The 72089-nt window shown below is 42.4% G+C and overlaps 1 protein-coding gene and 1 long non-coding RNA gene across 4 annotated transcripts; both read left to right on the plus strand.

The window, feature by feature from the left end:
• Window positions 1–13849: 13849 nt before the first annotated feature.
• LOC309714043 (uncharacterized protein) lies at window positions 13850–29079 on the plus strand. Of its 2 annotated transcripts, none has more exons than XM_082546111.1 (4): window positions 13850–14208; window positions 21096–21171; window positions 21378–22310; window positions 23502–29079. In XM_082546111.1, the coding sequence occupies exons 2-4, from the start codon at window positions 21154–21156 to the stop codon at window positions 23727–23729; spliced, it is 1179 nt and encodes a 392-aa protein (XP_082402237.1). In that variant the 5' UTR covers window positions 13850–14208; window positions 21096–21153; the 3' UTR covers window positions 23730–29079. The 2 variants fall into 2 exon arrangements, with proteins under 2 accessions (XP_082402237.1, XP_082402238.1); XM_082546112.1 differs by having other exon boundaries at window positions 23505–29079.
• A 3636-nt stretch (window positions 29080–32715) lies between these two features.
• On the plus strand, window positions 32716–39223 carry LOC309714260. 2 transcript variants are annotated; one of them, XR_014278865.1, is made up of 4 exons: window positions 32716–33027; window positions 34717–34792; window positions 34902–35498; window positions 37887–39223. It is a non-coding gene; the product is annotated as an uncharacterized lncRNA (long non-coding RNA). The 2 variants fall into 2 exon arrangements; XR_014278866.1 differs by having other exon boundaries at window positions 37890–39223.
• The last annotated feature ends 32866 nt before the right edge of the window (window positions 39224–72089 follow it).

A 72089-nucleotide genomic window follows, 5' to 3' on the forward strand; every position in this document is an offset into this window, starting at 1 on the left:
AACACCTTTACTATGAAATGTGAGATATTTGGCATAGTCTTTTCCTTCGAATATTCTTCTCGTCCTTATGGCTTCCATCAAAAGGGTGAGATATTCTTGAGTAGGCCCACCTGTGTCTATTGCCTCTTCAGCCAGCCCCACGTCATCAGAGAATTTCACCATCATGCCAGAGTTGGGACTTTATGAAGACCTTCTGAAGCCTCGGTAGGCACGATCCCAGACATTGGCCCGGTTAATGTTGAATCTGCTACAGGAGGTTTTGTTGATCTTCAGAGGCGGATTTGAGATGACATCTGCAGCCGTCAATCCATCAGGTTCATCACTGTAGAATCAGTCACTGAAAAGCAACTAAATATTTACACTATTTACACTTTATGTAATTTTTTTTGTTTAATATCTTGTAAGTTATTTTTTCTTGCTTTATCAACTGGCCTTTTTCTGTTAATTCATTTTAAAAAGCAAAATAGTGATCTGAAGAACAATCATCAGCAACCAAATAATTTTAAGAATCTTTTTTTTTTCTGAATACAAACATCAGCAGAATAACTTCACAGGAACAGTTCAGCTATGTTTGCTCCTGTAAAAGGTTAGGATCAAAAATAGCAGCAGTACCCAGCACTATTTTTAGTAAACAAATATTTGATAAATAAGTTAACTGCAAGTCACACACTATGGGTTTGTTGTATTGCATCTGAAGAACTGCTGTCAATAACGACAGGTGCATAGATATTGTTATACATACTGTTGGAGCTATTTGTTCTTTATTTTTGTTTTTGTTCTTATTTTTGAAATTAGTTAAAGTTTGTTGTTAGTTTACTTATATTTTGGGGTTTATTTGTCGGTTAATATTTTGTTTTAAATGATTTGTTTGTTTGTTGTTATTTTGTTAAATTAGTCAGTAAGAGCTGTAGGGCCATTTTTTCTATAAATAAAGAGACTGGTTTAGGACCAGCATGCATTGGGGTGGGCCTATGGTTTTTTACCAGAGCAGGAGAAGCAGCAGGAAGGATCTTGTTATTGCTTGCCAAGATGGATAAATAAACCAAAACTCTCAACTAAAATGTTTGGACAATGGACTTCTTTTGCCTACGTACGAAATATTACCTCAATGCAGCAGTGGCTTGTGGACTTTAAGTTGTGGGACGTTTGATCTTTCAAAAGTAAAGGAATTGCCACTACACAAAGTAAAAAACCTTCCCGTGGACAAAGGAATAATCCTTCATTAATGGATATAAGGATTTCAAGGATCACCGTCGAACTCGAATAAAAGTTATTGGATCGTCTGGTGAGTAATCCAGACGGATTTGATGTTGAGGCCTGGATCAACATGTCACTCGTTCATCAAAGCTGGTGAGTGATAATATTGTTTAAGCCGTAAAGGAAAACGGTGAAACTATTGGAGTTTAAAGACATAATTTCACTACAAAGACTGATGAACTGAGTTTTGACGTACTAAATTGGTGCATAATTGGATCGCTAATTGAAACATGCCAACGCCCTCTGTGGAAATGTTTGTCCGCTGCAAAAGGCAGGTAAATGGATGTCATGTTTGTACTTTAGGCTATGGATTCTCAGTGTGCTGTGCATCTTTATAAAGTTTGAAATAATCCAAGAGGACAATAAAAATGTCGGATATTAAGAGTAAACGAGAGGATGACACTGAGATGCAAGCAGAGAAAAGAAGCGTTAAATTTACGCCAAAAGGTTTGGATTTGTATATAAAGACATGCCAAGAAAAGCGCAGTTCAATGTGTAAGCAAGCATCTAAGTACATGGGGAAAACGTCCGCTTTAATGACCTCATATGAGAACGTTAAGGAAGTGTCTTCTGAATTTGGGAAGTTTATTAAATGCTATCAAGATGCAAACGCTTTGCAAGAATCCTTTTTAAGTTTGCCACTGCCAGAAGATGAAGTGAAAAGGCAAAATGCACATTTTCAGTCGAAGGTGACAGCATTCTCTGTTTTTATGGACAAAATAAAGGTTTGGTTGCAGGAGGCGGGCGAGCCGTACACTGAACAAAGCAATACTGTTCGTAATGATAAAGCTGTTGAAAGTTTGGATGAAATAAAACCTGAAGTGTAAAACCACCTTCAAAAACCTTGTCACAGCAAAGTCGAATTTCATCAACATCTTCCGCATGCATTAAAGCTGCGGCTGACAAGGCAGCGCTCATGGAGCGACTGGCTGCATTAAAGAAAAAACATTCTATCGAAGCGCAAGAGGAAAAACTGAGAAAAGAAAAGGAGAAACTGAGAAAAGAAAAGGAGACCTTATCCTTGGAAACAGAGCTGGCAGCAACTAAGGCAAAGCTTCGTGTCTTAAAAATAAATTCAGTTTGTAGCTCTGAGCATTCTGATGGAATGAACTCTTATTTTGAAAGAGGGCACGTACAAGAAGCGCCTAGTTTAACTCCTTGTGCCGATACATTTGTTCCAACATCAAGAGATTACTCTGGTATAAATTCTGCATCTGAATCACAAGTAATCGTACCTAGACAAAGTCAAACCCAACATCAGGTTGATGATTCAGCTCAAGTGACGCAGCAAACACAGCCTCAGTCTCCTACTTTGACTGGGAACTGCACGAAGGAGATTGTAAATATTATGCAAAAACAAAATGACATCACTAATTTGCTTGTAAAACAAAACTTATCTTCTGTCCTCCCCGCCAGAAACATCCCTGTGTTTGATGGAGACCCTTTACAGTACAGATCATTTATGAATGCCTTTGAAAATGGAGTGGAAGCTAAAACTGATAACTGGAGCGACTGTTTGCATTTTTTAGAGCAGTTCACTAGGGGGCAGCCTAGGGATTTGGTGCATAGTTGTCAGCACTTACCACCTGAGCAGGGCTATTCCACAGCCAAAGATCTTCTTGAAGAACATTTTGGGAACGAAAATAAAATTGCCTCTGCATATATGGAGAGGATTGTGAGTTGGGTACCTATTAAAAGTGAGGATGTGAAAGGTCTACAGTCATTCTCTCTTTTTCTTCAAGGATGTTCGAATCTAACACAGCAAGTTGTTTATATGAAGGAGTTGGATTTGCCCTCAAATATGAGAATGGTTGTTATGAAGCTTCCATACAAATTGAGAGAAAGATGGAGAGTTGTTGCCTATGAACTGCAGGAACAAAATGGTTACAGAGCAGTATTCACTGATCTGGTTGCCTTTATAATAAAACAGGTAAAAGTAGCATCAGATCCAGTGTTTGGCAACATACAAGACTCACAATCTGGAAGCAGCTTTAAAGCTTCAAGTTCTACCAAGCAAAGAAAAAAGGGAAGTAGTTTTGCCACTAATGTCAGTACAGTGCCAGGAGTCAAAGCTCAATCAACTGGACGCAGAACAACTTCCGCCGTTCTGCATAGTTGTTTGTTTTGTTCACACAGCAATCATTTACTAGAGAATTGTAAGCAGTTTAAAGCTAAAACGCATCAGGATAAGTTGACTTTTATCAAGGAAAGGGGAATTTGTTTTGGTTGTTTAAAAGTTGGTCACACAAGCAAAGACTGTAGGAGTCGTTTGGATTGCGACGTGTGTCACCAAAGACACCCAGGGGTTCTTCATATAGAGCGAAAGGATCCAGGTGCGTCTTCGGAACAAACTCAACAGAGGACAAACTCTAATGTCAACTTTTCAACTGCAACTACTCAGACATGTGGGTATATTGGGGCTGGTCATGAAGTTGATGCAATTTTTTTCTATAGTTCCAGTTCAAGTTAAGAGCCAAAAGAGCAATAAAATTGTGCAAACCTATGCGTTTTTGGATCCTGGAAGTTCAGGTACATTCTGTACAGAAACTCTGGCAAAAAGACTGAATGTAAAAGGTAAAAAGACCAATATCTTTTTGAGAACAATGAGTCAAGATAAGATTGTTAGTACACAAGTTCTGTCTGGTTTGGAAGCAAATGATTTCATGCCATTGCCAGATGTTTTGACTCAAAAGACTATGCCAGTTTCTACAGTTAATATTCCCCAGCAAAGCGACATCGATCAGTGGCCTCATCTTAAACCTGTTAAACTTCACAACGTTAATGCAGAGGTGGAGCTACTGATAGGCACTGATGCTTCCAATGTTTTGGAGCCATGGAAGGTGATAAACAGTGTGGGGGGTGGACCTTATGCTGTAAAAACAAAAGTTGGCTGGGTCATAAATGGTCCCCTGCGCACTGGAAGTAACAGTGGAAATAAAACCAACTGCACTGCTGTAACAGCCAATAGGATTTCTGTTGAGCGTCTTGAAGACATGTTGATTAAACAGTACAATCATGATTTTAATGAAAGATCATCAGAGGAGCAGACTGAAATGTCTAGAGAGGATCTGTGTTTCATGGATATTGTTAGTAGTTCAATAAAGCTTATTGGAAATCATTATCACATTGATTTGCCTTTCAGGAGAGAAGGTTCCAGTTTGCCAAATAACCTCTGTGTCGCGGAGCAGCGTCTCCAGAGTCTCAGACGGAGATTTGAAAAGGATACTCATTATAAGGATGAATACACTGAATGTGTAAACAACATGCTTGAACAAGGATATGCCGAGTTTGTGCCTGTAGATGAGTTGCACAAAGATGATGGAAAGGTGTGGTACATCCCTCATCATGGAGTGTATCATCCCACAAAGGGCAAATTAAGAGTTGTATTTGACTGTGGAACAACTTATAAAGGAGCATCATTGAACAGTCAGCTTCTACAGGGACCTGATCTCACAAACTCGCTGGTTGGGGTTCTGATCAGATTTAGACAAGAGCCTGTTGCATTAATGGCGGACATTGATTCCATGTTTCACCAAGTGCACGTCTCAGAAAAACATGTCAACTTTCTCCGTTTCCTGTGGTGGCAACATGGTGACACTTCAAGGTCTGCACAGGAATGCAGGATGAAAGTGCATTTGTTTGGAGCTGTATCTTCGCCAAGCTGTGCAAATTATGCTCTACAGAGAACTGCAGATGATAATGCACAACAGTTTCCAGCTGAAGTGGTCGATACAGTCGAAAGAAACTTTTATGTGGATGATTGTTTGAAATCTGTTGCTTCAGAAGAGGAGGCAGAGCACATGGTGAATAGACTGACAGATATCTGCGCTAAAGGAGGATTTAAGCTTTCAAAATGGATCAGCAACAGTCGCACAGTGCTCATGTCAATCCCAGAGGAAAGAAGAGCAAAGGAAATTAAGGATCTGGATTTGGACACAGATCAACTTCTAGTTGAGAGAGCACTGGGTTTACAGTGGTGCATAGCAACAGACAAGTTCCAGTTCAGAACCTCCCTGCAGGACCGTCCAACAACCAGAAGGGGCATTTTGTCTGTGGTCAGCTCACTGTATGATCCTTTGGGAATCTTGTCTCCCTTCAGTATGCCAGCTAAACTGTTGCTACAAGAGCTTTGCCGACAAAATTTGAAGTGGGATGAAGTTATTCCCCACTCTCTTTCCCAGCGGTGGCGTGATTGGCTGGAGGATCTCCAGCTGATTTCAAAGTTCAAAGTGGAACGTTGCATTAAACCAAATTGCTTTGGAAGACCAGGCACAACTTCATCATTTTTCTGATGCAAGTCAAGATGGGTATGGAACGGTGTCATATTTAAAGTTGGAAAAGAATAACGTCACGCATGTTGCTTTTATCCTGGGAAAGGCTAGAGTTGCTCCTCTCAAGCAAACTACAATTCCCAGGTTGGAATTGACGGCTGCAGTTCTTGCAGTTCGGGTGGACAGGCTTCTGCAAAAGGAGCTGCAGGTCAGGTTGGAAAAATCAGTTTTTTGGACTGATAGTACAACAGTACTGAAATACATCTCCAATGAAACCAGAAGATTCAATACTTTTGTTGCAAACAGAATTGCTCTCATTCGAGAAGCAACAGATGTGAAGCAGTGGAGATACGTTTCTTCCAAGGAGAATCCTGCAAATGATGCATCCAGAGGCATGAGAGCTGGGGATTTCCTCAAATGTAGGAGATGGATAAAAGGGCCAGAATTTCTCTATAAGTCAGAAAAGGAATGGCCTAAACTGGATGTGGAGTACAGTGTAATTTCTGCAGATGACCCAGAGGTCAAAAGGGACCTGACAATGAATGCCATTGTGAGGGAATTACAAAATCCTACCAGCTATTTTATCCTCTACTTCTCGTCTTGGGCAAAACTTAAAATCTCTGTAGCCTGGCTTTTAAAGATGAAAGAGGTCTTGGTGTTGTTGGCACAGAAGAGGAAAGAGTTGCTTGCTGCAGGTTTGAATAAGAATGATCCGGAAGGTCAGAAAGAAGTGGAGATAAGAATGGAAAGATTTAAGACCACTTTGAAGAAAGGAAATCTGACTCCAGAAGACTTGATAAAGGCAGAACAAGCTATTCTTCAATATGCACAACAACAGAAATTTACGACTGAAATCGCTTTAATCCGCAATGGCCTCAAAGGAGTTTCTAAGGGAAATTGTCTCTACAAACTTGATCCAGTGTTGGATGCAGGAATCCTCAGAGTGGGTGGCCGATTGAATAAAGCAGCCATGCCTATGGAATTAAAGCATCCTGTAATTTTGACAAAAGATATGCATGTGTCAACACTGATTTTACGCCATATCCATCAAAGGTTGGGACATGCAGGAAGAGCACACATGCTGTCAAAACTAAGACAAAATTACTGGATACTAAATGCAAATTCTGCTGCCAGGAAAATAATCTCTCGTTGTGTCACGTGTAGACGCAACAGAGGAAAGTTTGTTGAACAAAAGATGGCGGATCTGCCTGAAGAGAGAGTCCTGCCAGACATAGCCCCATTCACAAATGTTGGAGTGGACTATTTTGGACCTATAAGTGTTAAAAGAGGACGAAGTCTCCTTAAAAGGTATGGAGTTCTTTTTACTTGTTTCACCAGTCGTGCAGTACATCTGGAGATTGCATGTACACTTGATACAGACTCTTGTATAAATGCTGTGAGGAGGTTCATCTGTAGACGAGGCCCAGTTTCGACCATCAGATCTGATAATGCTACAAATTTTGTTGGGGCGAATCGAGAGTTGAAAGAAAGTTTGACTGAGCTGGACCATGCCAAAATTCAAAAGGCTTTTGTTCAGGATGGCATGAAATGGAACTTCAACATCCCAGCAGCTTCTCACCAAGGCGGTGTGTGGGAGCGTCTCATTCATTCAGTAAAGAATATTTTAGCCTCAGTTCTTAAGGAGCAAGTTCTGGATGATGAAGGACTCCAAACAGTTTTCTGTGAGGTTGAAGCTATAATGAACGACAGACCCATTACTAAAGTTTCAGATGACTCAAATGATCTTGAAGCACTGACACCCAATCACTTGTTGTTGCTGAAAAATAAACCAGTTTTTCCACCAGGACTGTTTCATCCAAGTGATCTGCATGTCAGGAAAAGGTGGAAACAGGTACAGTACATGGCAGAGTTGTTCTGGAAGAGATGGCTTTCTGAGTACCTACCTTTGATGCAAGAAAGACAAAAATGGATGAGGACTAAAAGATGTCTTATACCTGGAGATGTTGTTTTAATTGCAGACGCTACAGCTCCAAGAGGATCATGGATGATGGCGAAAGTCTTAAATGTAAACATGGGCCCTATTTCAGGAAGCCGGTTTAGTGCAAACTCTGAGTAAGTATACCCTGAGATAACGAAAACTCTGGGTTTTCAGTTTCACAAAGCGAGTTTAGATTAATTCTGAGTGAGTTACTATGACGACACACTCCGTGAAGCTAACCTGCCCCCTAGCAGGTTTACTTCAACTAACCCTGACTGTCTCCGCCCCTTTGTCAGAAACCTGACTGTAGGAAGTGTCAGACATGGCGTGCTCCTTCCTTGAAGAGCCAGTAGATGTTGAAGCCCAAATTCTCCGCAGAGCTCTCCGCCGGGAGAGAGTGATCAGAGCACGTTTGGACATTTTATCATTTCCTGATGATTTCCTGTGTGAACGTTACCGTTTTTCAGCACAATCTATAATTTATTTGAATAACATCCTCAGGCCTAATATTGCTCATGTGACACATCGCGGACATTCTCTCAGTTCTGTACATATTATTTGTATTGCACTTCGGTTTTTTGCAAACGGGAGCTTTCTGTATAATATTGGTGACGCTGAGCACGTTTCCAAGGCTACCGTCTGTCGGGCAGTCAGGAATGTTACAGTTGCACTGAAACGTCTCCTGTACTCGTTTGTGGTGTTCCCCGGTCATAGACCCACAAGATTCATCAAAGAGGGATTCCACAAAATTGCAGGTATCAGGATGAACGAAACTTAATTTATGATGTGGTGATACTTGGACTACTACTTAAATTTTACATTTATTTTCAGGGTTCCCAGGCGTGATTGGCTGTACAGATGGCACTCACATTCCAGTCATTGCTCCTTCAGTAAATGAAGGAGACTATGTGAACAGGAAGTCTTTCCACAGCATTAATGTACAGGTACATAGTTCCCTGTAGCATTTCAAACTAACAAATTATTTCATTATAGTAATGGATGCTAATTTGTGTTCTCTGCACTGTGAAGATCATGATGCTGCCAACATTATCACAAATGTGGAAGCCAAGTGGCCAGGCTCTGTGAGTGGTGGTGGTGGAGGACCTCCACCTGTTTTTCAGGCCTCCGCTTTTTTTTCTGTTGGCTATAACGGGTCACATTTGAGCATACAGAGTAAGCAAACATGTATGTGTGTATGTATGTGTATGTATATGTATGTGTGTGTATGTGTGTATGTATGTGTATATATATTGTACTATTCTTAGTTAGTGTATTGTCTGTCTTGTCTTAATGTTGGTTTAAAATGGAGCACTGTAACAAAAAATAATTTCCCCCAGGGATCAATAAAGTATTCTGATTCTGAAATATGTACTTGTAATGTGCTCAGATAATTTCAATAAGTGCTTACAGAGGGGAAGTTAATGTAGCCTCTAACTGCAATTGATTTACATCGGACAAACAGACCAAGCACTATGGCTCATAATACAATTACACCTTACCTGTTTGGACTATATTTTTATATTTCATTTTTACTTGCTGCCAGGAACGTTTGGGGCCTGTTGGGTTGCACCTGCGCTCACATCACAAAATAAAATGTATAAAATAACACTCACGCATTGACTCTGTCGGCTATGTTTTGCCATGCATGCTCTCTTTCTTTTGCAGCTGAGGCTGTGTTACTTTTTTTCCGCGGAATTTGCATGTTATCGGCATATGCTGCCATCAGAATTTCGGCCTCAAGCGCTGTGAAATACATTGACCGCGCCTTCTTTCCCTCCGTCTCCATGGTGACTCGCTTAATCTGTGCTCCACTAATCAGGGCTTTATGTATCCTCGTGCGCGCGCTTAACTTGGGGTTAAAGCAACTCCGCGTTGACTGAACTAATTGTTATCAGCCTTTCTGAAACCGAATATTCCGAGTTGGACAGTTCGGGGTTACTCAACCCTGAGTATCGTTTTTCACTCTGAGTTTTCTAAACCGGCTTCCTGAAATAGGGCCCTGGGCCCTGTGCTTCGTACGTCGCTTACTACATCCAAGATCAAATGAAACATCCAAGACCAAATCATCGCGCTAACTCTGAGCTCGCTATTCCGGTTCTCCGAACACACATGTTGTTGACGATTAGTACAGCTGGATGAAGTAATGTGAGATCACTGGGTGGCCCAACAGGGGCCACGCATCGATAGTAGAAACATTGATCGGCAACCCTTTGATTGGTCGGCGAAAATGTTGAAGGAGCGCGCTCGGCTCGGTATTTTTCGGCAGCAGAGCAAGAACTCTTGAGTGAGGGATTTCAGGAGTTTCAGAGTTTAATTAAAACGCAAGGGAACACTGCAAAGGCTGCAAAAGCAAGGAGAGAGGGCTGGCAGAAAGTTGCTGACAAATCAAACTCGTAAGTAATTCAATAATAACAATAATAATGGATTGGATTTATATAGCGCTTTTCTAGGCACCCAAAGCGCTTTACAATTCCACTATTCATTCACTCTCACATTCACACACTGGTGGAGGCAGCTACGGTTGTAGCCACAGCTGCCCTGGGGCAGACTGACAGAAGCCAGGCTGCCATATCGCGCCATCGGCCCCTCTGGCCAACACCAGTAGGCGGTAGGGTAGATTTATCATATCACACCATATTATCCAATATTATATTACATTATATTATATTATAATATGTTATATTATATCCCCTTTCACATTAGAGCCACAACAGGACCCACTAGAACATGGGAACAAGTAAAAGTGAAATATTAGAATATTCTACAGAATGGTAATATTTATCACTTATATTGCTTTTCGTCTCTTGGAAAGAGAGCCTGAAATAATCTGTTTGTTTATAACAGCAACCAAGAAAAGGGCAGAGCAAACAAAGACAGGTGGTGGTCCTGCACCCCCTCGTCAACAAGTTGGTTAAGTAAATAATACCCTCACGGGAAAATCGATATCTCTCTATGAGCACACTGTCGCGCTGAGCTAAAGGATCCTGTCTGTCCCGCAATATACGCTGAATTCTGAGGACTCTCCTTATCAATCTTGCACCTTCCGCAATGGGTGGCTCGCGTATACGGACAGGATATGACTGCGACAGACTTCCCAAATCCACCTTCGCTTTTATAGCCGTGGTCTCTCATCTTGATTACACGAAGTAATTTACAATTGCTACTCTGAAATATGAATTACATCTGTAATAATCACATACATGTAATAGAATGTTAATAGTACATTTCCCTTTTTTAGGGAATGACCTGTATGTATCTGTGTGAAATCAATAAAAGGATCAAGTGCTGCATTATCTTTAGTTACATTGATGTTATTTATTTATGGTGAAACAGTGGTGGAATATCGCTGTTGCTTTCGTATGAATGACGCGGGCATACCTGCGTGGCCGCGATCTAATCCTGTTTACATAAAGTAAACCTGGTCCCCAGCAGGTTTACGCTTACGGCTCTGTTGCTATGACAGCAAGTCCCGGATGGGCTTCGGGGAACCGAACGATCCAGGATCACGCGAAATCGTCAACAATCTAATCCAGCTAACTCACTTAGCGCGGTACGAAGAACAGGCCCCTGGATGCAAAAGGCTTGGTGCGTTCTGTGAGACTACAAACAAGGACCAGTGTTTTGGAAAGGCCAGTGACAAAACTTATTTTGCTACTGGAAGCCTCATCGTGAAGAAAATCCTCAATGAAAATTAAGGATTTGTTTAAGGGAATAGCTCCTCCTTTTGGGACTTTAAAGTAATTGTGATTGTATGCACAATTAGGGGCCGGAGTGTTGGAGCTATTTGTTCTTTATTTTTGTTTTTGTTCTTATTTTTGAAATTAGTTAAAGTTTGTTGTTAGTTTACTTATATTTTGGGGTTTATTTGTCGGTTAATATTTTGTTTTAAATGATTTGTTTGTTTGTTGTTATTTTGTTAAATTAGTCAGTAAGAGCTGTAGGGCCATTTTTTTCTATAAATAAAGAGACTGGTTTAGGACCAGCATGCATTGGGGTGGGCCTATGGTTTTTTTTTACCAGAGCAGGAGAAGCAGCAGGAAGGATCTTGTTATTGCTTGCCAAGATGGATAAATAAACCAAAACTCTCAACTAAAATGTTTGGACAATGGACTTCTTTTGCCTGCGTACGAAATATTACCTCAATGCAGCAGTGGCTTGTGGACTTTAAGTTGTGGGACGTTTGATCTTTCAAAAGTAAAGGAATTGCCACTACACATACTGTGAAATAAGAGTATAAACAGAAGATTAAAATGCATTTTATGCAGTAGTAATTCTGGCTCTACATTTGGCTGGGTTGGGTCTGAAGTACTTCACCGTGGCTGAAATTGCTCAAGTTATGGATTAGATAGAGAGCCTCAATAATTTACCAAAAAAAAACCCCAAAAAGAAAAAAACGGTTTCACTGAGCTTATTACTTTAGAATTATTTTCAAGTATATCATTTTATATTTTTTAAATTTTAGAATCAGAATCATAATACTTCATTGATCCCTAGGGGGAAATCATGTAATTTTATAACTTAAGACTAACTTGTAGTATGTTCTCCTGATGTGGATGCCATTTGAGATTCTGTACCACACTGAACCTTCAGCATAAACACAAACACAACACAATACCATATCAACTGCAAATGTAATGGCATGCAAATGAAACTGAACAATTAAATATGCAACATTGTTATACAAAAGAGTATTATATACTTGCACATCAGATGTTTGGGATATTGAAGGTGACCTATAAAATACAGATCCAATGATTAAGAAGAAAATGTTATAAAACATGACATGCTTTAGTGGCCATCAAATGCTAACATTAAAGTGTTAAGAACATTAGATGTTTATATACCTGCCACAGAGGCCAGATCAATGTGCTAGAAGGCAGCCAACTTACCGATGTATAGGCTCTGGTGTACTTGGTGGAGGTTATCCACCAATGCTGTGGATCCAAGGTTATCATATTGGCTCTAAAATTTGCGACCCAACAGTACATGTACAACAGAATTCCTGTTTCCTACCCAGCGCGGTAGTAAAAGAACCTGCAGTCAGCTGAGACTGAAGAAATCACTTGGATGAGTGACTGGAAGGTCAGGGGGTCGAATCCACTGAACGGCTACCCTGAGGTACTGTCCCTACACACTGCTTGGGCACTGGATTGGCTGCCCCCTGCTTGGCTACAGTGAAGCAGTGGGCAGCCACTCCTTCCTATGAGTAATTTCCCTACGGGGATAAATAAAGTATACATCATTAACCAATTATAAACTGGTTTGTTGTTTGCATTTTTTTTTCTCCTGTTAGTTGGACCCTATAAGTATAAAAACTAAAATTACCTTTGAACAGAGAGTGTTTTTAAAAAGTTGCGCTCATGAGGACAGCGGGTTTATCTTGCAGCACAACACAAAGTTGCCATATTTCATCAAAGTTTAAAACACTTCACTGAGAGTGAAGGTGCAGAAAATCCAAAATGTAATATCTTAATTTCATGACATTTTCATGACACATGGTCTCGGACAAATCATACATGACCCAGCATTGTTCAAAGAATGCAAGCTTTCTTATTGTGAGTTGCCACAGCTGCCAGAGAGGGGCAGATTTCTGGCTGATCTTAATGAGTCGTTGTTGCTCTTTCTCTCTGAAATTGCTTTACAGAGGATGTAACGTCTGTGATAAGCAGTGAGCTTTGTGTCCTTGTTGTGATTCAGAAATTACTGATAAGTGGATAACTGGAATATATAGTTTATAGATGTGGTGTGACACTTGTGCTATTTTTAACAGGACCCCAGAAAACTTTACAGTACTCATGCAACTTTACCAAACTTTTGATGGCTAGATGTGAAGTTCCTGCTGTAAATGCATTCACTCTTTATATTCAGAAATCTGAGCGACATTAAGAGATGTCAGAAATCTTGTATTTAAAATAAATGAGGGAAGTACAATGAGGAATGAGAGAACTGACAGCTTTTATTTTAATGACCCTATCTCAGTTCTTTTAACACAATATATCAGAAAATAAGTTGGTGAAATCTGGACTGATGAGTTTATTGTCAGCATTTTAATCATGAGTTTAAAGGCTGTAGGTTGCAGCCACTGCTCGGTGTATTAATGTAACAGGGCTCAATGCTGGTTCTAATTTCAAGCTTTTCTTTGTGAAATAATTTAGAAATTCATATTTTATTGCACAAATCATTATTTAAATGAGAATTCTTTATTTCTATGTGTGTGATTCTTGCAGTCCTCCATAAGAATCCCACCCTGGTGTAACATTGTTAAAGAGAGACGAGCGTCAGATGGTTCCAATTCTCAGCACCGCTCTTCTCTTTTCCTGAGTCCTTAGCAATTCTCCTTCCCAGGATGACGTTTTCATCGAGGCAAAGGAAAACAAAACACCACGTGGTTACGCTGCGCAGCTGAGTCACGTGACCGCACAGTAACAAACCACAGCAGAGTCGGAAGAGTGGGGCGGAGCAAATGTGTGCAGGAGAGGAGTCGAGCAGAGAGAGCTGCTTTGTCATGAAACGGGAGTAAAGTAGTGAACTTAGAGGAGAGAAACAAACTAAAGTATCGATCATAAACCACTACCAACGTCCTGATCGATATCTGCATCGATCTGCCCACCCTTGTCTCCTGGATCGTAGCTGAGATCAGCGTGAACCACGTGGGTCTCTGCTCCCTGATCTGTTTCCTGTGTTTGGAAAGAGTTGCAGCTTCATCGCGGAGTTTCTCTCGGTTTGTGGGCTCATCTAAAGGTAAGCACCGAGCTAACTTTACTGTGAGTTCAGTTCATGTTGAGTTTAGCTCCTGAACAGTGGCGGTCGTAGCCTGTTTGGCGCCCTGGGCGAACACTCCCTCTGCCCCCCCCCCCCCCCCACGCACAAAACATATTAAGGATTGTACATTAACATAAAACTGTTGTACACACACATATGAAGAGAGAGAGAGTATACATTGTATGCAAACTGCTACCAAACAGCCATCATAATTCGTCATACAATGAGAACAGGACAAATCAACAAGTGACACTGACTAATTAATATTAAAATCTGTAACATAATGTACTGTTTGCAGTTTAGTCTGTTGCTGTTGCTATTTTTACCATTTCTTCTTGGAGCAACTGTAACCCACATTATTTCCTTAGGGATTAATAAAGTATTCTGACTCTGATTGTTTCAGGATGAGCTGCCATTATCCAATCACACGTCTGCTTACCTGCATCTTTTGCTCGTTTCTCCTCCTCCTCTTTTCTCTTTTTTCTAAACTGAGCACCTGATGGCTTTGAACTTTTCTTGTCCATCTTACATTGGTTTTAATTTTGCACTCCAGTATGAACACCCATTCCTCAACCCGAGGATCACCACAACAGACCTACACCTTAGTTCACAGATTCACTTAGTCTAGGGTGCATTTCTGAGATTTCACACAACCCAGGATTCAAATCATGAATCCATAATGGACTTGGATTTACATCATTATGAATGAAATGTGCTCTATCTGGAAGCAGCAGGACCCCCTCCCCTTTCGATGGGTTGTGTGTGAGACTTTAAATCAGGGGTCACCAACACGGTGCCCGCGGGCACCAGGTCGCCCGCAAGGACCACATGAGTCGCCCGCGGGCCTGTTCTAAAAATAGCTCACCATAACAACTTACCAGTAAGCTGCATCTATTTTTATTTTTTCTTGCTATTTTTTTTTAATCACAATTGCATTGGCGTTAATTTGTTAGAGATAATATATAAAAAAATGTTTATTATTAAATATTAGATCATGATCTAATATTTAGTGCTAGCTGGTCTCCACGGAAACAGTTGCCGTGAAGACCAGCAAAGGCAAAGGTGAGGAGATGAGGAAAACATGGCGGAAAAAAGGAAGAAAACATATAATTTTCACAGTGAATGGGAGGAAGAGTTCTTTTTTACCACTGTGAAAGATTCATGCGTGTGTCTCATTTGCGGGGCAACTGTGGCAACGGCAAAGCGGCACAACGTGGAGAGACATTTCCGAACGTGTCACACAAGCTACCATGCCAACTACCCAAAGGGCAGCACACTGCGAGCGGAAAAGGCCCGCGAATTAAAGGCAGGTTTGAGCAAACAGCAGTCTTTTTTTCACGAGACCGGTGAAAAACTCTCAAAAAGCAACCGAAGCCTCATTTAGAGCTACACATTTCATGATTAAGAAAAAGAAGGCATTTTTAGACGGGGAGTATTTCAAAGAAGCAATGATGATAATTGCAAAAACTGTGCTTAAAGACGAGAAATATGGAAACGATGTAATCTCCACTCTCTCTGATGTCCAGCTGGGGGCAACTACAATTGTTAGAAGAGTGTCGGCTATGTCCGGGAACTTGGCCGATCAGTTGGATCAGGATCTGGCAAAGTGCAGTTGGTTTAGCATCCAGTGTGACGAGTCCGTCGACAGCAGCAGTACAGCACAGCTGATGGTCTTTATCCGGATGGTATTTGATGGTTTCTCCACAAAAGAAGAACTTCTGACACTACTGCCGCTAAAGACAACAACGAAGGGAGTTGACATCTATAACGCGGTGAAGGAGTTTTTCGCGAAGAAAAAGGTACCGTTGGAAAAGCTGGTATCAGTGACTACCGACGGGGCTCCTGCTATGATCGGCCGACATACGGGATTCATCGCTCACTGTAAAGGTGACACAGAGTTCCCAAACTTCATGCATTACCACTGCATCATTCACCAGCAGGCGTTATGCGCAAAGGTGATCGGCTTCGAGCACGTCATGACTCCCGTCGTGAAGATCATAAACAGCATCCGCTCCAGAGCTAAACAGCACAGAACATTCAAGGTGCTATTGGAGGAGCTGTCAGCTGAATATGGTGACCTGCTACTACATACGGAAATCCGATGGCTCAGCAGGGGACGGATTTTGCTTCGTTTTTTGTCACTTTTGGGTGAAATCAAGGAGTTCATGCAATCCAAAGGGGAAGACACATCTCTGCTGGAGGACACTGAGTGGACACTTGACCTTGCGTTTTTAACAGACATTACTGGGAAACTGAACCATTTGAACTGTGAGCTGCAAGGCAAAGGTAAGACTGTTGCTGACATGATAAGTGCTTTAAATGGATTTAAAGCCCAGATGAACATTTTCTCTGTGCATTTACAGAGAAAAAAGGTGCTGCACTTCCCCTCTGTGCAGATGGTGCTGAAAGACAATGCTTCTGCATCTGAGACTTTTGACAAAGTTGCAGAAAAGTACACTCAAGTCATAAACCGACTTGGTCAAGAGTTTGAGAACAGGTTTTGTGACCTTGATCAGCTTGAGCCATGTGTCTCATTTGTTTCCAATCCTTTCATGAATGTGGACACAACATGCATTGCTGAGCAACTAAGTTCAATGTTCAGCTTGGATGCTGGACAGGTGGAAATCGAAATTGTAACATTGCAAAATGATGTCCACCTCAAAGCCTATCTGGGTGCACCAAACTTTTGGTGCCTTGATGACGTGGTGTGTGCACAGCAGCTATGAAGGTTGCCAGCCTGTTTGGTTCAACCAATCTTTGTGAATCAGCCTTTTCTGACATGAACTTCATCAAGAACAAACACAGAACACGCCTCTCCGATGCACATCTGCAAGACTCACTCAGAGTTGCAGTGTCAAGTTATACCCCAGATTACAACACACTGGTGAACAGCATGCAATGCCAGGTTTCCCACTAACAGACAAAGAAAGCCATATTAGATGTTCTCAGTGGCAACATTACAGTGTCATGTCAAAGTTGAATTTAATTATTGAAAAACAAATGTGTTTGTTAAGTGTAACATGTGACAATTTGCTTTAAAATGCTGCCAATTTGGTGAAAAGTTCTGTAAAATTTGAAAGTTGATTTTTTGTATGTTACATACATACAAAAATAATGTATGTAACAGTGCATGATTTGTTAAAATTTTAGTGGTAAGTGAAAATGTTGTAGAAGTGATCACTTCAAAATGTAAATACTTGCAGAGATATATAGAAATAAAGCGTTGCATATTGATATTTATGTTTCCTACCTTGTTTCCTAATTGCATTCTTTATAATTATGGTGGAAAAATAATTAACATAATTAGTGTCCGTACATAGATGAATATCATTAATTATTAATGATAACACATAATTAAGTTAAACTGAGGAAATTTGTTATTTGAGAAGTGTGTGTCAAACTGGTAGCCCTTCACATTAATCGGTACCCAAGAAGTAGCTCTCACTTTCAAAAAGGTTGGTGACCCCTGCTTTAAATCATCAAACTGTAAATTAAAAATTTTAAATTGTTATTGATCCCTTTACCCCTGGTCCTAAAGTGTACATTTATTTTCTTACTCTTCTTATATTTTTTGTTTGTTTACTTGCATTGTTGTAACTGGAGCCTCGTCGTCTCGTCTCTCTGGACTGTAAGTAGCGGAGATGACAATAAAGTTTACTTTGACTTCAGCAGCGAGCAGGAGCACCGAGGAAAAACATGGGTGCAAATTATAAGTCTGTATCATGGTGTCTGGTGTTTTCGTGTTTGTTGGTTTGTTTTTATTTTGTTTTATTTTGCGAGTTGGTTATTAGATGCTGCTCCAGCCGCCGCCCCGCCCTCTCCTCTCTGTGCCGCAAGCAGCAGGCGCACCTCGCAAACGAAGGGCGCCCTTACTCCCAGCAAATGGGCGATAGAAAACCGATCGGTGCTTATGCCATTCCCAATATGCGCTGGCTGGGGAGCATGAGTATGAGCATTTTTTTTTTTTTCTTTTGCCGATGCCCGTGATGCCGCCCCCCCCACCACGGTGCCTACAGCCTCATTTATATTTGAAGTGACCCGAGCAATCAGTAGTTTTCTGATGAGGCAGCAGCTCTCCAGGGCAGAGACAATGTTCTTATTTTTCTCCTCCTTCTCCCTGAGGGTCTTCCACTTTAAGCTGGGTCCTTTTTATTCCAGTCTCTCTGTAAATAGTTATGTTGTTTATATTTATGTTTAATGTTTTTCTGTTTGAGAATTTTAATATTATTTGAAATAAATTTTTGTAATGACTAATGTCTCAGTTCTACTACACAGCAGATATTGGCACAGAACTTGACACATGTAGAATTTATTTCATATTATACTAATGAAAATACTAATACTAATGTATAGCAACATAGTGATGACCAACATAGTGATGACCAATTATTTAAGAGAATAAAGAGAGGTTAGTTCCAGGAGCTGCCCCGTCGTCCAGGGGCAGCACCTGGAGCAAATGGTGAAACTCACCAAACTGCTCACGCCTCTGGAGGACCTGATGGACCCAGGTACGGTGAGGACGTCCTTTACGCCGCTGCTCTGTTCTCCACAGTAAATAGAAAAGGGAGACTCTCTCTTCAAACGCTAGCTCGACAGCTGCCATCTTGCAAACATACCGTCTGGCACAACTTCCTCCCACATTTCCACTTCAATAATTCACGTTGGACACGCGTCGAGGTGCGAATTTGCATGCGTCAAGCTAGGGGCGTCTGGCGCGTTTTGGTCGTGTCTACTGCATTCGGTGTGAACACACCATAAAATCTGGGACTCTCCACCATTTGAACCTAGAACTGAAGAAGCTTCTCAGACGAGAGGTGAAACGTCTTCAAGCAACTTAATGAAGTGGTGATCATGTCCAGGCCGTGTTTTATAATCACAGGGGTTGCTGAAGGTGTTGAATGTCTTGGGTGGGGGAGTAACAGGTCATTGTTGGTAGAATCCACAGCAGGAGCTGTTCAGGCTGATGACTAGGTGTGAAATGTTGGTAGAGTGGGGTCTTTATGTTTGTGCTTGGTTCACTGTCTGAGTGTTTTCCAGACAGAATCAGAGTCATTAGCTGAAAACAGTTTTTGGAGTTTAGCCTCACTAAACCTGAACAAGGAATGAATGAATACCTTTATTTGTCAGTTGCAGTTGCCTGCAACTGAAATTGCTGGTTTCCAAAAGGGAGTCAGCATGAGAAGAAAACAAGAACTCCATAGCAGATAAAGTAAGCACCGATATTATCATACCATAACACCATAAAACACAGACAAGCAACATGGGGGAGTATGCCGTGTGCACAGCTGCATCTGCAATCTTGCGATCCCGACTCCGGTTGAGCCGCTGTCCACATGGGAGGTATGCATGGGGAGGCGTTGGATTCGAGTAAGGGAGGGTGGTGGTGAGGGCGTATCAGTGTACATGTGTGTGTGCGTTTCGGGATGCGTGTCCTGTGTTCAGCCTGAGAAAGTGGCCTTCCGCCTATTAGGCAAAGATCAACAGTCCGCAGCCTACTGAGGTGGCAATGAAGAATCAGGCAAGAGAGTCAGCTCGTTCTCGTTATCATATCTGAGGGAAGAATTGTTGTTGTTCGCCTCAGCCTTCAAGTGTCCAGCTGGCGCCTTCAGGGTGGGGGGTAGCCGCATGAGAAATCATGGTTATGTTGTTTTCGGACGAACAGACTGCATCAATTTTACAGTTGTTCTTAATGTCCATCACTGGTCTCCAGGTGTATCTCCCGTTTAAGAGCTGTGAGCTCCTCCAAGATCTTTCCCATATTTTGTTCAGTAAGAACAGTCCCAGCACTCACAGCTCTTCCCACACTTTCGATCATAGCGGCTAGCCTTGTGCCGGTTTGAACAGCAGTCACCACTTTCTTCAATTTCCGATAAGCCAGGGCCATGCCAGCTCCGATCAGCAAGAATCCTGTTATCATGGTTCCAAATAGGTAGATGTCTCCAATATCCTCGATAGACAGTCCCGCTAGGCACACAACATGCCACTTCTGCCACCCGTCCATCGTGTATCCAGCAGGGAACGTCCCTTCAGGACACTCGGGCTCTCCCGAACCCAGGCTTCTCGTTGAGAATAGAGTGCCAATTGCGTTAAGGGACCAGTTGATCAAATTCATAGTTCTTCTTTAGGTTTTAGAGAACAAGACTGAGAATGAGACACTCTCTCAGGGTTTGACTCAGACAAGACCAGACAACGACATAGAAGCAAGCGAGCAGGGAAGATAACCGGGAGGAGAGCGTGAAAGAGGTGTCCGTCTCCTCCGAGAGCCAAAGTGGAAAAAAAGAAACTGTCTCCCCTTTAGCTTAGCTGTGAACCAGAGCTCGTCAGTATTCTAACTCACCCTGGTGTGTGATGCTGTGCAGCTTCCTCACAGATGCTGATGTTACAGGACGTCACAGCATCTCTATAATAATCCAAATTGTTAATAACAATCCTGAAAACCTGCCAGTCGGTGCAGTCCAGACACACCTGCAGATTCTCCACAGCCTCATCAGTCCACTGCTTCAGTGTCTTTACAAAAGCTTAAGACAGTTTCAGTTTGTGCCTGTTTGCAGGGATCAAGTGAACCGTGACATGGTCTGAGAATCTTGATGTAGTTTGAGATGATGACCCTCTTACTATCAGCTCACCTTCTGTTTTGTAGAGTATTTTTTTTATCCATTTTGTTTAATAAAATCTATGAGGTTCAAATGAAGCACCAAACTGCAGTTACTCAATCAGTGGAGGTTTATTACTGCAGTTTCTCACCACTGTTGTTAACTGAAGGCTGACACACTGACTGAAGACATTTAGTTTGAGTGGATTTGAGCTTTCCATCTCAGCTTCGTTTGGTCAAGGATGAAATACATATAAATATATTTTTGTTCCAGCTGATCATCAGGAGGAGACGAGCCATTTAGACTCAGCTCAGCCACTACAGAGGAAACAATGACTTCAACCCAAAAGGTGAGCAAGAATATCTGTTATTGAACCTGTGTGCAGGTTACAACTCTCATTGTAGCACATCATTGTAATGTGATAATATCAGCAGAAGGTGGTGGTAACACACCTACGACGTGTTTGTTGACATCTTTGATTCCACTAATGGAGTTTCAGTTTGTTCCACGACTGCATTTCACTCACTACCTCTGTTTGTATCTCTGTCACTGCAGGACCAACATGGAGCGAGAAGTCAGCGCTCTCAGGAGGCCGACAAACCTCACAGAAGAAAGAGAGAGAAAACATACAGCTGTGAGGAGTGTGGGAAGGATTTTACTCGGGCCGACAGCTTAAAAACACACCAACTCATCCACAGTCGAGTTAAAGCTTACAGCTGTGAGTTGTGTGGAAAATCTTTCACCCTGGCTGGAAACTTGAAACGACACCAGCTGACCCACAGTGGAGTTAAAGCTTACAGCTGTGAGTTGTGTCGAAAGTTTTTCAACCAGGCTGTACACTTAAAGAGACACCAACTCATCCACAGTGGAATTAAACAGTACAACTGTGACTTGTGTGGAGATATTTTTACCCACCCTGGAAGCTTGAAAAGACACCAACTCATCCACAGTGTAGTTAAACCGTACACCTGTGACTTGTGTGGAAATGCTTTTACCCAGGCTCAAAGCTTAAAAACACACCAACTCATCCACAGTGGAGTTAAAGCGTACACGTGTGACTTGTGTGGGAAATCTTTTACCCAGGCTCGACACTTAAAAGCACACCAACTCATCCACAGTGGAGTTAAAGCACACAGCTGCAATCAGTGTGGCAGAGCTTTTACTCACAGTAGCCACTTACAGAATCATCTAGTTACCCACTCTGGAATTAATAAGTACAGATGTGACATTTGTGGAAAAACTTTCAGTCGCAATGGGGACCTAAATAGACACATCCGCATTCACACTGGACAGGATGTTTACTGCTGTGATCAGTGTTGGAAACCGTTTACAACAGATGCACAGTTACAAAGCCACATGCTTAGCCACACTGAGGAGAGACCTTATAAATGTGACCTGTGTGATAAGACTTTTAAATCTCCACGTTACCTGAAAATACACCAACAGATCCACACCAGAAAGAAACTCTACAAGTGCAGTTACTGTGAGGTATGTATTTATATTTATATCTTCTAATTTCAGTGTCACTGTTTGGCTCATTAAATTGTGTTAGCATGTTAGTAATTCTACTGGACTCAATGGCATCTACTGGAATTTGGAAAATGTCAGTAAAGAACATGATGAGTCATCTAACTAACAGCAATTATTACTGTTACTTTGTATCCATATTTGAGGATTTACAGTTGCAATTGTTTTGAAGCATTATTTAAATTAGTCCTAAGAGCAACTGGTGGAAAGTCACCTTAATTCCAGTCACTCTGCAGTAACTGGATCGAATGGAATATGGATCTTGTAAATGGCACTAATTGATCTTCTCGGATGGGAGGTGAAACATCTTTGAGAAACTTTAAAAACTCCAGATGCTTTTCTTTACAAGCTCCTTAGACTACGATAATGTACGCCTGAGAACCTTCACAGACTGGGTATGATTTTACAACTCCTTTAAATTCTGATTCAGTTTGATTTTGACTATTATAATTATTCCATTTAGCATGGATATATATAGTGTAGAGGAACCCTGTAAAATAAATATATTCATTTCCAAATAAAGAACAGATCTTAACACAGTTACTTATGGTACTTTTTAAATTTTATTTCTGAGATTTGTGGTATTTCACAGTATATTTCCTCCATTTTGCACATGGACATCTGGTTTTATTTGTGGTCTCAGTCCCAGCTCACTTAACTCTCACTTCCAAGTTTCAAAAAAAGAAATATATTTAAAAATCTCCTGAAATTTCCTTTCCTAATAATTTCTGTGAATGTGTGAGTAAGGTATGTTGTATAAGGTGCTTTGAGTGCTCAGAGTGGAAAAGTGCTCTATATGAACCAGTCAATTTTACTTGTATTCACTAACTTAACAACAGGAGGGTCATCTAACTAAAACCAATCAGTGTATCCCACCTGACCCCCTCAGAATCAGCTGACTTTTAATAGTCTCCAAGTTTTATTTAAATGTCCTATGTATGTATAAGTATGGTGAGAGTCTGTTTGCAGCCAGGGTAGCAGTGCTTCTTGCTGTTCCTCTGCATCACAGACATTTATTGTAGCCCATTAAGCTGTTATAATGTAAACAGTAAAATATAATTGGATGTTGTCAGAGATGCTCTTTATTTCAGGTGGTGTTCAGGATTAAAATGTTGAAGGACTGACTCACACTGTCTTTGTGTCTTTGTTTAGAAGCAGAGTGACACAGATGGATCCAGTTTTCAACCCTATTGTCAGTGTGGTGGTGGGAAAGCGTTTCGTTGTGACCTTTGTGGAAAAACTTTCAACCAGCAACGAAGCCTAAAAAAGCATCAGCTTAGACACACACAAGACAAAATGATCTACTGTAAAGAATGTGGAAGAGGCTTCCCCACTCAATCTGATTTTAAACAACATGAACTGTTCCACGGTGGGGTTTAAAAGCACGCCTGTAACCAGTGCTTACCAGCTTAAAAGACATAAACGAGTCCACACAGGAGAGAAACCATACAAGTGTAGACACTGTAACAAAAGGTTCTCACAATCGAGCAGTCGTAACCTTCATGAACGTACACATGTTGAAGGGAACTTCAGCTGTGACCAGTGTGACAAGAGCTTCAAGAATCTCAGTTCATACTCCGAACACAAACGATCCCATTCTCATTATACATTATCTGCTCTGTGCAAACAGAGTAAGCGTGATCATTAAATCATTCCTATTACTGAATCACAATGACTCTGCAGAGACAGAAAGATCCTCTTCTGGGGCCCGTTCTTCGTACCTCGCTAAGTAAGTTAGCTGGATTTGATTGTTGACCATTTCGTGTGATCTTGGATCGTTCGGTTCTCCGAAGCTCATCCGGGACTTGCTGTCATAGCAACAGATCTGTAAGCGTAAACCTGCTCGGGAGCAGGCTTACTTTATGTAAACAGGATTAGATCGCGGCCACTCAGGTATGTCCGCTTCATGTATACGAAAGCAACAGCGATATTTTACCACTGTTTTTCCATAAATAAATATTATCAATCTAACTAAAGATAATGCAGCACTTGATCCTTTTATTGATTTCATACAGATACATACAGGTCATTTCCTAAAAAAGGGAAATGTACTATTAATCATTCTATTTCATGTATGTGATTATTACAGATGTAATTCATATTTCAGAGTAGTAATTGTAAATTACTTCGTGTAATCAAGATGAGAGACCACGGCTATAAAAGCGAAGGTGGATTTGGGAAGTCTGTCGCAGCCATGTCCTGTCCGTATACGCGAGCCACCCATTGTGGAAGGTGCAAGATTGATAAGGAGAGTCCTCAGAATTCAGCGTTTATTGCGGGATAGACAGGATCCTTTAGCTCAGCGCGACAGTGTGCTCATAGAGAGATATCGATTTTCCCGTGAGGGTATTATTTACTTAACCAACTTGTTGACGAGGGGGTGCAGGACCACCACCTGTCTTTTTTTGCTCTGCCCTTTTCTTGGTTGCTGTTATGAACAAACAAACAGATTATTTCAGGGTCTCTTTCCAAGAGACGAAAAGCAATATAAGTGATAAATATTACCATTCTGTAGAATATTCTTATATTTCACTTTTACTTGTTCCCATGTTCTAGTGGGTCCTGTCGTGGCTCTAATGTGAAAGAGGATATAATGTAATATAATATAATAAATTTACCCTACCGCCTACTGGTGTTGGCCAGAGGGGCCGATGGCGCGATATGGCAGCCTCGCTTCTGTCAGTCTGCCCCAGGGCAGCTGTGGCTACAACTGTAGCTGCCTCCACCAGTGTGTGAATGTGAGAGTGAATGAATAGTGGCATTGTAAAGCGCTTTGGGTGCCTTGAAAAGTGCTATATAAATCCAATCCATTATTATTATTATTATTATTATTATTAATATTATTAAATTACTTACGAGTTTAATTTGTCAGCAACTTTCTGCCAGCCCTCTCTCCTTGCTTTTGCAGCCTTTGCAGTGTTCCCTTGCGTTTTAATTAAACTCTGAAACTCCTGAAATCCCTCAATCAAGAGTTCTTGCTCTGCTGCCGAAAAATACCGAGCGCGCTCCTTCAACATTTTCGCCGACCAATCAAAGGGTTGCCGATCAATGTTTCTACTATCGATGCGTAGCCCCTGTTAAGCCACCCAGTGATCTCACATTACTTCATCCAGCTATACTAATCGTCAACAACAGGTGTGTTCGGAGAACCGGAATAGCGAGCTCAAAGTTGGCGCGATGATTTGATCTTGGATGTAGTAAGCGAGGTACGAAGAACGAACCCCTGGTTTCAGGGTCAGACTTAAAAACCTTGAGATCAGGCTCCACAGAGTTCAGATGGAATCTCCTGTAAAGAGTGTCAGCTGATGTCACACTTGGATCTCACAAGGTAGCTCTGATTTCTGGACCTGCAGTAAATAATCCTGAATCTTAAATTTAATAAGATGCAAATATAGATGTGTACATCAAGTTTTTGTGTTTTAATTTTAATGGATTTTATTGCTCTGAAATGTTATTCCTGTCACATTTACATAATTCCCCCTCAGAAAACAGTAGTGTTTAGTTGTAATACTTGTATTATAAAGTTATAGAAATATCTTTTAAAGCCAACTGATAAGTGTCAGTCTTGGTAGCTGGGGATCGGTCTGCCAGGGCCTCCGCTCCTGGCCACCGCCTGACTCGCATTGCACCCGACCCCTACCGTGCCTCCTGCGGGTGGTGGGCCTGCAGGAAGATGGGCCCCTGTCCCTTTTTCGGGGTGTGTCCCCATGGACTAAGGCCCGGCCAGCATACGCTCGCCCTCGGGCACCCTCCCCGGGCCTGACTCCAAGGCGTGTCCCCGGTAACCATATCCCAGGCAGGGTGAACTGTTCCCTCGATGGTCTTTTCACAGGGGTCTTCTGAATCGCTCTTTGTCCAACCGATGCCAAACGGATGATGTCACAGGTTCGGAGTTTTGACTGCCGTCCCCTCTTAATTTAACTGTGATTAATATGTTATGAAGCTTAACTTTAATCTCAGCCAAACCGATTTACTCAAATAAAACTTTGAAGTAGACCAAACATTAAGATTTGGAAGTTATCTAAGAGACTTGTATATCATGTTTAACCTGAGTAGGAAAAAGGCCGAGGGGGGGTTGAAAACGATGTGTGGGAGTCTGTTCTCGCTGGGCTCTAGTGATCCTTGACCTCGCAGTCTGCTATCAAGCTGGTGGGTAACAGGCATCTCCGGAAACGTCGAAGCACTTTTGTATGTATGGGATATCTTGATAAATCAAGCAGATATTTGAAGTTTACACAACTACATTCTATCCTGAAAATAACTTAAAAGTTTATTTTGTGACCCAGAAAGAGTAATATTTAAAAAAATTTAGCCACGCTCCTCCGCCATTGCCGTGTTTAAATTTTGGACAAAATGCATTCTGGGATATTTAGCTGTACAAAGTTCACACAAGTCACCACCAATGCATGCTCGATAAAATGGGCGGAGCGAGAACACATCTGGGAATTTTTTGCGTTCTCTGCTTGATGCGCATGTCACTGTCACTACCTGATCTGTACTGGAAACCCGATCGGTACCACACATGTGCGAAAGGCCACTATTTCTGCTCATTTACGATAGTTACGGGTCAGAGTATCTGTTAAGATGTTAACAATATTAAGTATCTCTTAAAATGTTATAATGAAACATTTATATTTAACGTAGAGAAAAATGAAAAATAAAAAGATAGCCACAGATCAGGACTCCCCGATCCTTACTGCACATGTATGTGCAAAGTCAGACCGTACAAATCGGGTCTACACGATTCATACCGCGGATGTGCAGAAGTTTTCTTCTTCTTCTGTTTCTTTTAATGGCAGTTTACTCCCCAGTGTACGAGGATACTGCCACCTGCTGACCGAGCGAATGAACCCTTTTTTTTAACTGAACTGGGCGTGTTAAATTTGATTTAGTGATAGTCGAGTGTGTTTATACTTGTCTGTGTGGAGAGGATTGTTGGAATAGTGATGAGGATTTCCGCTATCACTGTCAATTGTCAGTAAACACTTAATCTGGGTGATGAATCTTCATGTGACATATTACTAGAGCTGTATTATTAAGTCTGTCATTAGGCGCCATTCTTCTTATTTTAAAGCGTTGTTGTTTAATTGGGGGACGCTCTCTGTTAAGGAGAAAAGCATGAATTTGTTTGTATACGGATTATCTGTTGTTTAAATGTCCCGGGCAGTCGAAAAGGAGGCTAGGAGCTAACTGGACGCTAACCGTGTCACTCAAATAATTAACTGTCGCAATGTTGGCAAAGAGAAGAAATGACGTAAGATTTGCGCATGCATGGTATGGATCGGGTAGCGACAGCGTACTTTGAATTGGAACAGTACTGATGACGTGTCATGAGTAGGGATGGGTATCGTTTAGGTTTTATCCGATACCAGTACCAAACCGGTAGTTTTGAAACGGTGCTTAAACGGTGCTCGAACCGGTGCTTAAAGAATGGAGAACACAAAATTGGTCCAAAAACCTCTCATGTTCAGCTGTTTTTTTTATAAAAAGATAACAATGTTAGCCTTTTCTGCAGCTACAGGGGATTTATGGCATCACTCTTGGCCAAAAACTTCTCATGTTTAACTGTTTTCCTCTTTTTCTTTGGTCATTTTAGCCTTTTTGGCCAGGGTGAAGGGAGTATCTGCCATCAAACAAGAAGACAGCCGCATGTAGCTATGATGATGTTTGCTAGTTCACCTTACATGCATTAATGTAATAACGTGGTTAGCCTACTCAACGTAAATTACACACGAACAACATTAAGCTACTCACGCAGAGAAGAGCAGCTGCTGCTGCATCATCATCCTCATCATTTCTGCTACACTGGCAGGGCTAGGGGCCAGGACTCTGCTCTTCGGGTTTTTGGGGGATGTTGCAAACTCCGGGTCCGATAACAGGCACCATACCTGCAGTAGATGCGCTCGGTGTGAGGTCTCGCAGCAAGCTCTCAAATACGGCGCATTTCTCAGCTTGTAACAAAATGCTATACGTCATCAGGTGTTTCATCAGATTCGAGGTGTTACCTCCTTTGACAGTATCACAGTATCAGCTTAAAGCACTTGTTGCAGGCTCCTGAGTTTGCATCTTTTTCTGTGAAGTACAGCCAGACTTTGACCGCTTCACCTTGGGCATTTTTAATCTGTAGCTCTGCTCTAACTGAATGTACGTACCTGGGCCCGCCTACTACGCGTGCAAAGGTAAAATGATTGGCTGGAATCCAAAGTGTGTGACATCTCAGGAAAAAAAACACCGAAATAAAGCACCGAAATGTGCGCAGCTTATCGGTCTGGTTACTACCGTTCACGTCAGAACCTGTGCCATCATCGCACCGGATACCAGTACCCATCCCTAATCACGAGTACACGAGAACACAAGTACGCATATTGAGACAGGTCCAATTTCTTCACCCTCTGCCAGGATTCTGTGAGGAACATAACGTCCAAGCTATCACTCATTAAAAAAAGCCATTTAGTATAAATGATTTGTTGGCATATAGATTTGAAACAAAGAACTGAAAAACACTTGAAATATAGTTGCATATAAGACATTCATGAAAACACAAAAACTGTCATTGTAGTGGGTTTTTTTTTTAGTTTAAAGAATATGATAAATATAAACTACTATGTAAATGATTATTTATGGCAAGAAAATGTATTATTTTCAATTGGATTAATGGAAAACTACCAACAATAACTCAGTGGTATAAAGAAATCTTTAGAGCTTTACCAATGGAAAGACTGAGTGCAAAATTAAGATAAGATAAAGATAAGATAGAACTTTATTAATCCCTCGGGTGGGTTCCTCTGGGAAATTCGACTTCCAAAAAAAGCACAGCAACGACCAAAGTTACAGTTACAGAACTGTTATATATATACACACACACACACACACACACACACACACACACACACACACACACACACACACACACATATATAAATACAGAGACAAATATAAATAAAATATACAAAGGGGATAAATAGAATAAATAGGAATAAAAAATAAAAATACAAGTGAATTGCACATTTCAAGTATTGAGTCTATTGCACCGTTGACTATTTACAAAAAGTATTGCACAAGGTATTGTACAGTGAGGTGCAGAGGCACTACAGCTTAGTTGTTCCCCCCCTCCTTTGTCCTCCTGTAAGTGGCAATGATGATATTTTTTTGGATATGTGGCGCCCTGTAATGGATTACTTATCTGATGATCTGAAGACAACCATAGTGAGAGGGGCAGGCCCACTCCAATGGCGGGTTGGGTTTGTCAGGACAAATGTGTAAATGCGTGGTAGACCAAATTATTTACCATACTGTATTAGTTTTCTGTTTACATGTCTCAGACTGCTTATTATGTTATTTTTGTTTTTGGTTTTTTTTGTTTTTCCTTTGTTGTGGTTCTGGTAGTTGTTTTTGTTTTTTGTTTTTTGGGGAATAAAAGGAAAAAAATAAATAAATAAGAAAAAAGTTTCTCGTACTCATGCTGCCCTGACATACTGCCAACGTATTTTTGGGATAATAATAATAATGGATTGCATTTATATAGCACTTTTCGGGGCCCTCAAAGCGCTTTACAATTCCACTATTCATTCACTCTCACATTCACACACTGGTGGAGGCAGCTACAGTTGTAGCCACAGCTGCCCTGGGGTAGACTGACAGAAGCGAGGCTGCCATATCGCCCCATCGGCCCCTCTGGCCATCACCAGTAGGCGGTAGTTGAAGTGTCTTGCCCAAGGACACAACGACCGAGACTGTCCGAGCCGGGGCTCGAACCGGCAACCTTCCGGTCACAAAACAAACTGCCAAATCTTTGAGGCACGATTGCCCCGATGGCATAGGCACCGATCGGTTTTCTATCGCCCATTTGCTGGGAGTAAAGGCGCCTTCCATTTGCGAGGTGCCCCTGCTGCTTGCCAAACATAGGGAGGAGAGGGGCAGGGGGGGGGGATTCTCTGGCTGGTTGGAGCAGCACCTAATATCCAACTCGCAAAATAAAACAAAATAAAAACAATCCAACAAACACGAAAAGACCAGACATTATAACACAGACTTAGAATTTGCAGCGATGTTTTTTCTAAATTCTATACACGAAAAGTGAGCGCGAGAGCCCTCAGTGTGGCTGCTTGCTGCTTTTCTCAAGTCAAAGTAAAAAGAGGGAGTGTTTGCTCAGGGTACCAAACAGGCTAGGACCGCCCCTGCCCACCTCTACTGATGAGTTTACTGTCAGCATTTTAATTATAAGTTTAAAGGCTGTAGGTTGCAGCAATTGCTCATACACTGTGTATAAATGTTACAGGGCACAGTGCTGGTTCTAATTTCAAGCTTTACATTGTGGATGAATTTACAAATTCATATTTTATTGCACAAATCATTATTTAAGCGAGAATTCTTTATTTCTATGTGTGTGATTCTTGTGGTCCTCCATAAGAATCCCACCCGGGTGTAACATTGTTACAGAGGGATGAGTGTGAGGCTGTTCCAACTCTCAGCACCGCTCTTCTCTTTTCCTGAGTCCTTAGCAATTCTCCTTCCCACGATGACGTTTTCATCGGCACTATCTGATATCCTCGTGTCGGTGTTCCCACATCATCATAATAAATGTTGTTCCAGGTTCAACATTGCAAGTGACCAAACACATTGTTGTGACATCATACTTTTGCGACTCTGGGATAAACCGCCTTAAAAAAATCTACTTAACTTGCGAGAAACCGCCTCTGTCCGCCGATCCAGCAATTGAATTCTTTGCATTTCAGGATACTGATCTTTAATAAACGGTAAGCATCATACATATTGTCCTTGCAAAATTTCATAAATGAATGAACCGTTTGGCTTGCAAAAGTATGTAATAATTATTTGTAATAATTTATTCTGTTTTGGGAGTGTTTTTAATGTATCTGTATTATATTATACATACACATTAAAAGTTGTCAAGGGAAAATTGTATTTAGTAGTCAGTATAATCTTTTAGTTTGCATATGGTAGAATACTGCATGTAGTTATTTGTATTAGGAAATATTCAACCATGTATACTTAGAGGCATATAATCAATTGTGTGTGATCTCTAGCAGGCTGCAGGCTTGGTGTGCACCCCAGGAATGCACCCCCACGTCCTGGGAGCATGAGAGCTTGTACCTTGTCTTATTGTTTTATGGTAGGATTAACGTAGTTACGTCTGTTCTAGTCTAAGTGCTTTAACTGCTTGACTTCCTCACTGTGTTATCTATGGTGAGGCTACCCTCTTCCTGACCAAGGATGTTTTCCCTTTGTGCTTTCATGTATATGACCCTTTGATCAGACACACACACACACACACACACACACACACACACACACACACACACACTGAAGTATAAAATAAAGACCGGGGCAGTGCTCGGCGCGAGTCTCTTAGTAGGGAGCTGCCCTTGCTAGCAAGAGTTCTGTGTGTTTCTCTTCTCTGAGTCTTTGCTGAAGAAGTGTTTTAGAATATTTTCCCTAACAAAAGTGAATCTCTGTCCAAAAAATGCAGTCAGTTTACTTTTTACTCACTATGAGTATCATTCATTATTCTTCCCCAGTAATTAAGGTTAGGATATGTATTTTTTTTTGTTCCAATCCATTCTTCTTTTGCAGCATTTAAATAACCTTTATCAGATTTGATGGTTTTGTTACAGACTTTCCAAAAAAGTGTTTTTCTTTCACAAATGTGGGATTAAATTGTGTTAAAATGTACAAAACAGTGATGTCATGTTTTGAGACGAGGACCCAGGCACAGAGAGACTTGATGAATTTAGGAATCTTATGATTTAATAAAGAAATTTGCTGACTTGCACAGAGAGGATAAAATTATGATGACTGATAACGGAGAAGAAGACAACAGACGACGAGGACAGGGAGGAACAGGGGTTTAAATGCACCAAGGAGACAGTCACAGAGAACTCGGGACAACTGGAGACATTTAAGGATGCAGGGACTGACAGAGACAGGGAAGAAGTCTCATCGTGACGTGTAAAGTTTATTTTGCCTGGCTGGGCAGCTCTCTGGGTGCTCAGCACCCCCAAAGCTCTGATTCTAGAATCGCCCCTGGTTCTAACCTTCATTTCATGGACGCACAGTGTGAGCACTCAGGTCGCATCAGAGCATCGGGCCGTATAGTGTGAGACCCTGCATCGTGACTTACGAACATCTAACCCCTGCGAGTAAATCGTGCAGTTTGAGCAGGAGCTGAATCGCGCGACTGAAAAAATCGCACAGTGTAAGCCGGGCATAAGGAAAAGAGGTTAGCAAAAGGAGATAGGCGGTACTTTTGGAAAAAAAAAAAAAAACTCCGCGTGGTTACGCTACGCAGCTGTGTCGCGTGACCACGCAGCTGTGTCGCGTGACCACACAGCAACAAACCACAGATGAGCAGGAAAAAGGGGGCGGAGCAAAGTGTGTGTGCGTGCGCAGGAGAGGAGTCGAGCAGAGAGAGCTGCTTTGTCATGAAACGGGAGTAAAGTAGTGAACTTAGAGGAGAGAAACAAACTAAAGTATCGATCATAAACCACTACCAACGTCCTGATCGATATCTGCATCGATCTGCCCACCCTTGTCTCCTGGATCGTAGCTGAGATCAGCGTGAACCACGTGGGTCTCTGCTCCCTGATCTGTTTCCTGTGTTTGGAAAGAGTTGCAGCTTCATCGCGGAGTTTCTCTCGGTTTGTGGGCTCATCTAAAGGTAAGCACCGAGCTAACTTTACTGTGAGTTCAGTTCATGTTGAGTTTAGCTCCTGAATGAGGTCTTCTGCTGCTCTCCTCGGTGTCTGTTCACAGTTTATTGTGAACACGTTGAGAGAAGAGTGAGAGAGTGTTTGAAGTGATAACAGGAAGTCAGAGCGATCTGCTGCAGTATCAGGGTCACAATAAATTTTATAGTCCAGCTGCTGTGGATGAACACATGAGAGGCTGTAAACTCCTACAGTCTCATTTTAATGAGTCTGGCTGCTGTAAAGTGATGCACAGGAAGATGGTAAATGGCCTGTATTTGTATAGCGCTTTACACATTCAGTCACCCACACACTGGTGATGGCAAGCTACAGAGGCGAGGCTGTCGGACACTGTTGCCACCGGGCCCTCTGAACACAATGGGTGAAGTGTCTTGCCCAAGGACACAACAACCGAGACTGTCGTAGCTGGGGCTTGAACCAGCAACCTTCCGATTACAAGACGAACTGCCAACTCTTGAGCCACAATCGCCCCGATGTTAACAACAGATGTTAACAACAGATGTTAACAAAAGCTAATGAAACAGAGATGAAAGTTCATGTTTGAAAGCACTGAGAATTAAAATAAATGGTGGTGGTTAATGTGCAGCTCTTGGTGATTTGGGGGAAGAATTATGTTTTTAATCCTGTTGGGTATTGAATGGTGGTGTCACGGTTGTGGCAGCAATCGTGTGGTGTTGTGGAAAGGACCCTAAATGCTGGCATATATTATATGGCTCTGACCTTTTAACTACATTTCCAGTCACTCCATTTATGGCGTGACCTTTTAACAGACCAACATGTAAAAAGCATAAGTGAGCAGTCCTGCTAATCTTATAACAAGAGGAACATGTGGATTCTTATGCACAACAAAAATTACAGCGAAGAGTCTGCTCCCTGCATGCTGTTCTGTTTTGTAGAGTTTTCTATACATTTTGTTTAATAAAATCTATAAGGTTCAAATGAAGCACCAAACTGCAGTTACTCAGTTGGTGGAGGTTCAGTAGTGCAGTTTCTCACTGTCATTGTTAACTGGAGGCTGACACACTGACTGAAGACATTCAGTTTGAGTGGATTCGAGCTTTCCATCTCAGCTTCTTTTTGTCACGGGTGGAATACATATTGTCAGGGATTAAACAATTATCAAAACACTCGGGTGAAGAAACGACACTCAGACACTTCAACAGTTTAACGTGCACGGGTGAGAGTTCAACAGATACTCACACCCCGCACTGGTCTTACGTCTTTATTTATACTTCATGGTACATGGTGAAACGCACAGATAAAACAGGAACTTAGCTGCACGCCCTTCACTCGTGGGTGGAGAACATGCAGTTCCTGGAACTTAATCTAACAATAACAGCTGGTTTTCACAACTTAATGTGGTTAATGCTTTGTACGCTATCTATGGCAAACCTTCTGTTGCTATGTGCTGACAACTAGAATATGCTTAAAGAAATGAGCTCTTGCAAGGATGGTTATATTTGCACACATCCCTTGTGATCTCCTCGAACAGTGGTGGCCCACTGTTCAGAGAGTTCATGATAGAAAGACGTTTGCATAAGCAGAAATATTAAACACTTATCAGTATATCACTCAGTTACATTTCATGACAATAAAAGCTTAAAATACTCTAACACATATAAATATGTTTTGTGTTCCAGCTGATCATCAGGAGGAGACGAGCCATTTAGACTCAGCTCAGCCACTACAGAGGAAACAATGACTTCAACCCAAAAGGTGAGCAAGAATATCTCTGTTATTGAACCTGTGTGCAGGTTATGGAGTTTCAGTTTGTTCCACGACTGCATTTCACTCACTGCCTCTGTTTGTATCTCTGTCACTGCAGGACCAACGTGGAGCGAGAAGTCAGCGCTCTCAGGAGGCCGACAAACCTCACAGAAGAAAGGGAGAGAAGAAACACACCTGTGACGATTGTGGGAAGGGTTTTATCAAGGCTAAACACCTGAGAGCACACCAACTCATCCACAGTGGAATTAAACCGTACAGCTGTGACTTGTGTGAAAAATCTTTCACCCAACTTGGACACTTAAAAACACACCAACTCATCCACAGTGGAGTTAAAGCATACAGCTGTGATCAGTGTGGTAAATCTTTTGCTCTCAGTTGCACCTTAAAACGTCATCGAGTTACCCACTCTGGAATCAAAGCGTATAGATGTGACATTTGTGGAGACACTTTCAGTCGGCTAGGGACCCGAAATATTCACCAACGGATTCACACTGGACATGATGTTTGCTGCTGTGTTCAGTGTGGGAAACTGTTTACAACAGATGCACAGTTACAACGCCACATGTTTACCCACAATGAGGAGAGACCTTATAAATGTGACCTGTGTGATAAGACTTTCAAATCTCCAAAGTCCCTGAGAAAACACCAAGAGATCCACACCAGAAAGTAACTCTACAAGTGCAGTTACTGTGAGGTATGTATTTATATTATTATCTTCTTATTTTAGACTGAGTGTTTGGAACAACTCTGTTAATTAAATTGTGTTAGCATGTTAGTAATTCCACTGGATGCAAAGGCATCGACTGGATGTCCGTAAAGAACATAATAAGTCATCTTACTAAAAACAATGATTCCTGTTACTTGGTATCCATGTTTGAGGTACAGTTGCATTTTTTTGAAGCATTGTTTAAATTATTTGTAATTTTCCAACCTCAACCTTCATGTAGATTATAGGGATGGGTAGTCTAAGGAGCTTGTAAAGAAAAGCATTCGGCCTTCTTTAAGTTTCTTGAAGACGTTTCACCTCTCATCCGAGGAACTTCTTCAGTCTTTAGAACAATTAGTTCCATTCACAAGGTCCCAATTTAATTCACTTGATTTGGTAGAGAGTCTCAGCGTTTTTAAACCCTTAGGGCTTTAAAATCTGGGAAAACCTTCACAGACAATAGGGCTGGGTATTGTCACTGATTTCTAAAACTCATTCAGTTCTGATTCACAAGGTCCCGATCCAATTAGTTTAGACTGAATTTGATTTTGACTTTATGTGCTGCCAGACATCTGGCTTTAGTTTTGGCTTCACCCTCAGTGGAGTCTCAGTCCCTGGTCACTTGACTCTCACATGGCCCCCTCTTGTTACCCACTTGCAAGTTTCATACATGGCAAAATACATTTAAAAATATATATTGTACATATCAGAACTGCTCTATTTTACTTGTATTCACTAACTGAACAACAGGAGGGTCATCTAACTAAAAGCAATCAGTGCATCCTACCACACATTCAGAATCAACTTACTTTAATAGTCTGTTAGTTTTATTTACATGTCCTCAAAGTATCAACCAATCAATCAATCTTTATTTATAAAGCACTTTTCATACAGAAATGTAGCACAAAGTGCTTTACATGGTTAAAAGCAGCCCACCCCACCCTCCAACTCACTCCCCACACTCTCTTTTTTTTGCCTGTCCCGTTTGGCTCTTTTGCCATCAGAATTAGTGTCTAAAGGCAAAGAAAGATGCCCAACAGATTTACTTTACCAAATTGACCATCCCAGCTTTGCCGTAATGGTCTGTTTGATTCACCTTTTATTGTTTATTTTATTTTTTATTTTCACTTGCTAAATACAGGACAGACTTGACTGAGGAAGAGAAAGGGGAGAAAGAAAGAGGGAAAAACAGCAGAGAAGAGGGACAAGGATAAAGGGCAAAAAAACAAAAACCAACAAAATAAGCAGACAAAAAATACATATATCAATCACCTGGATCACCTGTTGAGAAAGAAAACAAGTAGAAGATAGAATAAACAACAGGACGATGATCTATGGGAATATAACAATAAAAACAAAATATTAAACATTATTGTGCAGCACATAAGATCAACAGAACACAGTGTGCTTTGAGGTAGGAGCCAAAAAGGGTGTAGTTTGTGTGTGTGAGCACCTGTGTGTACACCTGTGAGCATGGACGCGCTTGTATTTAAAAGGTTCCTTCATGTAATGATCTGCTAGAGGGTGTGGGGGGGCCATAGCCCCGTCCACCAGGGCATGAAGCAGGTATGGAGGAGATCAAAACTCCCGACATCCAGAGGTTGGCATGTTGACATTTTTGAAGAGGCCGGAGGTTATTAATGTTTTTGGAGTTACTGGATTTATGATAATTGTGTTGCTCTCTGTTTGGGATTATGACGGGTATTATGTTGACTGTGGGAGAGAGAGGTCCGAGTCCAGAGTTTTTGTGTATTACTGTTAAAAGTTGAACAGATATAGGAGCTGGGACCAGGGGGACATCAGTCAGTGGCGGATAGATCAGCAGGTAATGTCGGTTTGAGTAATGACAGGGCGGTGTGCGGGAGTGCTGTACACCAAATGGTAAATTGGCAGACAGCAGACGGCGTCCCCAGGCGTTGAGGTGGAGCCCGTCTGCCCCAAAAAGATGCCTCCTCTCCCAGAAGGCATCAAAATTGTTAATAAAACCCACACCATGGGAGACACAGGGGGAGGAAAGCCAGGTGTTAAGGCTGAGCAGACGGCTGAAATGGCCTATCCCTCTGCCTTCTGATATCCTTTGTTCCAGCTCGATCACTTTTTGGCTCAGGTTGATGCAGCTTTCACAACTGGATGTTGAGGTAAGTGGTGCCATGACTCACGCAGTATTTGACAGTATTTGTTCGCTGCACCTCGTTCACAAAGGCGCTGAGCTGCTTCAGTGGCTTCTCTATCAATGCAACCAAGCTGTGTGTATAGTTTCACTGTGACAGTAAAATGTAACTGGATGTTGGCAAAGATGCTCTTTATTTCAAGCTTCATTCTGGATTAAAATGTTGAAGGACTGACTTACACTGTCTTTGTGTCTTTGTTTAGAAGCAGAGCGACACAGATGGATCCAGTTCTCAACCCTGTCGTCACTGTGGTGGTGGGAAAGAGTTTCGCTGTGACCTTTGTGGAAAAACTTACAGTAATCAAAAGAGCCTGAAAATACATCAACGTAGACACACTGGAGACAAAATGAACTACTGCAAAGAATGTGGGAGCGGCTTCCCCACTATAAGTGAATTAAAAAACCATGAACTTTGTCACAGTGGGGTTAAAAAGCACATCTGTGACCAGTGTGGGTCATCCTACACCTCTGCAGGTGAGCTTAATAGACACAAACGAGTCCACCCAAGAGAGAAACCATACAAGTGCAGACACTGTGACAGAAGTTTCTCGTACTCAGGGAGTCGTAACAATCATGAACGTACACACATTGAAGGGAACTTCAGCTGTGACCAGTGTGACAAAAGTTTCGGTAAGCTCAGTTCATACTCCAAACACAAACAATCCCACGCTGCAAATAAATTGTTTCACTATTACCAATGTGCAAAAACATTCACTTCATTATCTGCTCTGAGCAAACATCAGCGTGATCATGAAATCACTCCCATCACTGGATCACAATGAATCTGAAGAGACAGAAAGATCCTCTTCTGGTTTCAGGGTCAGAGGTCTGAAAAAACAGATAAACAGATTTATTAACTATCTACAGCAGCAGTCCCCAGCCTTTTTTGCGCCACGGACTGGTTTAATGTCAGACAATATTTTCATGGACTGACTTTTAAGGCGGATAAATACAACAAAATAAAATGATACGACCAAGACAAACACTGGAATTTTGTAAATAAAATAATAAACGTGAATTCACCGTGTAATCGTGTAACTTTATTAGCAGCGTCCTCCGGAAATGCGCCCACAAGATTGAGAGCAACATCCTCCTCTCTGCCCCTTAATGCTCTCTGGTCACTATGGTAACATGTAGATGTTTCTTTCAAAATAAGACACACAACTACAACATGGGGAAAAGACCCAGGCAAAGAGAGTTAATGAAAACCATAAATTTCACGCCCAAGCCTCAACTCTCGCGGCCCGGTACCAAACAACTCATGGACTGGTACCGGTCCATGGCCTGGGGCTTGGGGACCGCTGAACATGGTTTAACATTCCACATTGTATACAAGACTTACAGGCAAATACAGAAACTAATTTCAGTGTGTTTTTCTTTTTAAGTTTAAAACATATCTTAAGTGGTAAGACAATGAATTTTACTCTGACTGTCCATGTTATATAGCAGTATCCATTTTATCATGCATGTATGCTACTTTTTTCTGCTGACTGTAAATGTTTTTCTTTTGTATTCATGAAATAAACTAGACTTTCACAGTTTACGTTTTTTACTGTTTCTGCTTTTGTTCACTCCAAGTTGGACAAAAACCCACAGACAGGCAGAGTAAACTAACAATGTGAAGCAATCACAGACTGTGTATTAAATGGAAAATGGCCTGTATTTGTATAGCGCTTTACTTAGTCCCTAAGGACCCCAAAGTGCTTTACACTACATACAGTCCACCCATTCACAAACACATTCACACACTGGTGATGGGAAACAACATTGTAGCCACAGCTGCCCTGGGGCGCACTGACACTGATTAGCAGAGATGGGCAGTAACGCGTTACTGTAATCTGATTACTTTTTTCAAGTAACGAGTAAAGTAAGGGATTACTATTGCAAAAACGGTAATTAGATTACCGTTACTTTCCCGTAGTAACGCTGCGTTTCTGCGTTACTAAAACCGTGATTTCTTTGCGATAATGTCTCATGACAGTGACGTAAGCGAGTGCGCCGTTGGTGACAACAGCTGTGTGCAGATCAACAATGGATCACATATCGATTGCGGGAGAGAGTATGAGCGTGCAGCGTTTAAAGCGTGGAAGTACTGACCTTACTTTGAGTTTGATTCCATAAAAAGTGACAAAAACATTAGTGTCCATCGTGTGTGGGAAGAAAACTTCTTTTTACAGCGAAAAAACCCCTAAACTTCCAAGCAAGCACCGAGTAGCTACGACGTGATGGGAAACTCACAGAGAAACTCGCGGATTCTTCCACTGACCGCGGCACACCTGCACCAGGGTAAACCTCCGCCTACCCTGCTCCTGCTTTACAGGTGAAAATAGAGCAACAGGACTGCTGAGTCTTTGACTTTATTTATTTTCTGCTGTGTTTTACTTGCATCTATTTGAAAGACTGAGTGTAAACACACAAAATATTTTATTTTATGTGCTGGAATGTGCAGAAAATAGGTTTAAATGTTAAACTAATTTATTCAAGTCAGAGAATGTTGCATATAATTACATTTTTGCTTGATGCATAAAGTTAAAAGATTAAAACTAATAAAACAAGTTTTAAAAAGAGACTTTTCCATCTGATTACATTTTGTATGATGGATTATGTAGAAAAAGTAGAATTGGGCTGAAAGATCTATCGCTTTATCACCTCTTCAGGGTGTAAATCATGTTTTTAAAAAGTAACTAAGTAATTAATTACTTTTGAAAATAAGTAATCAGTAAAGTAACGGGATTACTTTTTGGGGAAGTAATCAGTAATTAGTTACTGATTACTTTTTTCAAGTAACTTGACCAACACTGCTGATTAGTACCTTGTTTTTCATAAACACAAACAGGTGACTGAGAGAAATGTCTTTGTTATCCACTTTGATCATTCTGAACATTGAAGGAGGTTTGTTCAAGAGTCACACTTTGTGTATTTCCTTAAGTTAGAACATAATAATGTTGGATATAACTATTTCAATTGATCTTCCCTTCGTGGTTTTGATGTGAAATGTTGTTAAACCATGTGTCAACTTGTGTTAGCATGACAGCAGATCATTCTGATGTACTTGTAAGAAGACTTAATGAAAAGGAAACTGACCCTGAACTAATTAAAAGCAGGTCACAGCTGAGTCAAAGGGTAATAAAAATAAGGCCATGCTGTGTCCAGCGTCTAAAAAAATTCAGGAGACTAATTTGCCATGAAGTATTTCTGGAAAAACTGTACTAATATATTTTAATTACTCAAGAAATAATATTTGATTAAAAGCTAATGGCCATGAATGTGTTTCAGGGAAAACTGAGGATTACTGCATTCTTTGCTCTATGTTAGATGCTGACGCTGACCGCAGCATGATTTAAAAAAACACACAAAGTGTTTACCAAACAGAATATGAGGTTTTGATTTTTCCTTTGCAGGTGCAGTGTGAATCTCGCCAATGATGGAAATATTTTGAGTGTGCAAAATATAAAGTCAGCAACCAAGAATATACATACAGAAAATGTAAGGAAAACATATAACTGTCATGATCGGGGGAAACGTGCAAACTAAACACAGTAATTCGGCGTGCCCGTGTGGTGTGCTGGCTAGACCCAAACGCAGGGAAGGCTAGTGATGGGTTGGGACAGGCACGCAGTTACTCTAGTAACGATCGGTGCACAAAGCACGGCTTTGGAACCGATGTTACAGATGAAGAGCGAACGGAGTGTCAACAGTTTCAGCGGAAGAAGCAGAGAGACAAATGCTTTTTCTGAAGGAGGAAGGGCTGTGTTTTGGTTGCTTAGGTGCTGGGCACATAAGTAAGGACTGTGCTAAGCGTTTGACATGTAGGACATGTGGTAAAGGTCATACCACTGTCCTCCATATTGATAACAATGGTTTAAGTCCAGAGTCCTTTGGAGAGCCCTCCTTTTCAAAGAATGTACTCCTATGAAACTATGGAACTCCTATGAAAATTTGTGGTCATACAGGGGCCGGAAGAGACAGCGGTTTTCTTTCCATTCTGCCAGTTCAAATAAAGTCTGTTAAAGGTAGTCATGTCATTAGGCATGGGTATTGTTTAGGTTTTATCCGGTGCCAAACCGGTACTTTTGAAACTGTGCCGGTGCCTAAACAGTGCTCAAACCGGTGCTTAAAGAATGGAGAACACAAACTTTGTCCAAAAACCTGTCATGTTTAGCTGTTTTTTTGGTAAAAAGATAACAATGTTAGCCTTTTCTGCAGCTATGGGGCATATATGGTATCACTCTTGGCTGGAAGCAGTGCTTAAACAATGGAAAAAACACAAACCTTGTCCAAAAATAATAACGGATTGCATTTATATAGTGCTTTTCGGGACCCCTCAAAGCACTTTACAATTCCACTATTCATTCGCTCTCACATTCATACACTGGTGAAGGCAAACTACAGTTGTAGCCACAGCTGCCCTGGGGCAGACTGACTGAAGCGAGGCTGCCATATTGCGCCATCGGCCCCTCTGGCCATCACCAGTAGGCGGTAGGTAGAGTGTCTTGCCCAAGGACACAACGACTGAGACTGTCTGAGCTGGGGCTCGAACCGGCAAACTTCCGATTACAAGACGAACACCTAACTCATGAGCCATGATCGCATCTCATGTTTAACTGTTTTGCTCTTTTTCTTTGGCCTTTCTTTTGGCCAGGGTGAAGGGAGTATCTGCCATCAAACAAGAAGACAGCCGCATGTAACTACGACGGTGTTTGCTACTTTACCTTACATGCATTAATGTAATAACGTGGTTAGCCTACTCAACGTAATTTACACATGACCAACATGACCCCCGCTGTCTTTCGCTACTCAGGTTAAATATGATATACAAGTCACTCGGATAACTTAAAAAAGTAATTGTTGGACTTTTTTATGTGTTTTATTTGTACCGGAATAAATCGGTTTGGCTGAGATCAAAGATATTAGATTAGATTAGATTAAATAAAACTTTAGTAATCCATCAGGTGGGTTCCTCTGGGATTTTGACACAGCTGAATGAACGTCAAACAGAAAACTGATTAAACAAGTGTGAGACTGTCAAGAATTTACGCCAGTGTCCTCGTATATTTTAGATAGCAAGGAACAACGGCACACTGTGGTGTCACAGCTGGTGACGCAAATCTGAAGGCTAGATGTAACAGAGTTAGAAAATAGCTTAATGAATTTCCTCAAAATTGATGTGCTTTGTGAATAGTTGGAGCCACCTGGTGGACAGACACAGCAACTGCAACTGTTAAGGTTCCAAATTGCTGCACAGCGCATGCGTCAGCAAAGGAGAAAAACTCCCAAGCTGGTGGTAGGTGCTAGTGAGCGATACTGTTGTCAATTTTGTAATTGTATTAATGAAAACATTCTTATAGTGGTAATTGTCAACATGTATTTTGATTGTAAGCAGTACTAGCATGTATCCTGAAAGTTACAGGCATTTTGATGCATGGGTAGTAACTTTATTCACGAGTAGCATTTTAAATTAGCATGCTAAGCTAATACTCGTTAGCTAGTCAGGTGCTTTTTGATTTGCACTCTCATTTTTTTCTCTGATTTTTTTCTCCTCCCCTTTGTGAGTGTGGACGCTTCATCTCTTTGCTCTTGAATGCTTTGCTTCTTATATTGATTTTTATTGATTTTTATGCTGATTTTTTCCCTTTTTTCCGTGTGAGCTTACCTGCGATAACTTCTGGACACTTGTAGATCATTAGGACTAGAGTGTTCTTAACAGAAACAGCAACATTTTATGGTTACCTTGTCCTCAGCGCTCCGTGTGTCTGTGGCCTAGACACAGCTGAAGCCTGATTACAGCGTCTGGGCACCGAGCAGCCTCAATAGCCTGGAAAGGTGCTAACCGCTAGGCTAACTAGCAACAAGATGCCTTCCCTCTCCACAGATGACTACCACAGCCTCCTGCAGAAGATTGCAGTACTGGAGACAAAAATTCATCGCTTAGAAGTAAACGTGGAGGTAAATGGACTGTGTGGAAATGAAACAACCTTGCCTTTGATTCAAAACAATGGCGATGAGCAAGCTAGTACACAGCTAAGATGCACAGATAACATGACCAAGAAAGTAGACTCTGTGCATTATTATAAATCCTCAAGTGATAATCCCCCCTTAGACTGTCTTGGTGCAAAACCAAGACATAAATCATGTCTCCTGGAAGGGGGAGGACGTATCACAGGCAGGGCACAGCGAGCTGAAATCTCCGAAACCGACTGGCCTTCACTTCCTACGAGACAGAGAAGCTCTTCTACCCCTGTATACGGGAGGAAACAGGACTGGACAACCGTGAATAGGAAGGTTAACAACAAACCTCCAAAACAACTGAATGTGAAACTGCAGAACAGATTTGCTCCACTATCAAAGGACCCTGGATCTATATCGGACAACCATCCATCTAAAAGCAGCGAAATAAGGTCTGAAAATCTGTTGAAAAGTGAAAGGCCACAGGGAAAGCTAAAGGCTAGGCCTGAAACTCTGATTGTGGGTGACTCTGCCGTAAAGGATGTACAAAGGATGTGCGGTAAGAACACTAAAGTCCTCTGCTTTCCTAACGATATGGTCAACAACCTGAAGGAGAGAATTCTTCAAATTGCAGATGAATATCCAACTGTGACAAACATTGTTCTGCATACAGGGTCAAACGATGTGTCCAAACAACAGTCGGAGGTTCTGAAACGGGACTTTACTGGATTATTAAATACTGTAAACTCTCTGAATGCAGCTGTATTCATCAGTGGACCTGTACCGCCGGTCAGAGGAGGAGACGAGAGATTCAGCAGGTTGTTTACACTGAATAAATGGCTTATATCAGCATGTGCTGACCACTCAGTGCACTTTATCGACAACTTTAATATTTTTTGGGAACGCAGGCATCTGTTTTAACAAGTCAGGGGTGAAACTGTTCACCTCCAACTTGTTTTATTCCATACGTCATCCATCCGTGCTTGGTGCCAAGGCTGAGATAAACGAGGAGTTATCTCATAAAGAGGAACAAACAGTACTCCAAGAACAGACAAAGCCCAGCAGAAACCTTGAGGAGGAGCTCCATCTGCCCCCACCCGGGAAGAGCCTCAGAAAGGAGAGACATCTGAGGCAAGAAGAGGGGTCCCTATTTGCCTCCAACTCTCTCAACAACACCAACGACCAGGACAAGGGACCACGACCTTCCCCAGTCCCCCAAACCCCTGACAGGCCATCACCCTCCTCCCCCTCCCTTTCTCCCTCCTCCCCACACCTGAAATTCACTGAGGAGATGATGGAGCGGGTCAATGCTGGGCTCAGATCTACCCCCCGTCCCAATCCCTTTTTGTCCCCCATAAACCCCCCACCAGAGCGGCCAAAGATTCGCCATCGAGCCCCACCCTCAACAGAGCAATCGAAGTCACATTGCCCAGCCTCGCCCCCCTTAGTTCCTCTTCATGCCCTGTCTCCGCAGTCTGATGTGTGATGTGTGGAGGGTCCGGGCTGTGAGGATTATGGCAGTGATGACTTTTCCCAGGAGAAGCTGGGACCCTGTTTACTAGAAGGTTTTAAAATTTCTGTACTTTTAGGTGACAGGAGACATGTGGCCTGGTCAAAACACAGAGAGCTGCACTCTAAAAGATCTTTAAACATAGTAAACATACCTTGTGTGCCACAGACTGCTCCCAAACACGAGGGGACAAGTAATACCTCTAAAACACTTAAGTTGGCTTTATTAAACATTAGATCTCTAGCTGGGAAAACATTTTTAATTAATGATTTAATCACTGAGCACAGCCTTGATTTTATGTTTTTAACTGAAACTTGGTTGGACCAAAGTAACAGTGGAGCTGTTCTCATCGAGACGACCCCTCCTAACTACAGTTTTATCAGTGAGGCCAGGGTGAGCAGGAGAGGAGGAGGGGTTGCTGTCTTATTTAATGAATCATTTCAATGTAAGCAGCTATCTCCTGGAATTTTTCAGTCTTTTGAATATGTGGCTTTACAGCTGAAGGCCCCATCCAAAGTTGTGTTTCTTAATGTTTACAGGCCTCCCAAATACTGCACATACTTTTTTAATGACCTTAGTGAACTGTTGTGTGTGATCTGTGTTGATTTTGACTGTGTAATTATTGCTGGGGATTTTAACATTTATGTGGACAACCCTCAGGACAAAGGGACTAAAGACCTGAGTAACACTCTGGGCAACTTTGGGCTGACTCAGCATGTAACAGAGGCCATACATAATAGAGGACACACTCTCGACCTACTGATCTCCAAGAGCCTGAGCATTTCAAACATTACTGTGTCTGATGTGGGCTTATCTGATCATTACTGTGTTTTCTTTGAAAGTAAAATCTCAGCCCACACAAATATATCAACAGCAGTGATCACAAAACGGTGTATAACTGAAAACAGTAGTGAGATCTTTAACCAGGTCTTCCCATTAACACCTGACCTGCCCAGAGGGTCAGTCAATGAGCTCGTCAATAGCTTCAATGCTAACATGTTAAATGTAATGGACACTATTGCTCCCATTAAGGTGAAGGTTATCTCTGGAAGGAAAAAGTCTCCATGGAGAAACTCCACACTGGTGAAAAATGAAAAAAGAGAGTGTAGGAAAGCTGAGCGCAGATGGAGAAAAACAAACCTCCAGGTTCATTATGACATTTATAAAGAGAAACTTCACAATTATAATTTACAACTGAGGAATGCAAGGAGGTCCTACTTCTCTGACATCATCACTAAAAACAGCCATAATGCTCGGGTCTTATTTTCTACAGTTGACAGGCTAACAAACCCTCCTGTGCCAGTGGCAGCTGAACTTCATTCGACCATGGCCTGCAATGACTTTGCCAAATTCTTCACTGAAAAAATCCAAAAAATTAGACAAGCAATTGTTACATCAACAGCAGATCCAGGATATGTACTGTGTCCACCAAAAAACTGTTTAAACACCATGAAACAGTTTCAACCTATTAACAGCAAAGACCTGGAGGACATCTTAGGTCAACTGAACTCCTCCTCCTGCTGTTTAGATGTCCTGCCAACAAGTTTTTTCAAAAAGGTCTCAAAGACTTTAGAGTCAGACCTGTTACAGATCGTCAACTTTTCTTTATTATCAGGTGTGTTTCCAGAATCACTAAAAACTGCTGTAATCAAACCTATACTGAAAAAGGACAATCTTGACAAGACACAAATGAACAACTACAGGCCGATCTCAAATCTCCCGTTTTTAAGTAAGATCATTGAAAAAGCAGTTTCTCAACAGCTCAGTTACTTCTTAAAACAGAATAATTGCTACGATGCCTTCCAGTCAGGTTTTAGACAGAACCACAGCACTGAAACTGCTCTGACCAAAGTGTTTAATGACATATGTCTGAATACAGACAGTGGAAAAATGTCAGTCTTAGTTTTACTGGATCTCAGTGCAGCATTTGATACAGTTGACCACAACATATTACTCAAACGACTGGAGAACTGGACAGGTCTTTCAGGAACTGTACTAAACTGGTTCAAAACATACGTAGAAAACAGGAAATACTTTGTATCAATAGGTAACTTCACATCCGAGCAGACAAGTATCACATGTGGAGTTCCCCAAGGTTCCATCTTGGGACCCCTTCTGTTTAACATCTACATGCTCCCACTGGCACAGATTATAAACAACAACAAAATAAACTATCACAGCTATGCAGATGACACACAAATATATATCACAATGTCACCAGGAGACCGAGGCCCTGTACAGGCTCTTGGTAAATGCATTGAGGAAATCAATGACTGGTTGTGCCACAATTTTCTCCAGCTAAACAAAAACAAAACTGAGGTAATAGTCTTTGGCGCCAAAGAAAAACGATTACAGGTCACCAGAGAACTTCAATCTATACATCTAAAAACCACAAACCAGGCGAGAAATTTGGGTGTAGTGATGGATGCAGACCTAAACTTAGAAAAACACATTAAGACAATAACAAAGTCAGCTTACTATCACCTCAAGAATATATCAAGGATAAAAGATCTGATGTCTCAACAGGACCTGGAAAAACTAGTCCATGCATTCATCTTTAGTAGGCTTGATTACTGTAACAGCATCTTTACAGGTCTACCTAAAAAATCAGTCAGACAACTACAGCTCATTCAGAACTCTGCTGCTCGAGTCCTCACTAAGACCAAAAAAGTGGACCACATCAGTCCAGCTCTGAGGTCCTTACACTGGCTGCCTGTCCGTCAGAGGATAGACTTTAAAGTTCTGATGCTGGTCTATAAAGCTCTGAATGGTTTAGGACCAAAATACATCAATGACCTCCTGACCCAGTATGAACCATCCAGATCCCTCAGGTCATCTGGATCCGGTCTTTTATCAGTTCCCAGAGTCAGAACCAGACACGGAGAAGCTGCATTCAGCTTTTATGCTCCTTATATCTGGAACAAACTCCCAGAAAGCCTCAGATCAGCTGAAACACTCAGTTTATTTAAATCCAGGTTGAAGACTCACCTGTTCTCAGCTGCATTTGAATAAAGCACCAAATCCACACTTTAAGCTTAAATTTCAAAACTTACATTTAACTACTGATTTTATCTACTGTTCTGATTTTATCTGTTTTGATTTTATATACTGTTGTTTGTTTGTTTGTTTGTTAATTAGTTAGTTAGTTTATTTGCTTGTTTTAATCAATTTTAAATCATGCTTTTTATTTGTTCTTGTTTCTAATGTCTCTGTAAAGCACTTTGAATCACCTTGTTGTTGAATTGTGCTATACAAATAAACTTGCCTTGCCTTGCCTTGCCTTGCCTTGCCTTGCCTTGCCTTGCCTTGCCTTGCCTTGCCTTGCCTTGCCTTGCCTTGCACTCAGCTCTAATGCTTCTCTATGAGATTGTAATTGTTCTAATTCTTTTTAACAGAACTGAATGTTGCAGTTGCTTTGCACACTGTTAATGACAACTGTGTGCTGTTTTCTTTGTACCAGGTAGGCGCTGTTAAGTATAAGTTTTAATTGATGCTGTTGTATAGGAAAAAAATGATGAACAATGATGATTGTTTTATAATAGAAAATCTGTTTTTATATGTTATTGTTGTTGTTGGTTAGGAAAAAGGAGAAAAATAAATAAATAATACCACAATCACAGGTTTGGTTTCAGCCAGAACTTTTAAAAGAAAGACTTTGATAATAATAATGTACACTTTTATTGATCCCCGTGGGGAAATTCTTCTCTGCATTTAACCCATTTACTCAGTGAAGCAGTGGGCAGCCACCAGTGCAGCGCCCGGGGAGCAGCGTGTGGGGATGGTACCTTGCTCAAGGGTACCTCAGGGTAGCCGTTCAGGGGATTCGAACCCCTGACCTTGCGATCATGGGGCAACCGCTCTACCTACTGAGCTATCCCTGCCCCCCTTTGTTGATGTTATGTTGTATATGTTATGTTTGGAAAGAAAAAAAAGGAAAAGAAACTCCCAAGCTGGTGAACTGAATGTTGCAGTTGCTTTGCACACTGTTAATGAAGACTGTGTGCTGTTTTCTTTTTACCAGTTGCCAGAATAAAGAGGGAGCCCAGAGTAAGGGCAAGTCCAGCGTTGCAGTGCCGTCCTTTCTACATGGGCATATCACACCACTTGCACAATAGACTCACAGATCAGCAACAGCTACATAGACTGTTCCATTTCACAGCCTCGCATTTCCGGCCTTCTCAGTCTTCAAAGGATCCTGCCCACATAGACCGCGAAGGCTGGGTCCTCCGAACAATGCGGCTTATGTTTTGGGATACAGCTACTGAGCCTTGCAATGTTCACACGCCACCATGTTGGATGATGCCATTGCTCTAACACTGTGTATAAATGTAACACGGTTTTATTTTAAAGCTTTACTTTGCGAATGGATTTAAAATTTGTATTTTATTGCACAAATCATTATTTAAGGACAGAATGTTTTATTTCCAGGTGTGTGACGCTTGTGATCGTCCATAAGATTCGCTCCAGGGTGTCACATTGATACAGAGACTAGTGTGAGGCTGTTCCAATTCTCAGCACCGCTCGTCTCTTTTCCTGAGTCCTTAGCAATTCTCCTTCCAAAAAGGACGTTTTAATCAAGGAAAAGGAAAGAGGAGATACTTTTGGAACACACCCCACCTACTCACGATGTATAGTCGAGTCACGTGACCACACAGTAACAAACCACAGCAGAGTCGGAAAAATGGGGCGGAGCAAATGTGTGCAGGAGAGGAGTCGAGGAGAGGAGTCGAGCAGAGAGAGCTGCTTTTTCATGAAACGGGAGTAAAGTAGTGAACTTAGAGGAGAGAAACAAATTAAAGTATCGATCATAAACCACTACCAACGTCCTGATCGATATCTGCATCGATCTGCCCACCCTTGTCTCCTGGATCGTAGCTGAGATCAGCGTGAGCCACGTGGGTCTCTGCTCCCTGATCTGTTTCCTGTGTTTGGAAAGAGTTCCGGCTTCATCGCGGAGTTTCTCTCGGTTTGTGGGCTCATCTAAAGGTAAGCACCGAGCTAACTTTACTGTGAGTTCAGTTCATGTTGAGTTTAGCTCCTGAATGAGGTCTTCTGCTGCTCTCCTCGGTGTCTGTTCACAGTTTATTGTGAACACGTTGAGAGAAGAGTGAGAGAGTGTTTGGAGAAAAACACCAACTAATCATTAGCTCAGCATGCTGGGAGAAGTTGAGCTTTCGCTCACAGAAAGTTTGAGCATAATAACTGTGAGTCTGTGAGAAAGAGGTAGGTTAGAGGGTGACAGGTCGCCTAGCAACAGAGGCTTCAGTAAGGGGAAGTTAAGAAATAGGAAGTATAGAGCTGCAGCGCCATATTAATAGAACACAGGAAACCAGAGGGAAAAAGCGGAACCAAGTAACACACACACATTACTCAGACCAGAAGGAGTTGTTTTGATCGAAACTGTGTGTGTGACGTGTAGCAGAACTATATATACAGTGGGGCAAAAAAGTATTTAGTCAGCCACCGATTGTGCAAGTTCCCCCACCTAAAATGATGACAGAGGTCAGTAATTTGCACCAGAGGTACACTTCAACTGTGAGAGACAGAATGTGAAAAAAAAAAATCCATGAATCCACATGGTAGGATTTGTAAAGAATTTATTGGTAAATCAGGGTGGAAAATAAGTATTTGGTCAATAACAAAAATACAACCCAATACTTTGTAACATAACCTTTGTTGGTAATAACAGAGGTCAAACGTTTACTATAGGTCTTTACCAGGTTTGCACACACAGTAGCTGGTATTTTGGCCCATTCCTCCATGCAGATCTTCTCGAGAGCAGTGATGTTTTGGGGCTGTCGCCGAGCAACATGGACTTTCAACTCCCGCCACAGATTTTCTATGGGGTTGAGGTCTGGAGACTGGCTAGGCCACTCCAGGACTTTCAAATGCTTCTTACGGAGCCACTCCTTTGTTGCCCGGGCGGTGTGTTTTGGATCATTGTCATGTTGGAAGACCCAGCCTCGTTTCATCTTCAAAGTTCTCACTGATGGAAGGAGGTTTTGGCTCAAAATCTCACGATACATGGCCCCATTCATTCTGTCCTTAACACGGATCAGTCGTCCTGTCCCCTTGGCAGAAAAACAGCCCCATAGCATGATGTTTCCACCCCCATGCTTCACAGTAGGTATGGTGTTCTTGGGATGCAACTCAGTATTCTTCTTCCTCCAAACACGACGAGTTGAGTTTATACCAAAAAGTTCTACTTTGGTTTCATCTGACCACATGACATTCTCCCAATCCTCTGCTGTATCATCCATGTGCTCTCTGGCAAACTTCAGACGGGCCTGGACATGCACTGGCTTCAGCAGCGGAACACGTCTGGCACTGCGGGATTTGATTCCCTGCCGTTGTAGTGTGTTACTGATGGTGACCTTTGTTACTTTGGTCCCAGCTCTCTGCAGGTCATTCACCAGGTCCCCCCGTGTGGTTCTGGGATCTTTGCTCACCGTTCTCATGATCATTTTGACCCCACGGGATGAGATCTTGCGTGGAGCTCCAGATCGAGGGAGATTATCAGTGGTCTTGTATGTCTTCCATTTTCTGATGATTGCTCCCACAGTTGATTTTTTCACACCAAGCTGCTTGCCTATTGTAGATTCACTCTTCCCAGTCTGGTGCAGGTCTACAATACTTTTCCTGGTGTCCTTCGAAAGCTCTTTGGTCTTGGCCATGGCGGAGTTTGGAGTCTGACTGTTTGAGGCTGTGGACAGGTGTCTTTTATACAGATGATGAGTTCAAACAGGTGCCATTCATACAGGTAACGAGTGGGGGACAGAAAAGCTTCTTACAGAAGACGTTACAGGTCTGTGAGAGCCAGAGATTTTCCTTGTTTGAGGTGACCAAATACTTATTTTCCACCCTAATTTACGAATAAATTCTTTACAAATCCTACCATGTGGATTCATGGATTTTTTTTTCACATTCTGTCTCTCACAGTTGAAGTGTACCTCTGGTGCAAATTACTGACCTCTGTCATCATTTTAGGTGGGGGAACTTGCACAATCGGTGGCTGACTAAATACTTTTTTGCCCCACTGTATACCCATTCTGGCTTCTAATGCTTTCAGACCTGAGCTTGTGTTAGTGTGACAGGCCTCAATTTCCGGAAATATCTTTATTTTTTTTAGCTTGACCACTCTGAGTCCAGTCTTTCTCTGTCGCCAAAAGAATTCAAAAGAACGGAATTTAATAAGGCTGACACACTGACTGAAGACATTTAGTTTGAGTGGTCCTGACTCTTGGTGGCGCTGTCACTTGGTGTTCGCTCGCTCTGCGGTATAGTATCACTTCCTGTTCCTGCTCAAACACAGTGATGTTTCTGAGTAGCTTATTTGCTTACCAATTTAATTAACAACTTTTAAATACATTCTTTTTCATAGTATAATCTTCACGTGCTTCATCCGAAGCACACTTTCTGTGTACTCACTACCTAATTTATAGCCAAAGTATTCACTCACTTTCTCTGTACTGTTTCGCTAGCTTAGCCTAGCTCGTAGCCGACTCGTTAGCACCATGGCTACTTCACCTGTCCCTCCTGCTCTTTCTTGCTCATTCAATTCAATTCAATTTTATTTATATAACGCCAAATCACAACAAAAGTCGCCTCAAACCCAACAATCATATGACCCCCTATGAGCAAGCACTTTGGCGATAGTGAGAAGGAAAAACCCCCTTTTAACAGGAAGAAACCTCCGGCAGAACCAGGCTCAGGGAGGGGCGGCCATCTGCTGCGACCGGTTGGGGTGAGAGAAGGAAGACAGGATAAAGACATGCTGTGGAAGAGAGACAGAGGTTAATAACAGATATGATTCAATGCAGAGAGGTCTGTGTCAGATGTTTAGTTACTCCTCGGCCTCCTTTAGCAATAATGATATCTGTAACAAATGTAGCGTATTTGCAGCTCTGGAGGCCAGGATTACTGAATTGGAGACTCTGCTTCGCACCCTTCATTCACCCATAGCTAGCCAGGCCCCTGTAGCTGGTGCAGCCGAAGATGGCGTAGGCCCCGCTAGCTGTTCCCCGGCAGACCCCAAGCAGCTGGGGAAAGATGGCGGCTGGGTGATGGTGAGGAGGAAGCATAGTCCTAAACAGAAGCCCCAGGTACACCGTCTAACCGTTTTTCCCCACTCGGCGAAACACCCGCCGGGGGTCAAACTCTGGTAATTGGTGATTCTGTTCTCAGACACGTGAAGCTAGAGACACCGGCAGGGGCCAGAGCAGGCGACATTGAAGGAAATTTAAAAGTGCTGGCTAAGGGTAAACATAAATTCAGTAAAATCATAATTCACGTCGGCAGTAATGAAACCCGGTTACGCCAATCGGAGGTCACTAAAATCAATATTGAATCGGTGTGCAACTTTGCCAAAACAATGTTGGACTCTGTAGTTTTCTCTGGTCCCCTCCCCAATCAGACCAGGAGTGACATGTTTAGCCGCATGTTCTCCTTAAATTGCTGGCTGTCTGAGTGGTGTCCCAGAAACGATGTGGTCTTGTTAGGAGAGACGGCATCCATCCCACTTTGGATGGAGCAGCTCTCATTTCTAGAAATATGGACCAATTTATTAAACCCCCCAAAATATGACTATCCAGAGTTGGGACCAGGAAGCAGAGTTGCAGTCTTACACGCCTCTCTGTAGTTTCTCTCCTCCTGCTACCCCAAAAACCCATCTCCATAGAGACTGTGTCAGCTTCCAAAAAGACAAAAAACAAACTAAAAACCAAAAACAAACAACTTAAACATAAACAATTACAAAGAAAGAACAATACAGTATCCACATCTGAACCAAAGAGTAAAACAGTGAAATGTGGATTATTAAATATTAGGTCTCTCTCCTCCAAGTCTCTGTTAGTACATGACTTAATAATTGATCAACAAATTGATTTCCTCTGCCTTACAGAAACCTGGTTGCAGCAGGATGATTATGTTAGTTTAAATGAATCAACACCCCCGAGTCATTCTTTTTTTTTTTTTTTTTTTTTTTTTTTTGCCTGTCCCGTTTGGCTCTTTTGCATCAGAATTGTTGTCTAAAGGCAAAGAAAGATGCCCAACGGATTTACTTTACCAAATTGACCATCCCAGCCTTGCCGTAATGGTCCATTTGATTCACCTTTTATTGTTTATTTTATTTTCACTTACTGAATACGGGACAGACTTGACTGGGGGAAAGAAGGGGAGAAAGAAAGAGGGAAAGAGAAACAGCTGAGAAGAGGGACGGGGGAGAAGGACAAAAAACAAAAACCAACAGAATGAGCAGAAGAAAAAAAAAAAATAAAAAAAATAAAAAGAAATAAAAAATGCATATATCAATCACCTGGATCACCTGCTGAGAAAGAAAGAAGAAAACAAGCAGAAGAGAACAAGAGTAATAGAATAAACAACATCACAATGATATATGGGAATATGACAGTAAATACTAAATATTAAACATTATTGTGCAGCACATAAGATCAACAGAACACAGTGTGCTTTGAGGTAGGAGCCAAAAAGGGTGTAGTTTGTGGGTGTGATCACCCGTGTGTACACCTGTGAGCATGGACGCGCTTGTTTTTTGTTTTTTTAAAAGGTTCCTTCATGTAATGATCTGCTAGAGGGTGTGGGGGGGCCACAGCCCCGTCCTCCAGGGCATGAAGCAGGTATGGAGGAGATCAAAACTCCAGACATCCAGAGGCCCCCAGAACACAAGAGACCAAGGAAGACCAACAGAGGGGCAGCCGCGCCACTGTCCCAGAAAGAGCTGAGGAGAGTCCCAGATGAGGGCTCACTCAGCAGCCGCGGAGCAGAAGCCCGGGGGAGTTGCAGTGACGCGCCCGTGAGCTCCGCCGGCAGCCAGCCGTGCCTGAGTGACCGAGCCCCAGGCCGAGAGGCCGGGGGCACCCCACCTCCGAAGTGGCCCGAGCCAGCCCCAGGCTCCAGGCCCCGATAAGCGGCCGTCAAGGAGTGAGCCGGTGTGTACCTGGACGCCCACCCCCGGACACAAAGAACCACCAACGCACCGACACCTGAGGGAGTCCGCCACTGGCAGGGGAAGTGGTGGTGGGTGGAGATAGGCCTCCAAACCTTGGAGGGCCTGAGATGTCCCCAGAGAGGTGGCGCCTGACACCCAACCTGACATATAGACACAGAAATACAGGCACACACATATACAAACATCCATTCCCACCCTCATGCTCTCATGAATGACTTAGTTAGAATGACTCTCCCCCGAGTCATTCTAACTACCAGAAATCTCGAAGCACAGGCCGAGCGGGCGGTGTGGCAGCAATTTTTCACACCAGCCTATTAATTAATGAAAGACCCAGACAGACTTTTAATTCATTTGAAAGCCTGATGCTTAACATTGTTCACCCCAGCTGTGAAACTCAGAAACCAGTCTTACTTGTTATCATCTATCGTCCACCTGGGCCTTACACAGAGTTTCTGTCTGATTTCTCAGATTTATATCTAATTTAGTTCCCAGCTCAGATAAAATAATTATTGTGGGTGATTTTAACATCCATGTAGATGCTAAAAATGACAGCCTCAACATGGCATTTAATCTGTTATTAGACTCAATTGGTTTCTCTCAAAATGTAAAAGAACCCACCCACCACTTTAATCACACTCTAGATCTTGTGTTAACATATGGCATAGAAACTGAACATTTAACAGTGTTTCCTGAAAACCCTCTCCTGTCTGATCATTTCCTGATAACATTTACATTTACAATAATTGATTACACAGCGGTGAAGAGTAGACTTTATCAAAGTAGATGTCTTTCTGAAAGCGCTGTAACTAAGTTTAAGAATATAATCCACCCACTGTTATCATCTTCAATGCCCTGTACCAACACAGAGCAGAGCAGCTATCTGAACGCTACCCCAACAGAGGTCGATTATCTTGTTAATAATTTCACCTCCTCACTACGTACGACTCTGGATACTGTAGCTCCTGTGAAAACGAAGGTCTCTAATCAGAAGTACCTGACTCCGTGGTATAATTCTCAAACACATACCCTAAAGCAGATGACTCGTAATCTGGAGAGGAAATGTCACAAATTTAGAGGATCATCATTTAGCCTGGAGAAATAGTTTGCTGCCCTCCGCAAAGCCAGAACATCTTACTATTCATCACTGATTGAAGAAAATAAGAACAACCCCAGGTTTCTCTTCAGCACTGTAGCCAGGCTGACAAACAGTCAGAGCTCTTTTGAGCCAACCATCCCTTTAACGTTAACTAGTAATGACTTCATGAACTTCTTCACAAATAAAATTTTTATCATTAGAGAAAAAATTACCAATAATCATCCCACAGATGTAATATTATCTACAGCTACTCTTAGTACCATTGATGTTAAGTTAGACTCTTTTTCTCCAATTGATCTTTCTGAGTTAACTTCAATAATTACTTCCTCCAAACCATCAACGTGTCTTTTAGACCCCATTCCTACAAAACTGCTTAAAGAAGTCCTGCCATTAATTAATTCTTCTATCTTAAATATGATCAACCTATCTCTAATGATCGGCTATGTACCACAGGCCTTCAAGCTATCATTAGAAGACATAGCATACATTTTCACTGCTATGCAGATGACACCCAGCTCTATCTGTCCATGAAGCCAGATGACACACACCAATGAGTTAAACTGCAGGAATGTCTTAAAGACATAAAGACCTGGATGGCCGCTAACTTTCTGCTTCTTAATTCAGATCAAACTGAGGTTATTGTACTCGGCTGTGAAAAGCTTAGAAATATGGTATCTAACCAGATTCTTACTCTGGATGGCATTAACTTGGCCTCCAGTAACGCTGTGAGGAACCTTGGAGTCATTTTTGACCAGGACATGTCCTTCAACGCACATATTAAACAAATATGTAAGACTGCGTTCTTCCATTTGCGCAACATCTCTAAAATGAGAAATATCCTGTTTCAGAGTGACACTGAAAAACTAGTTCATGCATTTATTACTTCCAGGCTGGACTACTGTAATTCATTATTATCAGAATGTCCAAAAAACTCACTGAAAAGCCTTCAGCTAATCCAAAATGCTGCAGCAAGAGTCCTGACAGGGACTAGAAAGAGAGAGCATATTTCTCCTGTTTTGGCTTCCCTTCATTGGCTTCCTGTTAAGTCCAGAATTGAATTCAATATCCTGCTCCTCACATACAAGGTCTTAAATAATCAGGCCCCATATTATCTTAATGACCTTGTAGTACCATATCACCCTATTAGAGCACTTCGCTCTCGCACTGCAGGCCTACTTGATGTTCCTAGAGTATTTAAAAGTAGAATGGGAGGGAGAGCCTTCAGTTTTCAGGCCCCTCTTCTGTTGAACCAGCTTCCAGTTTGGATTCGGGAGACAGACACTATCTCTACTTTTAAGATTAGGCTTCAAACTTTCCTTTTTGCTAAAGCATATAGTTAGGGCTGGACCAGGTGACCCTGAATCCTCCCTTAGTTATGCTGCAATAGACGTAGGCTGCCGGGGGATTCCCATGATGCATTGAGTTTTTCCTTTCCAGTCACCTTTCTCACTCACTATGTATTAACAGACCTCTCTGCATTGAATCATATCTGTTATTAACCTCTGTCTCTCTTCCACAGCATGTCTTTATCCTGTCTTCCTTCTCTCACCCCAACCGGTCGCAGCAGATGCCCTCCCTGAGCCTGGTTCTGCTGGAGGTTTCTTCCTGTTAAAAGGGAGTTTTTCCTTCCCACTGTCGCCAAAGTGCTTGCTCATAGGGGGTCATATGATTGTTGGGTTTTTCTCTGTATCTATGAAGCGCCTTGAGGCGACCTTTGTTGTGATTTGGCGCTATATAAATAAAAATTGAATTGAATTGAATTTGAGCTTTCCATCACAGCTTCTTTTGGTCAAGGATGAAATACATATAAATATATTTTTTGTTCCAGCTGATCATCAGGAGGCGATGAGCCATTTAGATTCAGCTCAGCCACTACAGAGGAAACAATGACTTCAACCCAAAAGGTGAGCAAAAATATCTCTGTTATTGAAACTGTGTGCACGTCACAACTCTCATTGTAACTCATAATTGTAATGTGATAATATCACCAGAAGGTGGTGGTAACACACCTACGACGTGTTTGTTGACATCTTTGATTCCACTAATGGAGTTTCAGTTTGTTCCACGACTGCATTTAACTTGAGACTGACATGGCGGGAGCATATTGACCGGATTGAAACAAATGCAAAAAAGTTATTAATGTTATGAGGTGTGTAGCTGGGAGGGGTTGGGGAGCGAGCTCTTCTGCTTTGAAAAGACTTTACCAGGCATTAATTAGGTCGGTCTTTGATTATGGGTGTGTGGCATATGGTTCAGCAGCTCCCTATGTGTTGAGAAGTTTAGATGTTCTGCAATCGGAAGCCCTTAGAGTGTGCTGTGGAGCTTTTAAGACGTCTCCAGTTGGTGCCCTACAGGTGGAGATGGGAGAAATGCCCCTAGATCTTAGGAGGAAGCAAGTATCGGTGAATTACTGGGTTCATCTTGGTGGTCATGGTGACGCACATCCCACAAAGGAGGTACTTTTGGAATGCTGGGAGTATGGAAGAAGTCAGAAGGATCATTTTGGAAAGGTGGGGAATCAGTGGGCTAAGGAGTGTCAGGTGTATGAATTTAAAATATGTCCTGCAGTAGTGTTCTCTGTGGTTCCCCCATGATTATTGGAGACCCCTCCTGTGGACTCCTGTATTCATGTGTTCACGGATGGTGCTAAAAGTCCAGTTACTGGAAGTACAGGGTTTGGAATAGCAGTTCCGTCAAAAAATATTGGAATACACAGACGCACTTCAGATGGACTGGCAGTATACTCGGTTGAAATGGTAGCAATTTTGGTAGCATTGAAATGGGTAGAGTGTTCGAAAATCAGGCAGGTGGTAGTGTGTTCTGACTCGGCAGCTGTTCTTTCAAGTCTACAATCATTTTGTTCGAAGACAAGGCAGGGCATGCTGTATGCTATTCTGGAGACTATCAGCAGAATAAGGTGTTGTGGTGGCAATATTCACTTTCTTTGGCTGCCAGCTCATGTAGGGATCAATGGAAATGAAAAGGTGGATAGGTTGGCGAAAAGAGCGTTGACTAAAAATAGGACTGAGATGGAAATTACAAGCAGCGGATCTGAAGCAAAAGGTATTGTTTGGAGGCAGGTTGTTCAGGAGTGGCAGAAGCGGTGGGATTCAGGGAGTACGGGCAGGCAATTGTATCATCTTAAGAGGGAGGTGGCAGTGAGTAGGTTTTATGGGGGTAATAGGAGAGATGAGGTGGTCATTACCAGGCTTAGACTGGGACATTGTGCATTGAATAAAACACTACAGATGATAGGAGAACATGAGACGGGGCTTTGTGGAGTGTGCCAGGAGGAGATGGAGACAGTAGAGCATGTAATACCCTTACACCGCAGTAAGGGTTATGATGTGCAGAGGAAAGTTCTGCAGAATAGATTGAAGGAGTGGGGAATTGGGGAATTTAATCTGAAGAGTGTGTTGGAGGGTAGTAGGGCACAGGTGAGGGAACTGGTGGGGTTTCTGAAGGATATAGGTGTTTATGAAAGAGTGTAGGGTTTTTTTTGTTTTTTGTTTTTTGTTTTGATACAGCTTGTAAACTCACTGTCTGACCCATACTCCGGAACAGTAAGAGGTGGTAATGCTCCTTTACGTTGGATGTCAACTGCCGTTAAACACAAAGAAGAAGAAGAAGTAGACTGCATTTCACTCACTGCCTCTGTTTGTATCTCTGTCACTGCAGGACCAACATGGAGCGAGAAGTCAGCGCTCTCAGGAGGCCGACAAACCTCACAGAAGAAAGGGAGAGAAAACATACAGCTGTGATGAGCGTGGGAAGGATTTTACCAAGGCTGAACACCTGAAAACACACCAACTCATCCACAGTGGAGTTAAACCGTACAGCTGTGACTTGTGTGGAAAATCTTTTACCCTGGCTGGAAACTTAAAAAAACACAAAATCATCCACAGTGGAGTTAAAGCATACACCTGTGACTTGTGTGGAAAATCTTTTACCCAGGCTGGAAGCTTAAAAAGACACCAACTCATCCACAGTGGAGTTAAAGTGTACACCTGTGACTTGTGTGGAAAATCTTTTACCCTGGCTGGAAACTTAAAAACACACCAACTCATCCACAGTCGATATAAAGTGTACACCTGTGACTTGTGTGGAAAATCTTTTACCCAGGCTTTTAGCTTACAAACACACCAACTCATCCACAGTGGAGTTAAAGCGTACACCTGTGACTTGTGTGGAAAATCTTTTACCTGGGCTGGAAGCTTTAAAAGACACCAACTCACCCACAGTGGAGTTAAAGCATACAACTGTGACTTGTGTGGAAAATCTTTTACCCAGGCTGGAAGCTTAAAAGCACACCAACTCATCCACAGTGGAGTTAAGGCATACGCCTGTGACTTGTGTGGAAAATCTTTTACCCTGGCTGGAAACTTAAAAGCACACCAACTCATCCACAGTGGAGTTAAGGCATACACCTGTGACTTGTGTGGAAAATCTTTTACCCAGGCTGGAAGCTTGAAAACACACCAACTCATCCACAGTGGAGTTAAAGCGTACACCTGTGACTTGTGTGGAAAATCTTTTACCCACGCTGGAAGCTTGCAAACACACCAACTCATCCACAGTGGAGTTAAAGCGTACACCTGTGACTTGTGTGGAAAATCTTTTACCCACGCTGGAAGCTTGCAAACACACCAACTCATCCACAGTGGAATTAAAGCGTACACCTGTGACTTGTGTGGAAAATCTTTTACCCACGCTGGAAGCTTAAAAAGACACCAACTCATCCACAGTGGAGTTAAAGCGTACACCTGTGACTTGTGTGGAAAATCTTTTACCTGGGCTGGAAGTTTAAAAAGACACCAACTCATCCACAGTGGAGTTAAAGCATACACCTGTGACTTGTGTGGAAAATCTTTTACCCACGCTGGAAGCTTAAAAAGACACCAACTCATCCACAGTGGAGTTAAAGCGTACACCTGTGACTTGTGTGGAAAATCTTTTACCTGGGCTGGAAGCTTAAAAACACACCAACTCATCCACAGTGGCGTTAAAGCATACACCTGTGACTCGTGTGGAAAATCTTTTACCTGGGCTGGAAGCTTACAAACACACCAACTCATCCACAGTGGGGTTAAAGCGTACACCTGTGACTTGTGTGGAAAATCTTTTTCCCACGCTGTTAGCTTAAAAAGACACCAACTCATCCACAGTGGCGTTAAAGTATACACCTGTGACTTGTGTGGAAAATCTTTTAACCGCACTGGAAGCTTAAAAAGACACCAACTCATCCACAGTGGCATTAAAGCGTACACCTGTGACTTGTGTGGAAAATCTTTTACCTGGGCTGGAAGCTTAAAAGCACACCAACTCATCCACAGTGGAGTTAAAGCATACACCTGTGACTTGTGTGGAAAATCTTTTACCCAGGCTGTTAACTTACAAACACACCAACTCATCCACAGTGGAGTTAAGGCATACACCTGTGACTTGTGTGGAAAATCTTTTACCTGGGTTGGAAGCTTAAAAACACACCAACTTATCCATAGTGGCGTTAAAGCATACACCTGTGACTTGTGTGGAAAATCTTTTACCCAGGCTGTTAACTTACAAACACACCAACTTATCCACAGTGGAGTTAAAGCATACACCTGTGACTTGTGTGGAAAATCTTTTACCCAGGCTGTTAGCTTACAAACACACAAACTCATCCACAGTGGAGTTAAAGCATACACCTGTGACTTGTGTGGAAAATCTTTTACCCACGCTGGAGGCTTAAAAACACACCAACTCAGCCACAGTGGAGTTAAGGCGTACAGCTGTGATCAGTGTGGTAAAGCTTTTGCTCGCCATACCTACTTACAGCATCATCAAGTTATCCACTCCGGATTTAAGGCGTACAGCTGCCACATTTGTGGAAAAACCTTCCGCTGGCTAAGTAGCCGAAATATTCACCTCCGCATTCACACTGGAAATGACGTTTACTGCTGTGACCAGTGTGGTAAACTGTTTGTGAAATATAAAGACTTACAACACCATATGTTTACCCACACTGTTGGGAGACCTTATAAATGTGACGTTTGTGATAAGACCTTTAAAGCTCCACGTTACCTTAAAATCCACCAACAGATCCACACCAGAAAGAAACTGCAAGTGCAGTTACTGTGAGTTATGTATGTATATTGTTATCTTCTTATTTAAGACTGACTTTTTGGATCAACTCTTCACATTAAATTGTGTTCGCATGTAGGGCTGCGCCATATTATACCGTTCACGGTAATACCGGTACAATGCTAGGCAATGATAAGAAAATGAAATATTGCGGTAGAATATGGGTAGACCGTGCATGCGCAGTGACGAAAAAGCACGGTGGTAATTGAGAATGAGAATGGGGGGGAAAGCAGATTGTTGAGTGAAACGGATGAACCAGAATTAGTTTGTAAAAATGGTGCAACTTAACATGTGTGGTGTTTGTTCGTCAGATAGACAACAAAGCACATTTTTTTTGCACTAAGGTGCTTGTAAATCTGGGAGTAATCTGGTTCCTAAACTCCTTTAAGGTCCCGAAGTCAAACGAATATCACTAGGAGTTAAAAACTGTCTAAATTCTTCCATCTTTAATAAAACAATCAGCGCTGTTGCTTTACCAGGTGTAACTATGATGTTTAACACCCAGGCATCCATGAAAACAGAATTCATTACATTTAGCAGAGTTAGAAGTTAGCAGGAAGTTAGCGGAAGTTAGCTCGCTAGTTTCGCTAGTTACCTAAGCATGATATAGCATGTTCTGACTGAGAGATTTCTGAAAAAAATCTAACGTACAGCTCTGCTATCACTTCCAACATAAATGAAGACAGGAAACAAAACAGCAGTGACGTTTGTAGGGTTACTGAAGTTTGGCTAGCTGGTATGTAATGTGCTACATGATCGCTAGCAACACAGCTATGTTAGCATAACATAAACAGAAAAGCTGGAGGATGAACGCTAACACTTTTCCACTCAATAAAAGTTAACGTGAAGGTTCCTGATGGTTAGAGACAAATGCAATCGCATGGCAGGATGCTGTAAACAGACCAAACTTCAGTCAGGAGAACAACTAAGATAATCCATCCACAATATGAGGTTAGTCATTAATATACTGCAACAAGAATCAGAATCAGAAACTTTATTGTCATTGTCACAAGAACAATGAAATTAAGAATGGTCCCCGATCATTGCATCATCCCTAGCAATATCAAAATATAAACAAAACAATAAAATTCAATAAATAAAATAGATAGAATACTTAAAATACTAATAAGACGTAACAGTAAAACATTCACATACATTCCCACACACATGCTTCAGACCGTGCATAGATTAACACAAGAGTGGCCACATCAGGAGTAGTACTTGTTAAAAGAAAGAGAGATTTGTCACCGAAGTGAACTATGTGTAATGAGGTAGTTGCACCCCCCAGCCTCCGGGTGGCGCATTGTTCAGTGAGACAGAATAGCGAGGTCATAGGTCCTCCTCTCCAATATGGCAGAAGCGAGGCAAAGAGAAACTTCACCAGTCGTCTCTGTCTCATCATTTCCCTGTTTTGCAGGTTTGTAACCGGTAAAACTATAGTAAAACGGTTGTAAAATATTGATAAGAAACATAGCTAAATGTGGGGGTATAAATCAGCGGGTAAACGCTGTTATTGGTTACATTTTATGAAGTAGAAGGACTGAAAAAATGCCAAAGCCCAGCCAGCCGCGGGCGCCATTTTGGTTTCCTTTCGTCACTTATTTCGGGTCGTTTAGCTGAATAAGCTCCTTTTTGTGTCCTGATATTGTTAATCTGCTGTTGGCAGTGAAAAACGACTGTTTACTGGTTCTGAAAAGTGATTTTGAGAATGTTAAAGCTAAAGCTAAGCCTGTCGACATACACATGACTCTTTCATGTATTTGTGAGCCACTAAGCTAAATTGGTTTAAGACCAAGCACTGGTATGTTGGTTAAAACAATCAGAATACATAGGTATTTGGGTTAAGAGTTAAAGAGAGGTAAAATGTATTTGAACATGCATTTCATATTGTTTTGAATTGTCATTCAGAGAGAATAACCGAGTAAATGATTTGAAGGTCACTACACGTGAAGTATTCTTGTTTCCCATGTAAAGATCGTGGTATTGCAGCTTGAACACACAGACGGTTTTACTGTTATTTCTGTTGTATATAGAGAATGGTGATGCTGCAAATTAAAAATACATGTGATTATATAAATAAATATGGCAGAAGCGAGGCAAAGAGAAACTTCACCAGTCGTCTCTGTCTCATCATTTCCCTGTTTTGCAGGAACATTTAATCTGTTTTACCGGCCCAAACTCTGGGTGGGTTACAGATTCTTGGTGGCCCGTACGGGGATTGGTTCCACATCATCAATGGAGCTGATCCTCACACATCCATAAGACCTGCTGCGGAGCTGATGGTCCAAGGAGAGTTGGTGTAAAGCGGAGGAGCTGCTGTCCACTACAGAGGGAAGATCCAGTTTAGAATTACCCATCGCAGAGCAACGAGGAGGACATCATGGCTGACGGTGTAAGGAAGAGCCTGGTGTGGGACATCAGGAAGGGCCTTTTCGCACTGATGCCGGATCAGCTTTTTGAGATTGCTGCAAAGGTGGGTCCAGTACCAGGCAAGGATCTGTCAGAGCTGTCAAGTGATGATGCAGAAGGAAGCTTCGAGTACATCAACTCCTTCATCTACAGCGAGGCAATGTTAGAAGCTGAGGACAGTGGGATGGGGGAATTGTTAGCGCTAAAGGACATGGTAGATGAACTTCTGAATCCTACCAACAACCAGACCAGTGCCGTGGAGACAGATGTGGAAACACGGACGTCAGAGCATGCACCCCACCCTACCTCAGAGCCCAGCCAGTTCAATGCAGCTCAAGTAAACATGGATCAGTCTGACTCTAGCCTTAACATCCCACAAGAAGAACTCCTTAAAATGATTTCGGACTATGAGAAGGTTGGTAGGACATTGCAAGGTTTAGTAAAAACTCCTGCACTACAGCAAGCTCAACTCACCTCACAAAGTAATGTTAGACCTCCCCCAGGCCCTGTAGTTTCCCTCAAAGACCTACCTTATCTTCCGAGACGTGAGTTCAAGGTTCAGGGAGGCCAAGTAGGGGATCACATGTCAGACATCAGCTACAACAGTGTGTGTAGGCAGATAGAGGAGGGTCTAAAAGAGAATTTTACAGAATCTGAGATTGTTAGAGGGGTGTTAAAAATAATTAAACCAGGCAGTTTCAAGGACATGTTAGTTAATAAAGATGACATGACAGTTGCCGGGTTAAAAGGATTCCTGCAGTCCCATCTTGGAGAAAGGAGTAGTACAGAGCTGTTCCAGGAACTGATTTGTGCCAAACAGAGAGAAAATGAAACAACACAACAATTTCTCTACCGCATAATTGGCTTAAAACAAAGAGTTCTTTTTGAGTCCAAAAAGACTGATTCTGAGATTAAATATACCCCAGAAACAGTTCAAGGTGTCTTCTTGCACACAGTTTATCAGGGGATCGGACATAAGGACAATGATATTAGAAGAGAGCTGAAGCCCTTGCTGGCGAATCAGTCAGTGACAGATGAGATGATTCTGAAATATGCAATGAAAGTGACCAGTGAAGAATCTGAGCGTCACCGGAGATTAGGTTCCACACCCCGAGCAAAACAGTTCAGTGCTCATGTTGCCCATGTGGATGAAGGGAAAGTCAAACTAACAAAGAGAGAGGTTGCAGATCAAAAGTCAACAGCCGACACAGTAAAGCAACTGGAAGAGAAGATTGATGCACTCACTAGAGTAGTAGATTCACTCGCAGAAAAAATGAAGAAAGAGTCTTCTAGCAGTACAGCTAGACCAGCTGCAACAAAGACTGAGAGACTTTATGCATGTTCTACATGTTCACAGGTGGGCTCTAAAAATTGTAACCACTGCTTCTCATGCGGCGAAGAAGGCCATAGAGCGATTGGCTGCCTCAAACGTCCAAAGCAGCCGGGAAACGAGGGCCGGTTGCTGCGGAGGGACCAGCTGTGACCGGGACAACATCTGAGTCCCACCTTGACACAGAGACTGAATCATGTGACAACACCAAAGTGCACCAAGCTAAACTCAAGACACAGAAATCCAAGAAGAGCAAAAATGAGCCACTAAAAACCACTGTAAGCAACAGAGAGCCAATAGTAAGACTAATAGGAAAAAAAGCAACAACAAAATGCCTTCTTAATGGGTTAACGGTGACCGCTCTTGTAGATACAGGGGCTCAGGTTAGCTTGATAGACCGAGCTTGGAAAAATAAATACATTCCAGATGTCAATGTTCGTCCGATAGCAGAGCTCATAGAGTTAACTGACTATGGGAAAGTGCCAAAGATTTATGCAGTTAATGGGGAATCTCTTCCATTTGATGGGTGGGTAGTATTAACTGTAAATTTGCCAGGCAATGAAGACCCAGAGCTTTCCATGAATGTGCCGTTTCTAATTAGCTCAGTGCCCTTAGACACACCACTCATAGGGTTCAATGTGGTGGAAGTGTTAATCCAGGGAAGCCCAGCACAGGCTGCTTCTAACTTAGCTAAGCTACTTGGGGGTGCACTGTCTATTCCAGTCGATGAAGCACAGGGAATGGTACATTTCATCCAGACACATCAGGAGAACACAGCTCAGGGGCGCTTGAGGGTGGGTTACAGAGACACAGTAATTCCTGCTGGCAGCACAACCTGGGTAAAGTGTAAAGTCCCACCACAGCTTGACCCAAGTGAACGTTTAGTCTTGTTTGAGCCTGAAGAGAGTTCTGTCCAGTTGCAGCAGTTAGGATTAGGAGAGGGACTCTTAGAGATCCAGCCCGGCAAACTACCTTATGTAGCTGTGCCTGTAGAAAACCACACTAGACATGACATTGTTCTAACAAGAAAGACTGCTATTGGTAGCGTCCAGGCAATTAAGAAGGTGATAGAGACAGATTCACCCATTGAAAACGACGCTAAAGTAGAGGCAACTACTGTTTGTCAGGCAGAGACAGGTTCCCCTAGAACTTTGTGGCAGCCACCAGTAGATCTAGGCCATCTTGAGAAACAGCAGCAAGACATTGTGGAAAAGATGTTATGGGAGGAGTCAGGCGCTTTCGCTAAAGATGCTCATGACATTGGTTGTATTCCTAGTTTGCACATGTCACTCAACCTCAAAGATGACGTCCCAGTGCAGAGGGCCTACTCCTCTGTCCCAAAGCCTTTGTTCTCCGAAGTGAAGGAGTACATTCAGGACCTCCTGGCCAAGGGGTGGATTGTTAAATCCAGGTCACCGTATGCTGCTCCAGTCGTCTGTGTCCGAAAAAAAGACGGCTCGTTACGCCTTTGTATAGACTACCGTCTGCTGAATCAGAAGACCATTCCGGATAAACACCCTCTTCCTCGGATCCAAGACCTGACCGACACTCTGGGGGGGCATTCATGGTTCAGTATCCTTGATCAGGGAAAGGCGTACCACCAGGGCTTCATGGCGGAGGGCTCACGCCACCTCACAGCCTTCGTCACCCCCTGGGGCCTTTATGAGTGGGTACGAATACCCTTCGGCCTCTCCAATGCACCTGCGGCTTTTCAAAGAAGCATGGAGGAGATGTTAGATTCGCTCAGGGACAATTGTTGTATCCCATACCTGGACGACATCTTATGCTATGCACCAACATTTGAAGAGCATGTTGAGGGTGTGAGACAAGTTTTAAGAGCACTCCAGAGGCACGGAGTAAAACTAAGACCCGAAAAATGCGAACTGTTTTGCAAAGAAGTAAGGTATGTTGGCCGCCTTGTATCTGCAGAAGGGGTAAGGATTGATCCAAAAGACTTAGAGGCAGTAGAATCCCTAAAAACTAAGACACCTCAAACAGTTGGTGATATAAGGCGTCTACTTGGCTTCTTAAGCTACTACAGAAGCTACGTCCAAGACTTTTCGAGGATTGCAAAACCTATCTATGAACTGTTAAAAGTAAAACCGGACATGCCAACCTTCCCATCGCGCCAACTGAAGACTAAAGGTCCCCAGTTGTCATCCAAGGCCCCCGTTGCATGGACTAGTGAACACCAGCATGTACTTGAACAGCTAATTACCATGCTTACGAGTCCCCCAGTTTTGGCCTACCCAGATTTTAACTCACCGTTCTGCCTCCACACAGATGCCTCAGAACAGGGCCTCGGTGCTGTTCTCTACCAGCGCCAGGATGGAAAATTACGGGTAATAGCGTATGGGTCCAGGACATTGTCACCAGCAGAAAAGAATTATTGTCTCCATAGCGGCAAGCTAGAATTTCTGGCACTTAAATGGGCAGTGTGTGAGCGTTTTAGAGACTATCTGTACTATGCTCCACACTTTACCATCTATACAGATAATAATCCATTGACCTACGTTATGAGTACTGCCAAGCTTAATGCCGTGGGCCATCGCTGGGTCGGGGAACTGTCAGACTTTCACTTTGAGATCAGATACAGGCCTGGCCGGGCCAATGTTGATGCTGACACATTGTCCCGTCTCCCTCTTAACATTGACATGTATGTGGGTGAGTGCACTGAAGAGTTATCACCTGAGGTGGTCCAAGCAGCCTGGGGTGGAGCTAGAGCAGCTCGAGAAAGTGATGTTGCATGGATTGCTGCCCTAACTATCGCTGAAAATGCAGCCCGGGAGCCACATCCAGTTTTCCCTGCAATCGACCAAGATGAGCTAGCTCAAGCACAAAGAGAAGACAAAACGGTTGGAGAAATAATGAGGCTAAAGGAGAAAATGACAGTCTTAACAAATGACATCAGAAACACAGTGACTAAAACAACGAGGAAAATGTTGCAGGAGTGGGACAAATTACATTTCAAAAACGGACTGATGTATAGACAGACAGGTGAAAGGCAACAACTAATCCTCCCCGCAAAGTACAAAGAGACGGTGTTAAAGCACCTGCATGATAACATGGGACATATCGGCACAGAGAGAGTACTGGCACTGGTGAGAGAGAGGTTCTACTGGCCGTACATGAAACGGGACATAGAAAGCTATGTTACCAGGAAGTGCCGATGTATCATTAGCAAGAAGCCAACAACCCTGGTACGTGCTCCAATGGGCACCATCACATCCACCTCGCCTTTGGACCTGGTCTGCATCGACTATCTCCACCTGGAGCCCAGCCGGGGGGGATATGAATACATTCTTGTCGTCGTGGACCACTTCACCAGGTTTGCCCAGGCGTACCCCACCAAAAACAAGTCTGGGAAGACAGCAGCTGAGCGAATCTTTGGAGAGTTCATTCTGCGCTTTGGGTACCCAGCACGACTTCACCACGACCAAGGGCGCGAGTTTGAAAATGAACTTTTCAAGACACTGAGGGAGAAATCAGGTACTGGACACTCGAGAACATCCCCATATCATCCTCAAGGTAATCCTGCCGAGAGGTTTAACAGGACACTTTTACAAATGTTAAGAACGCTAGGTGAAAAAGAAAAGGGGAATTGGAAGGATCATTTGCCACACATAGTTCACGCTTACAACTGTACGCGCCATGAATCCACAGGTTTTTCCCCCCATTTTCTACTGTTTGGGCATCACCCGCGCCTTCCGGTAGACATTTTATTTGGTCTAGTTGGGGAGAAGCAGATAATGTCACACAAAAGCTACACAGACAGGTGGGCGAAAAGAATGACAGAAGCGTACAGGATAGCCAGTGAAAAAAGTAGCTTGTCTAGTATCAAAAACAAGTCTTTCTATGATAAAAAGCTGAGGGGTGTAGTGTTACAGCCTGGTGATAGGGTCCTCGTAAGGAACTGCAGGGAACGTGGGGGACCAGGGAAGCTGCGATCTTACTGGGAGAAAACCATTTATTTGGTTAAAGGGCAAATAGGTGATAATCCAGTTTATGCAGTCTATTCGGAGGGCAGTGATGGAAGTAAAACCAGGGTCCTACACCGTAACCTCCTATTACTGGTTAACGACCTCCCAGTTGAGGCTCCGCCTCCGAGATCTGAGCAGGCACCTAAGAAACCGATTAGACAGAGAGAAGCGGAGTTAAGTGAACAAAACAGACAGAAAAGCGATTCTAGTGACTCAGAATCTGATGAGGATGCAGGAGGGTACTGGTTTAGGTTCCCCAGAGAGGCTAGACATGTTGAAAGAGACGTCCATTATAGTCAATCTGGCGTACCCCCAACAAGCCAAAGCCCTGAGGACCAAAGGAACCGCTTCCAGTTACCAACTAGAGACAGTGAAAGAGAAAGAACCTCCAGCGAACATGAACAGACAGGAATAGACAGTCAGATGCCCCCTGTCCCTGAGGTACAGGCACAGCCAAATTGTCTGGAAGAAGGATGTGAAAGGTCCACTTTACCTGGCCAAGCGCTACCACAGATACCAGCAGGTGACCCACAGACTGAGTTAAGAAGGTCAGCCCGAGAAAGGAGACCTAGACAAGTGTTTACTTATGAGTCACTGGGAGAACCGGCTCTACAGCCACAGGTCATAGTATCTGCACTAGCTGCGCCATTCTTTCCATACCAGCCATGGACACTAACACCTTGTGTACCATTTAGCCCAGGGTTTGCATCTTGTGTGCCTTATCCAGCTGGGCCATATACTTACCCTGCACATATGCCATGTTGAGTATTTGACCGTATTACTTTTGAAAATGGTTGTATTTTTGAATGTCAGGAGCCATTTCCATTTGTCAGGGAGCGTGTGACACACTAATGTGTGGCCACATCAGGAGTAGTACTTGTTAAAAGAAAGAGAGATTTGTCACCGAAGTGAACTATGTGTAATGAGGTAGTTGCACCCCCAGCCTCCGGGTGGCGCATTGTTCAGTGAGACAGAATAGCGAGGTCATAGGTCCTCCTCTCCAATATGGCAGAAGCGAGGCAAAGAGAAACTTCACCAGTCGTCTCTGTCTCATCATTTCCCTGTTTTGCAGGTTTGTAACCGGTAAAACTATAGTAAAACGGTTGTAAAATATTGATAAGAAACATAGCTAAATGTGGGGGTATAAATCAGCGGGTAAACGCTGTTATTGGTTACATTTTATGAAGTAGAAGGACTGAAAAAATGCCAAAGCCCAGCCAGCCGCGGGCGCCATTTTGGTTTCCTTTCGTCACTTATTTCGGGTCGTTTAGCTGAATAAGCTCCTTTTTGTGTCTTGATATTGTTAATCTGCTGTTGGCAGTGAAAAACGACTGTTTACTGGTTCTGAAAAGTGATTTTGAGAATGTTAAAGCTAAAGCTAAGCCTGTCGACATACACATGACTCTTTCATGTATTTGTGAGCCACTAAGCTAAATTGGTTTAAGACCAAGCACTGGTATGTTGGTTAAAACAATCAGAATACATAGGTATTTGGGTTAAGAGTTAAAGAGAGGTAAAATGTATTTGAACATGCATTTCATATTGTTTTGAATTGTCATTCAGAGAGAATAACCGAGTAAATGATTTGAAGGTCACTACACGTGAAGTATTCTTGTTTCCCATGTAAAGATCGTGGTATTGCAGCTTGAACACACAGACGGTTTTACTGTTATTTCTGTTGTATATAGAGAATGGTGATGCTGCAAATTAAAAATACATGTGATTATATAAATAAATATGGCAGAAGCGAGGCAAAGAGAAACTTCACCAGTCGTCTCTGTCTCATCATTTCCCTGTTTTGCAGGAACATTTAATCTGTTTTACCGGCCCAAACTCTGGGTCGGTTACATTTTTTTGTAGTACTCAGATGTGTTATTGCAGTTGGATAACAACTGTGTTTGAGTCTGTTAGTCCTTGAGCTGATTGCCCTGTACCGTCTGCCTGAGGGCAACAGTTCAAACAGGGAGTGGCCAGGATGTGAGGTGTCTTTTATGATATTTTGGGCCTTTTTAAAACAGTGGACGTTGTGTAGAACTTCCAGTGTGGGG

The sequence above is a fragment of the Aulonocara stuartgranti genome (genome assembly GCF_965226115.1).
Source record: "Aulonocara stuartgranti genome assembly, chromosome: 9".
NCBI lineage: Eukaryota > Metazoa > Chordata > Actinopteri > Cichliformes > Cichlidae > Aulonocara > Aulonocara stuartgranti.

Excerpts from the sequence above, each read along its gene's own strand:
- LOC309714043 (XM_082546111.1), top strand. Across the intron at positions 22,311-23,501 it reads ACAAGTGCAGTTACTGTGAG|AAGCAGAGTGACACAGATGG; the intron begins GTATGTATTTAT and ends GTCTTTGTTTAG.